General features: G+C 42.8%; 1 protein-coding gene and 1 pseudogene across 2 annotated transcripts; one reads left to right on the forward strand and one right to left on the reverse strand.

Annotated features, from left to right (window-relative positions):
- Positions 1-11,341: 11,341 nt before the first annotated feature.
- Positions 11,342-31,711, forward strand: Tra2b (transformer 2 beta homolog). Of its 2 annotated transcripts, none has more exons than XM_027413001.2 (9): positions 11,342-11,546; positions 22,407-22,540; positions 23,533-23,695; positions 25,776-25,964; positions 27,150-27,265; positions 29,228-29,311; positions 29,818-29,877; positions 30,494-30,564; positions 30,718-31,711. In XM_027413001.2, exons 1-9 carry the CDS (start codon positions 11,511-11,513, stop codon positions 30,726-30,728), a joined length of 864 nt encoding a protein of 287 aa, XP_027268802.1. In that variant the 5' UTR covers positions 11,342-11,510; the 3' UTR covers positions 30,729-31,711. The 2 variants fall into 2 exon arrangements, with proteins under 2 accessions (XP_027268802.1, XP_027268801.1); XM_027413000.2 differs by having other exon boundaries at positions 11,343-11,546; positions 30,491-30,564.
- A 6,070-nt stretch (positions 31,712-37,781) lies between these two features.
- On the reverse strand, positions 37,782-41,779 carry LOC113835379 (annotated as a pseudogene).
- Positions 41,780-71,892: the final 30,113 nt, after the last annotated feature.

Below are 71,892 nucleotides of genomic sequence, written 5' to 3' on the forward strand. Positions count from 1 at the left end.
AGGAGCATTCTGGGAAGTGTAGGAAAAGAGGAGTCATAATGGAATCTCACGTAGCAGGGCAGAATCAGAAGGTAATCCGTGATGAAAGACCCCTGGAGGCTCCAGGATCTCAGCCCAGGACCTCGGCCACCCCAATCACCATTCGGAGGTGGAAACTTGATGCAAACAGCAAGAGGCTTTATTGTAGTTTAACGAGCTAACCCCAAGTTAGCTTGGGCCTTTCAAAGATCCACCATGGCAGATGGCTAGGAAAGATGCTTTGAAGCGTCTGCATAGAGATCTTATAGGGCAGCGTAAAGGGAGTGTCTAGGGGTATGCACAGGCTCAGGATTGGTGTGCCTCCAGGCTTGGGTGGTTTTCCCTGTGTTGATTGGTCAACTGGTTGTTATGGCCCATAGGCCCTCCCAGGGTGGTTGCTATGATCTGGGAGTCATTGCTGTGTACTTATCCAAAAAGCACACCCAGATCCGTAAAGCATAGCACCACCTGCTAACTTCTAATTGGTTCCTTGCATGAGGCAGGCATCTGACCTCCTAGTGACCAAGACAAGGTCAGGCAAGTACGTGTTCGGCTGTTATGGTTGCTGAAATGGGGAGCTGGTCCCTTCAGTGACAAACAGGAAATCACTCTCGTCTCTCTTCTCTCTGGAGACAATGAACAGACTTGATGCAGACACCAATGGAGTAAGAGGCCCAGACCTTTCCTCCAGTAAGAGAAGACCATGTGGAAATACTTAGATTTATAGAAATGGGTTAATAATTAAGTCAGAGCTAGCTAATAAGAAACCACAGCCAATGGCCAACAGTTTCATAATTAATATAGCTTCTTTGAGATCATTTGGGGCTGAAGCGGTAGCAGGGCCTAGCCAGGACAAGAAACTTCTCTCCTTATGATAGAGTATATTGTAAAACAGAGTTGAATCACATATATAGTAGGTTGTAGCGAATATAACCTTAAATTTTTATCATCGTACAAAAATCTGTATAAATCCAAAATAGAGGAGACATTGCTTCCTTAGTCTAAAAAGAGATACAGCGGAATGTTGGGGCACACGTGTTATCTCAGCACTTGGGAGACAGAGGCAGGCAGATCTGTGTGCGGTCGAGGTCAGTCTGTTCGATAGAGGTATTTGCAGGACAGCTGGGGCTACACAAAGAAACCCTGTCTCGAAAAACAAAAAACAGAGAGATACAGTGATAAACTAAGGGCTCAGTAGGACCAAGAAGTTTTATAATTGTTGCTCTATGCCATTCGGTCATCTTAAGATGGTAAGTCACATGGCATGTACCCTCTAACCTTGGTAAAGATGACTGCCAGATAGGTGGCAGCTTACATTTTGAAGGTCATCAGCTAAGATGGTGGGCAGACACAAGGTTCCTATTTAAGACATTTGTTTTCCTAAATAAGAGTTGAATCTAAGTTACATATATAGTATATGCTAGATAAGAATTGAATCACATATATAGGATGTTGAAGCAAATTAAAATTCCTATGTATAGGTTTTAATTATAAGCCTTTTGTTAATAAGTTTAAAGCCAAATTTTGCTACAGATTTTACAGATTCTTTACCATACCCAATGAATTTTACAAATCAGTCCTGAGATAAAGACTATATAATACTCTTAACAGTCTTAAAAGACTTTTGAGAGCACAGAACAAGGGAAGTCATAGAGATAGAAGATTTAAGAGTGGAAAGTTGTAAAATCATAGAGATAAGAGAATCTGGGCTCATTTGCTTATGCAATGGCAGAAGTTGTTACAATCTGTGAGAATTTGAAACAAATATGCCATCTTGAGCTGTACTGGGGCCAAGGCATTTCCATCAAGACAGCAAGGCTTTAAGAAAATCTGAGATGGGCAGTGGTGGTGCACACCTTTAATCCCAGCACTTGGGAGGCAGAGGAAGGTGGATCTCTGTGAGTTCAAGGCCAACCTATTCTACAGAGTGAGTTCCAGGATAGACTCCAAAGCTACACAGAGAAACTCTGTCTCAGAAAACCAAAAAAAGAAAGATAATTTGTGTCCTCGAAAGGAATTGAATCCCAGCAGAAAAGGAAGAGCGGTCACAAAAATAACTCTGCTGTAGAGAGGGTTAGGCAGCTGAGAGACACAAAACAGTGTAGCCATAAGGGACAAGGAGAAACCAGCAGGAACTCCACCTGAAGGAGGTTCCAATATCACAGAAGCCAGGGGAACATAGAGAAGCTGTGGGGCTGAGCAGGAAGCTCCTATGGGGAGGCAAGGAAACTCAAAACGTAAAGGCCCGGGAGGGCACTAGGAGAGATAGAACAGGTAGTTCCAAGGGGGAAAGGAAAGGCTTGAAGACCCAGGGGCATGCAAATGAAAGACCCCCAGAGGCTCAGGCCCCAAGGATCTCAGTCCAGGACCACGACGATCCCAATCACCAGGCGGAGGCAGAAACTTGATGCAAACAGCAAGAGGCTTTATTGCAGTTGTTTAATGAGCTAACCCCATGTTAGCTAGGGCCTTTCATCCATCCACCGTGGCAGATGGCTAGGGAAGACGCCGGGAGGCCACGGCATAGAGATCTTATAGGGCAGCATAAGGGGAGTGTCTAGGGGTATGCATAGGCTCAGGATTGGTGTGCCTCCAGGCTTGGCCTGTGTTGATTGGCCAACTGGATGTTATGACCTATAGGCCCTCCCACGGCGATTGCTATGCACATAGCTGTGCCCATGTCTGTAAAGCACACCCAGAGCCATAAAGCATAGCACCTCCAGCTAACTTCTGATTGGTTCCTTGCCACGAGGCAGGCATCTGACCTCCTAGTGACCAAGGCAAAGACAGGCAAGCAGGTGTTAGGCTGTTATGGCTGCCGAAATGGGTAGCCGGTCCCTTCACAAGCAGCTCCTAGGAGGAGGTGAGGAAGCTCCCGAAGGAGCTAAGGAGCCATGAGGGAGCAGAGGTAAGCATCATGGTAGCAAGAATTTCCATCCAGGTGTCTCCAACTGGACAGAGAAACTTGTCAGAAAGAAATGTTCCCAACTCATAGAGGAGAGGCCTCCCTTTCTACATGATGGGGGCCCAGTAGAGTAAGAAGAAGCTTCCTGGCACCCTGCTGTGGGCTTTCATAGTAAAAGCAGACACAGCGGGGAGCTTTGTAGTGACACTCCTGCAGTAGAAGGGGAGGGACAAGTGGTTAGAACAGGTAGAGGAAATCATTTGGAGAAGTGCAAATGTCTTACTAAGTAGGATTGTCCACGTGGTGGGGTTCTGAAGAGCGTTGCAGGAAGATGCCCATGTGGCTGGAGCCTAAAAGGCTTAGCAGAGGGGTGCCCTCTCTCCCTGCTGGCCCACAAGGGTGCAGCAGGGAGAGAGGACATTCACTGAGTGGGTGAGGAGGGATGGCAGATAAAGTGGAGGGGATAAGCGACTGAAGAGGCAGACTCGAGAATCTAGACTCTAGCAGCTTGGTTCAGAGCAGCCAAGTTCTTCAAGGAGGGAACTCATTTGAGTCACTCTCAGCTTTTGGTACCAGATGAATGAAAAAGAAAAAAGAAAGGAAGGAAGGAAGAAGGAAAGGACATGACTGCTCCTAGGGTGTGGTGGAGGAGAAAGTGTATTGTAGATAGATGGGAGAGCATAGTCAGAGGCAGGAACATCTGGGAAAGTCCAGAGTGGACGTCACCAGACTGAGATGAGCCATATAGGAGAGGGGAAGGGGGAGGGGAGTGAGGGGAATCAGGTGAAACAGCCAAGAGGCCAAAGGTACAAAAGAGGAGGATAACCAAAATGTCTGGATTGTATAGGGAAGAGCCTCTGGGGCAAGGGCAGCCCAGCCTCTGGGGCTGGTGATTTCAGGGTAGAGGGTGTGGCATGCCAGCCATACCCTGTAACAGGTAGGGACTGAGGGATGCTGGGTGAACCAGGAGGCCAGGTTTGCTTTGATATGTTAAATAGATACCTCAGTTGTTTGTCCTGGCTTTGAAATTTAACAGTCCCTACTTGTGCAACTGGTTCCAAGGCCTTCTTCATATCTGTGAATTGGCTTCTCTATATACATGGCAATCATTTCCACATAGTTTTGTTCATGGTTAGAAGTACCTCACCTGATAAAATGTGTGTTCCTGAAGGATTTGAATTCTTAGCAGGACTCAGTTATTAGAATTACATCTGTGCTGGGTGGTGGTGGCACACGCCTTTGATCCCAGTACTCAGGAGGCAGAGGCAGGTGGATCTCTGTGAATTCGAGACCAGCCTGGTCTACAAGAGCAAGTTCCAGGACAGCCTCCAAAGCCACAGAGACACTGTTTCGGAAAAACAAACAAACTAAATGAACAAACAAAAATTACATCTGTCCAGCCAAATGTGATGGTGCATGCCTGTAATCCCAGCAGTTTGGAGATGGCAGCAAGGGAATCAGGAACTTAAGATCATCCTCAACCTTTTGGAGTTTTTTGCTTGTTTGTTTTCAAGATAGGGTTTCTCTGTGTAGCCCTAGCTGTCCTGGAACTAGCTCTGTAGACCAGGCTGTCCTTGAACTCATAGATTCTCCTGCCTGTACATCTCAAGCACTGGGATTAAAGGTGTGAGCCAACACTGCCCTGCCATCCTTAACCTTTTATCACATGTGGTGGTTTGAATGAGAAATGGCTCCCTGTAATTTAGGCTTTTGAACACTTGGTCCCCTGTTGTTGGTGATTGTTGTGGAACAGTCTTTTTGTACAATGTGAAGATGTGTTGCTCTCATTGGTTTAATAAAGACATAAATGACCAATAGCTGGGCAGGAAGAGGTTAGGTGTGACTTGTGAATAAGAAAAAAGCTCAGGGATGAAGAAAAGCAGGATCACCAGGAAACCCTCGGAGAAGCAAGCTGTGTTAAAGAAAGGTACCAAACCACATGGTAGAACATAGATAAGGGATAGCGATTAATTTAAAATGTAAGAGCTAATCAGTAACAAGCCTAAGCTATCTGCCGAGCATTATAATTAATAAGTCTCTGTGTGGTTATTTGGGAGCTGACTGGTGAGACAAAAAAAAAAATCTGCCTACAGGTGCTTTGGGGGGAGATTTAGGCAGTACAAACTTGCTGGAAGAAGTATAGCACAGGGCTCTAAGAATCTGTAGCCCCTTGGGGCTGGAGAAATGGCTCAATGGTTAAGAGCATTGGATGCTCTTCCAGAGGAACCAGGTTCAATTTCCTGCACCCACATGGCTGCTCACAACGTTCTGTAACTCCAATTCTAGGGGATCTGACACCTTCACAGCAATGCACATAAAATAAATTATTTAAAAAAAAAAGAATTTGTAGCCTATAGCCATGGATACCTTTAATCCCAGCACTTGATCTCTGAAGCCAACCTGGTTTCTATAGGTAGACCCTTTCCCAAGAAACAAACAAACAAAAAATAATCATAGCCCCACCCATTTCCCTTGTCTCTATGCTTCCTGACTTCTGGATTGCAACAGAAGCTGTGATTGCTCAGTTTCCTGTTCCTGCTGCCAATCCCATTAATTGATGCCATGCCTCATTGCTATAACGAACTCTTCCTCTGGAACCATAATCAAACTCTTCCATAAGTTGCTTTGTGTCATGGTATTTTATCCCAGCAACAGAAAGGCAGCTAACACACTACCAGACACAGCAGTGATGACTTTGAAAACCCACCAAGAAACTGGGCAGTGGTGGTGCATGCCTTTAATCCCAGAGCTTGGGAAGCAGAGGCAGTTGGATCTCTGAGTTTAAGGCCAGCCTGGTCAACAGAGTGAGACTGAGTTCCAGGACAGCCAGGGCTACTCAGAAACACCCATCTAGGAGAAAGAGAGAGAAGAAAGAAAGAGAGAGAAGAGAGGAAGAGAGAGAGAGAGACAGAGAGAGAGAGAGGGAGGGAAGGAGGGAGGAAGAAGAAAAAAGGAAACCCACCAAGAATTATACCTCTCTGTTAGTAATGCAACAATTAGTCCATCCCCTTATAATTTTTGTTTTGTTTAGTTTTCGAGACAAGGTTTCTCTGTGACTTTGGAGGCTGTCCTGGAACTAGCTCTTGTAGACCAGGCTGGTCTGGAACTAACAGAGATCCACCTGCCTCTGCCTCCCGAGTCCTGGGATTAAAGGCATGTGCCACCAACGCCAGACCCATCCCCTTAAAATTTAATGGAATTCTTCCTCTACTTCCTCCCACCATGCCTGTATTAACCAAGACTTGAAAGGTACCTATGTAATTATGAGTAGGACTCTACACAATAAACCCATCAGTGTAGCAGACTTGTGAGGGGTAGCCTGTGGATAAAGGTTCCCATCACACAGAACCAGAGATTTGGCCTACCCTTAATGAGAGAACAATGAAGGAATTTCTGTCCCTTCCACTCTAAAGATGTTCTAGATTTATTGGAATCAAGACTAAAAATAGCTGGGCATGGCAGCAACACATCTTTATTTTTGTTTTTGTTTTGTTTTGAGACAGGGTTGCCCTGACTGTCCTGGCCAGGCTGGCCTCCAACTCAGATATCTGCCTGCCTCTGTCTCCTGAGTGCCGGGATTAAAGGCATGCAGACATGCTTGGTTTGGCAGCACATTTCTTCAATACTAACACTTGGTCTGTATAGCAAGTTCCAGGTCAGACAAAGTTATACAGAGAGACCCTATCTCCTCATCTTCCTCTAACTCACCACCATTGGAGCCAAAGAAATGACTCAGCAGTTAAGAACACTTGTTGCTCTTTTTAAGGACAAGAACCCAGGTTCAATTTCTAGCACATACATAGTTACATACAACTATTGGCAACTCCAGTTCCTGGAATTTTGACACCCTCTTCTGGCCTCTATGGGCACCAGACATTCCAGTAGTGCACATACATACGTGCAGGCGAAACACTCAAATACATAAAATAAAAGTAAAACAAATAAATCTAAAACAAACAAAAAAAATTAAGGCCAGTGCAGTGGTGGCACACGTCTTTAGTCCCAGCACTTGAGGCAGAGGCAGGTGAATCTCTGGAGTTCTAGGCCAGCCTGGTCTACAGAGTGAGTTCAGGACAGCCAGAACTACACAGAGGAATCCTGTCTCAAAAAAATGGGGGAAAATTATATTCCTCTTAGCAGGGCATAAAATTAACTTCCCCCAACAGGAGACCCAGTCTAAATTAACAAATAAAATTAAGACTCATCTGATTGAGATGACACATCAGCATTCTCTAAGACTCATTTGTTTTTTTTTGTGCTGTAAACCTGTTGAGTCCAATGGTCTAAGGTAAGGATTGCCATCTTTGTATCTCAGAAGGCTTTGACCCTAGTACCACATGTGTTGAGGGACTCTGTCTTCTGGGTATGAGATGGCCATTGAAGTCCTGAAATTCGAGCAGTTGTGATTGCCTGAATGAGACCCTCAGAGGACTGGGACTGTTAACATTCCCCCTCTGGTACACACAGCAGATTCGAATGTGAGATTCCAGCCACATCCTCTTTGCCTGTCCCATTCCACCAGCTGCATGTAATCCTGCCCCACTGGGACATTCGATTACCAGAGCATGTACGAGGTGAAAGGATGATTAGAGCCTTCATGAGGTCACTACCCATACTGGGGTGGACTTTTTGCTAATGTAACTAGTTCTGGGTAATTCAGGCTCCTGTAAGCAATCCCTCATCCCCCCACCCCCACCCCACCCCCTCATTGGGTTCCTCAAGTAAATCCAATAAACGTTTTACTTCACCCAACTGGATTTGGGTGGAATTGTTTCTCTGATGTATTGTTGGTACACTATCTGTAGTGAACTGGTGGGTTTGGGGTATTAGTTTTGTTTGTTTTTGCCTCTCCCCCAGAGAAAGTAGCACCATACTTTCTCCACTAAATGTCACCATTTTCATAATAGGGTTCTGTTATGGTTTAGATGTGAGATGTCACCCACAGGCCCTTGTGTCTGAACACTTGGTCCCTAGTCGATGGTGCTTCTTTGGAGTGTGGAACCTTTAGTAGGTAGGGAATAGATAAAGGAAATAAGTCATGGCGAGGCGGGACTTTCGGTTTATAGCCAAGGCCTTCTCCTGGTCCTCTCTACTTCCTGTCCCTAGAGCCATGAAGAGGTAAAGAAGGCCAGCTGCATGTCCCCAATGCCATGCAGGCCTCACACCTTCTCTGCCATGATGGTAAACCAACACAAATCCTTCCTACCCTAACCTGCTCTTGTCAAGTATGTTTCATGGTGATGGGAAACATGACTTATTCAGGCTCCCTCTTGGCTCTTTCTACCATAATTGCCCTTATTCTGTAGAACAGAAAGCCAGTACCAGGGTACTTCCCCCCACCCCCTCACGCTGTAGCCCCAGCCTGCAGGACTGGAACTCACTATGTGTTCAAAATCAAAGCAGTCCTGCTGCCTCAGCCTCCCAAGTGGTGGGATTACAGGCATGAGCCACTATGCTGGCCCTAAAACCAGAATTATGTAACGTGCTAAAAATTCGATAGTAGCCCCTCCCCTTTTGGCCTCAAACATTCTAGGTAGCTAAGGATAACTACCAACAGCTCTTCCTCCACACACCCCCCCCACCTTCTTTTAATCCAGAATCTCTATGCAGCCTGGTTAGTCTAGAATTCCCTATGCAGACCAGGCTAGCTTTGAATTTACGGGGATCAACGGCTCCTGTCTCCCTAGTGCTGAGATTAAAGGCGTACAACGCTACACTCAGACTAATCTTGGACTCTTGATTCTCCAGCCTCTATTCTCCCAAGATCTGGGATTAAAGGTGTGCCAGCTCTGTGGGAAAACCCTGGGAATGAGTGGAGTTCAAAATATCTGAATCTGCTGGTCGGTGGTGGCACAAGCCTTTGATCCCAGCACTCGGGAGGCAGAGGCAGGCAGATCTCTAGGTTTGAGATCAGCCTGGTCTACAGGAGCTAGTTCCAGGACAGCCTCCAAAGCCAAGAAAAACCCTCTCAAAAAACCATAAAATAAAATAAAATAAAATAATGAAATACCTGAAGCAAAAAAAAAGCAAGAGCATGTAACTGAGGGACTGAGGATACAGTATAGTAGTGGACAATAGCCTAGTTTGGTAAATCTGTAGGTTCAGACCTTGGTACAGGAAAAAGAAAACATTTGGCGACAATAAATGATTAGGGTGAGCTAATGTTGGGTAGTGCCTCAGATCCAGATGTGTAGCTGCCCAGTGCTGTCTGGTCTTGAGGTTTGGCACCATCTGGTGGAAATGGTCTGAGGTTGGGATGATGATGGGGTGACTAAATGCTGTGTAAAGCTGGGCTGACCAGATCAACAACAGTTCTTTCACTAGTTCGCTTTCTTTTATTCATCAAAACTAAGATTGTTGGATCATCCTGTAGCTTAGGATGTTTACAGAAGCTATTGATTGAACAAGACTGTCACTGTTGCTCATTCAAAACAGTCCTCATTTAGAGAACTCTTTTATTATGGTTTTAGTCAGAGAAACATCTGTGTCCTTCCAGGCCATCTGTGGAGGGCAGAGCTCAGGTGACTTCTCCCAAAGAAATCCATCACAACAGGCTCTTCTTTTGGATTGGTTGCTGTTTGGTTTCACTTTTGAAGGGAGACTCTCATGTAACCCAGGCTGGCCTTAAACTGCTGGCTGTCCTCGGCCTCAATTCTCAAGCATCGGGGTTACAAGGATTATAAGTGTGTGTCACCCTGTCTGACTTGCCATTTCTCCCATTCTTCTTTCTTTCCTTTCTCTCTCTCTCTCCCTCCCTGTCTCTCACGTTTCACTATGTAGCCTTGGCTAGCCTAGAACTCCTGCCTCTACCTCCCAAGTCCTGAGATAAAAGGCTGAGCTACTATGCTCAGCTTGAATCCCATTTCTTTCTTTTTTTTTCTTTTTTCTTTTTTTAAGATTTTCTTTATTATGTATACAATGTTCTGCCTGCATGTATGCCTGCAGGCCGGAAGAGGGCACCAGATCTCATTATAGATGGTTATGAGCCACCATGTGGTTGCTGGGAATTGAACTCAGGACCTCTGGAAGAGCAGTCAGTGCTCTTAACCTCTGAGCCATCTCTCCAGCCCCGGATTCCCATTTCTTTAGCTTTTTTTCTTTTTTGAACAATGTCTTATACTACAACCCAGGTTGACCTTGGACTCCTATGAAGTATGAACCTCAAACTCAAGGTCTCCTTCCTCAGCCTCCTAAGTGCTAAGATTTCTCACACTCAGCTGGTTGGTGGTGGTGCAAGCCTTTAGTCCTAGCACTCGGGAGGCAGAGGCAGGCAGATCTCTATGAGTTTGAGACCAGCCTGGTCTATAAGAGCAAGTCCCAGGACAGCCTCCAAAGTCACAGAGAAGCCCTGTCTTGGGGGGGGGGAGGGGGGAGGAAGCATAAATAAATAAATAAAGTTTACTAAATGTCACAATGCCTGACTCTTTGAATTTTTAATTCTTTCTACTTCACACCACATAATCACAGGAAATATGAGGTATAGAAACCAAACCAGTAGCTCAAGCCAGGTGGTAATAGCACAAGCCACTCAGGAGGCAGAGGCAACCAGATCTCTGTGAGTTCAAGGCGAGCCTATTGACAAAGTGAGTTCCAGAACAGTCAGAGCTACACAGGGAAACCCTGTCTCTAAAAACAAAAACAAACAAAAAAGAAACCAGTAGATCAAAGCCAGGATTGGTGGTGCTTTAGGAGGCTAACACAAGAGAGCTAATACAGTCAGAGCCAGGTTAACCCAGGCAACAGAATGAGACTGTGTTTCAAACCTCAAATTTATTTGATTTTTGAGACAGGGCTTCTCTGTGTAGCCCTGGCTGTCCTAGAACTCTCTTTGCAGACCAGGCTGGCTTTGAACTCAGAGATCCCATGCTGCCTCGGCCTCCCGAGCGCTGGGATTAAAGAAAAGCGTGCGCCACCGACGCCCGATGCGGAAAACATTTTTAAACGGAGGTTTTATTTAGAAAGGAAAGACCTAGAGCTAAGTCTGAATAACTGGAAGGTAAGAACCTACGCCATGGCTGTGTTCTCTCCTAGAAAAAGAACAAAAGGAAACTAGAACGGCAGAACAAAGGCATAATGGATGGAGGGAAGCGGAGCCGTCTCTCCTCTCCATCCCCCCCAGGACGGTTCCCTGGAAGGTTCGAGAAACAACTGAGGCACGGCTAGTGACATCGTGGCGTCCCCTGGAGACCACCGCAGATGCCCACAGGCACACACACTCACTTTCCCGCCACGCCGCCGCGGCCCGGCTCCAGGGGCGGGGCGTTGCGAGCGAGGCGGGGCGGGGCGTAGACGTCACATCCGGCTCGGGGAGCGCGCCCCCCCCCCTCGGCGGGGGAAAGCAATTGGCAGCCCAGCGAAGTGGGCGTGGGCGGGAAAGCGCGCCTTCAGGGGAGTGAGCGGAGCCCGCTAAAAGAGCGCCGCGTCACGTCCGGTAGCGTTAGACCGGTGCGGAGGTGGTGCGGAGCGCGTCGGCCCGGGCAACTCTCAAAGTGTGTCGTCGCGAGAGGCTGCGGCGGGGCCTCTGTAGAGAAGGCAGGAGCTTGACAGCTTCCGTAAAGGCCAGGAGCGGTGACAGCCATCCGGAGTCATGAGCGACAGCGGCGAGCAGAACTACGGCGAACGGGTACGCGCGGGCGCCCGCGGTCCCACCTTGCTTCTCTCCCCAGGCCTGTCGGGCCTCTCCGGCCGGGCGTCGGGAGTCTTGTCGCCGAGAGGGAGCCGGGGCGCCGAAGGGCCTGGTGGACGACGCCCGAGTCACGAGGGAGGCCGCCAGCGGGCCGTGGGCCTCGTACCAGCTCGGCCGGGTTTTTTTTTTTGTTGTTGTTGTTGCTTTTTTTTTTTCCGTTACGGGGTTGGGGGGGGCGATTAAAAATGGCCGCGGCGTCCCCTCGGCGTTGGGGGATGGGAACGGTATCTAATTTCGCCGTTGCTCGCCTGCGAAGCCGCGCCGCAGCCATCTTGGGCTCGCGGGCTGGGCGCGCTGCCAGAGGCACAAAATGGCGGAGCAGCCGCGCGTCCTGGCTCCCCGGCCCTGCCGCCTCTCCCGGGGCTGCGAGGTGAAGCGGAGAAGAGCCACGTGGGCCTGGGAGTCGGGCTGGTGCGTTGATGGCGGAGAGCCCTCCTGGGCCCGGGAAAGGAGCAGCTCCGGGGCCTCCGGAGACGCAAACAGCAGAGAGGGACCTTAGGGGCCCGTTCGCTTTGTGCCGGAGCGTTTTCCTCATTGTTGGGACCTCAGCTGGTAGAGAACGCAAGGTCATTAGCACTGCCCTACGGATTGTTTCCCACCCCCCCCTCCGGGCAACTGTGGAGGAGTAATCGGTGGCCGCAGTTTGTGGCGCTGTTAACTCTGGGAAGCACATGTTTTATTTATCTATTTTTTTTTTCTTTTACGCTTCCATCCCCAGAGGGTGAAATTCGGTGGTGGAGGATTAGATCGTATGTATATAACGAGCCTGGATTAGTCCCGGTCTCAAAGCTTTAAACAAAGCGTATGTGGCGTGGCAGTAGAGTAGTATTAAGAAAAACCATCCCAGGAAGGCTGGGCTGTGGTGGCGCACGCCTTTAATCCCGGCACTCGGGAGGCAGAGGCAGGCGGATCTCAGTTCGAGACTAGCCTGGTCTACAAGAGCTCGTTCCAGGACAGGGTCCAAAGCCACAGAGAAACCCGGTCTCGAAAAACCAAAAAAAAAAAAAAAAATCCCAGGAAGATAGGGAAGTACATGGCTTAGCGAGCAGGTTATTGATTGCAGTTTGAAAACTGCTTGGAAGCACCATAAAAGTGATTGCCCCAGGACTTACTTACATTTTTATTTTCACAAAAAAAGTTTGCAGGGTTTCTTAGCACTAGATCATAGTAATCTATGATCTAAGTATGTTGGTAAACTTTTAAAAGGTCTTTTACGGCCTGTTAGAAAGCATGCGGGACTCTTCAATGATGAACTCGGAACCAAATCAGAATAATTTGAGCTGATGAGACCTTTACATACCGAGATGAGTCTCTGGTCCCCAAGGTCATTTAAGTCCAGTGTGCCTTGTTAAGGCTTTCCTAAGGAGGGGGGGGTGTTTGTTTTCTTTATAATGGAAATGGAACATAGGCTCGTCTGATGGGCAAGCCTGTACAACTGAACTATATCCCAAACTTAAATGTTTTTTAAATCCTTTCGAACTTTCTCTGTAGTCCACACATATGATCCTGCCTCCTGAAGTTGCATGTGATGTTGAAATTAGTCTGTTTAGAAGTAAAAGCAAATAGCTTTTTGTTTCTTCATGCCCGAGGAAAATTTTCAGAGTGCTAACTTTAATACACATTACTCCAGGAAGAAAGCAACTGAAGTGGGTACCATTTTGAAAGAGCTGGGAAATTATTTGCCCCTGTTAATTTGAAGTGTTTCTATTAGCAAGATGGACCCTCTGGTGTTTTGAATATTTATTTTGAAGTAGGGTCACGCTGTCCTCTGGAACTTAACTATGTAGACCTGTTTAGGTCTGGTCTTGACCTCCATCTGCCTGCCTGCCTCCCAGGTGCTAGGATTTAAGGTGTAGACAAACCACACCTGGCAGTCATTATTTAATTGGAGAGAAAAGGAGAAAAGTATTAAAGATCGACTTTCTGATCTGTTCCTAAACTTGGAACGCTTCAAAAACAATTTAAGTTGTGTGAGCACAATCACGATTTTGTGTGGCCCAAGTGTACCAGTTGTTCCTCAGCTGCCCGAAAGGGATTTTGGGCCACCTGATTTGGGTTCTGGGAATTGAACCTCGGTTCTCCTAAAGAACAGTAGGTGCTGTTAACTGGTGAGCAAATTCTCCAGCCCTATACTTATACACTTTACTTGGTGTTTTTTGCTTTCCAATTGGAATCTTGGGCTAATTGGAAAGCTGAACTACACTTAGCTGAACTCAAGAAGGCTTGCCAAAAAGGTTCAGAGACAAAATTTAAAAATACTGCGAAATAAGCAAGGGAGAATGTTACTAGTTTGTAAATATTGGCTACTTGTACTGTATAGGAGGATCCAGAGTTAGGGTAATCCTGGTCAATTATTTAGCACGACTAAACATTTTTTCCCCAAAAGGAATAAGGGGTAGTTTAAGGACTGGTTGCAATAAAAGTAGGTGAGGGAATGCTTGTCTGTCATGTAAGGCTTACACACAAACAATACAAAGTAGCTCAAGTCACCTGCATTTCATTCACTGGCATAACTGACTGCAAAGTAGCATGGCCAAATCTAATGTGTTCACCTTCCCTTTTACAAGCATGTGAAAAAATGTTCAAGGTAAATAAATAGTCTTGGATATGCCTGGTATAACCAACCACCTCTGGAAACCAGAAAATGAGTTTCATTGACTTCTAGGCCTCTAGGCACATAAACTGTTGTAGTTAATGTATGTAGTATAAATCTGTTAAGCTTCCTGGAATTTCAGTGATTATTTGTCTTCATGTGGACACTCCTACACTTCAGGATTCCCTCAAACCCCTTAGGCTTCCAAAGTTGTTTCTTTCCTAAGCAGACTACAGTTGGGTGTGTGAAATAAATTGTGCTTAGTTTGGTCACAAATTTGTTGGATGGATATAGCATTTAGCTCTTTTGCAGTGTTGTGCTCCTCATCCTTTGTTATCTATAAGATTTGGGGGAGTTGTTTTTTTTTTTTAATGCCCATTTTAAAAAAGTTGGTCTGATTAAGATCTTGTTTCTTCCAGTACTTTTAAAAATTACTCATTTTGTTCCGAACCTCTTTGAAGGAAAATCAGTCACTGTTTAGATTAGAGCTGTGAGGTAATGTTGGGGTTAGTTAATATTTAAGACCCAAGTAATGGTTTGAGTATAGGGTATGAGACTTAGCAAATTTTGATCTTCTACTTAGTTTGAAATTTAACCTCTTTGAGATGATTCATGTCTTTGTTTTGAGAGTCCAGAATTCTACAAGCTAGAAAATATTAAAATTTTTTAAATGTTAAGGCTGTTTTAAAACCAGAGTAGCAAGTGGTTAAAGAATAGCTTGGAGCTAGCAAACACTCTGGTAGAATAGTAGATATTTCCTTAGAAGCATAGTATGTTGGTAACAAAAGCAAGGAGTAGCTTCTAGATACTATCCCATCAAATTGCATCTCAAATTCTGCAGTTTTTCTCTTCTGCTTAAATAATCCCGTGTCTTTGTATATTCTTTTTGTTTATCCCCTAACTCTAAAATTCTGGTTTTTTAAAGCCAAAACTTAACATTTCTAAAGTAATTTTCGTTAACAAAGGGTTGAATTAATGCCAGGTTTAAGAAATTTTGCCTAGTTTTTTTCATCGATGATTACACACACAGGTTAGGTATATAAGTCTCCTGAAATTGTTGAATCGTGTTCTTTGGCTTAAATAAAAATGTTTATTGAATATTATGATTATTGTCAAATTAGAAATTGGTATGTTTAAGGTGAAATCACAGATGTTTTACAAGGTAAGTACTATTGGTTTCCTTGAAAGCTTGAAGGGGAATTCAGATGCTGAGATAAGTGTTAATGGAATCTGTCTTGTATAGCCTTTTTCCTTTTCTCTTCAATACGACCCCAAACCTAAATGGATGCTTTCAAACTTCAAAATTTGGCAAGTCAATGATTAGAACTATAGTCTGTGTCCAGCATTGTTTTGTTGATTAGTATTTATACATTACTGTTGTTTTCTAATAAGCTATGGTGATTATTTTAGGGATTAGTGCTTTTACACAAGTTATTGTAGGATGTGGGCTATATAGAGTTAGGTGTTGCCATCATTTAGCATTACTTTTTAAATTTCAAGTCTAAATTGACTATAGCAAATTCCCAAATCATTGTTTTGAATTGGGTTTTGGAGGCTGTTTTCAGGTTAATTTTTGGCATAGATTTTCATGTTTGGATGGGGACCTCGTCTGCATTAAAATTTTTGTGCTTTGTAGATAAGAACTTTCAAACAAATGCATATGTATGCTTTTGATGGGAAGTATTGCTAACAGTAGAAATGTAGAGGTTTGGTTATTTTTGCAGGTTTATAAAAAGCATAGACTTTACAGCTGGTGTGGGCATGTCAGGTCGGTCCCCCCCACCCTCGTCAGAAACTTCTTAAGCATTTGAGGGTTTTTCTCCTACCCTTTTATAGACAGTAAAAGTTGCAAGAAAAAAATTAGAGGACACATTCATGTAATCTTAGCATTTGGAAGATGGAGGCAGGAGGATCAGGTCATTCTTGACTATAGTGACTTTGAGGCCACTCTGGGCTACATGAGACCCTGTCTCCTAAAAAAGCCCTTTATTCATTTTGATGTTGACTTTTTTTCTGTAGCAAGGTGTAGTTTTTCTTTGCTCATCTCATTTCCAGTTATTAAACTATTCTCTGGGTAATGTGTTTTTTCTGTGTATGCTCTTTTTTTAACCAAATGTATGTTAGCCTAATGGTTGATCTTGTAGTTATATGGAATAGCTGCTTGAGTTTAGCTGAGTTAATACAAATATTGTCTAGCAGTGGTTTTGTTCTTAGTGCATAGGAGAAAGAAGATTACAAAGTGGTAATGAATGAAGCAATACCAAAGTGTCCTCAACGTTGAAAAGTCATGGTACCTAGAGCTTTGTCTTAAGCCCTGTATCTGTACATTAAAAACCTGTGGGGAGGCACTAAGGAAATCTGCTTGGGCATTCTGATTCCATGATTACATTCATGCTGCCAGTAAACTTTTCCCATTACATTTTAGTGATGGATATTAAATAAAGAAAATCAATTATCGTGACTCCCTTAAATAGCCATTAAAAATGTTTCCAGATTAAACAATAACTGACTATAAAATTAGGCTGGAAATCAGGCTTTTCCTTGGAAGAGATACTGCTAGAGCCATGGTTGCCTATGCCAACACAGTGTGAAGACTTGTCTTTTCCTGTTTAAGGGAACCCCTCAGGGCATCCCTCTTAACCAGAAGAAAATATAAGAGGGAATAGACAAAAAAAGAACATACAGAAATATTTAGCAGGGTAACAAGGAAAACTAGATTGTTTTACATGGACAGTATTTTGCTTAGTGTTCCAACAGTGTTCCAGTGTTAATACTAAACTTCATTAATCTGCTAAAGTGGTCCTTTTTAATAATTTAAGGAGGTTAACTATAATTTTCTCCTAATTTGCCACCTTTCAAGTAGGATCTCTCCTTTGGACACCCAGAAGACTAATGTTTTGCTAATAGAGGGTAAAACTTACAACAGAATTCTTTGGGCATAACCACTGTTGGAATCAAGTTTGCTCTGCTTTTCTTTATAGCTGTTGGCATGTAGTAGTTAATTTTACTTAGTATCAGGATTTTAGTTCTAAATTTCGTAATTAAACTAATACAATTTCACTAATGCAGAGTTCCCAAGGGTGGGTTGGACAGATCCAAATTGTCAGGTTTGCTGACAGTGTCTAACAATGCTCTTTTAAATACACAGTAATGTGGAATTATACATTTCTTATCTAGACAAGTCACAGTATTGTAAATCTTCAACCCCAGCCTTTGTCATTGTTCAGATGAGTTGTCCATGCTTTTCTTTCTTGCACTTTTGTATTGAAATGTGTCACTTTTTGACTAGAGATGTGCTTTTGACACTTAGCATTTTCTCTTGGATACAGTAAGAAGTGTGAAATGTGATTATAATTTGTAAAAATGTTAAATGAACAGTAAATGTTCAGTGGCGCACTTCACATTCACGTTAAGCATGATAAATTTATTTGGATTGCCATATACCAACAGGAAACTTATGTAGTTTCAGTTTTTTGAGCTGCATATTCTAGTATTTTTTTAAAATCCAAAACTACAAAAGGGATTTTTTTTTTCTAGTTTCAGTTTTGGCACTGGATTTTATCCTGGAGTTTTAAAATATTCTTCATCCTGTTCTTTTTCTATTAAGGTTAATGTTGAAGAAGGAAAATGCGGAAGTCGTCATTTGACAAGTTTTATAAATGAGTATTTGAAGCTCAGGAATAAGTGAAGCTGAAATTTGAAAAAATAAAAGAAAGAATGCATGCTAATTATCAGACCAGAAGTCCCACTTGTAGAATATTGAGCAATTTGTGTGAAGTGGGGAAGATGAAAGAAGTCAGAATTTGAAACGGAAGAATGAAGAAAAGAAATAAAAATGAAGTTAAGATAAGAAGTAATCTGGAATCAGAAAGCACTACGCTAAGTAATTACTAGTCTGTTTATGTGTCCCTGTATATTTTGCTAAACATGCATGCATTATTTGTTTAATAGAAGAAAATATATACAGGGTAAAGAAGTGACTTCCAAGGGAATCGTTTAAATTAGGTAATAATTCTAATTTTAACTGCTTAGTCAAGTGATGGAAATGCAATTCTTTAAAAATATTTGTAGTCAAATAGGCAGCAGTGTGCTAATCCACTGGGTAATAGTTGGCCTCCCGTTTTCCCTTAGGCTTTTATACTTCGTTGGTTCTGGGGCATGAGTGAGTATGAGTTGGAACTGGTGGTCTCTTACTTAACACCCTTTGGACTCTTAAAAAATGCACTGATTTTTCTGCTTTGGTACTGAACAGTGTATAGTAGAATATTTGTACGGGAAATTTTCGAGATTTGTCACTAGGGTGATAATGGGACTAAACTCCCAAAATCCAAATAAAGCATCTAACATGGTTGTTTTATTGTAATGAAAGCATTAGGTTTCCACATATTAGTGGAAAGCTACAACCACTTAAGTCCTAATGTTGAGATTTACATGTGCCAAATAAGGATGATTCTTTATATTCTGTTTCAGTTTAATGCCTGTTCCAACTAAATTTTAGGGGTTTTGTTTAAGTATAGTAGCTTCCCTTAAGAGATGGGTCATGCAAGTGTAAATGATAGCTAATCCAAAGTACAGTAGTAGCTGGAACTTAGATGCCTTTTCTCCTATCCTTAGTTCATTATAATGAACAAAGTAAACAACATTGTTTTCTTCTGGTGTGCTACTTTAACTGAAAAATAATCTCAAAATCCCTTTCTGTCTGTCTTGACTGGTTATAGTTATATGGTTAGCATAATGTTAATAACAGGTACATATAGTCAGTAGCAAACAACCAATAGTTGCCTTCTCTGTGCAGAATATTAAAGGTTATCATCTTCCTAAAATGATGCAACTTAATTTTTTCTGAGTGTTGTTGGGTCTTTAGAGCTATTTGAGACAATGACTTAAATGGCCTTTCTTGAAGGGTGCATGTTTTGTTGGTATACTTTAGCCTATTGTCAGTACTTTTTATTTGTGCTTCTTACATTATTTCTGTATCTTACTAGGATGAGCAAATTTGTTGCTTTGTAAAACTAATTGTCAGATAATAATCAAGAATAATGTTAATTTTGGTTACTGCTCAAATTTATAAAGGGGATTTGAGTTTTAATATGGTCCAAGTGGATATGCTTAAAGTAAAAATGTTGATGTTAGCAAAGTTTCCCATCTTTTTTGTTTTCCTCTTAGAGTGTACCTATGGACATTGAGGATGCTTTTAAGTCCTATTGACAGGAAAACAATTAAAATCAGAGGGCTGAAATGGGGGTTGGAATTTTACTTGAAATAGAGGGAAGATTTGCTTTGCCAAAGAATCATAGAAAGATTTAACTTCTGACATTAAGTCTGTAAAGCTTAATTAACATGTGTATTTTGCTTTTTAGGATAAGGGTGCCTAACACAAACTAAGAGCTGTTAATGAGCTACTGTAAGGAGAGACTTAGTACTTCTGAGTTGTTGCTCTTAATATGGAAGGAGCTACACACTGCTTGAGATTCTGTTTTTGTTTTTTTATAGTTAGTTTTGACAGCATTGGGGGTGTGGAGATTTCTGGTGGTTATGCTTTGGCATTAGCTGGCCATAGTATAGTTGTGTTTGTAGAATTCTATATGATTTTGTCGCTGAGTTGAATTTGAGGTATTTGTAAAAGGACGTCCCTGTCTGGCTTTATAGAATTGTGGATTAAGGTTTACGAATAGTGTAGATAGAGCTTTGTACTTAGCTGATCACTATGGGGTCTCATTTCTGCACACAATCCTTCATATATTCTCACCAATTAGAGGTAGTCAACCTAAGTGGGAGGATTTAACAAGGATTAGCTGACAAAGTTTAGATGCAGTTTTTGTGCTGTGGTCCCCCCCTCCCCCACTAGCCCAACAAGGTGGCAGTATATAGTCAAGGGAATCTTGTTCTGGTGTTTCCACTGATTTCCGATCTTAAATTGTTGGTTAAAAAGTACGTGTAGGACATGGCCTATTACATTTGAAGACTGGGTAGACTTGAACTTTCTAAATCATCTGTTTAGACGCTATCTTACTAGGCTTTTAAAAAGAAACCTTACTCAGTTAATTTCCCATTTTAGAAATTGTTACTCCTCTTAACAGATAGCTGAAGCATTCCAGTTTGGAATAAAACTTTTGGTTAAAATGAAGCAACAGTCTGAAAGAGGAAATTTTTGTTTTTTTTTTTTTAAGATTTATTTTATGTATATGGTGCTCAATCCGAATATACACCTGAATGCCAGAAAGGGGCATCAGATTCCATCAAATATAGGATGGCTGTGAGCCTACCATGTGGTTGCTGGGAATTGAACCTCTGGATGAGCTGCCAATGGTCTTAACCACTGAGGCATCTCTCCAGCTCTAGGAATTATTTCTAGGCAAGTTTCTGTTAGTAGATTTACCTTACAATGATTTTTTAATGTGCTGTGTGATATTCTGTTCTTTCTGCAAAATGCTTCATTTGGTTACCGTTAAAGCTTCTCATTGTTCAGTGAAGTTCTCTCATAGAATTGGAGTAAATGCATTTTTAATAACTTTCTAGTTCCTTGTTTCTGTTTTCCCTTGTACATTAGCTTTTCCCTGTAGTAAAGATGATAAAAAGCTACACTGTCAGTTTTTGTTTTGACCAAGAAGAAAGTGGGGTAAATTGCCTTGCTGAATGTTTTGATTATTAAATACAGAAATCCAGCGGCTGGTTAATTGGTAGTCTCCCTCCCCACTACCAGCAGCAAATCTTAAACTGTATCTTGGTATTAAAGGCAGCTGTCATCATGCATGCCTTATTTTAATCTGTAGTCAGTTACTCCTTGGAATGAATGAAGAAAATCTGATAGAGAGGTAAGGTTATCTGTCACACATTACATCACACCATGTTTCAGTGTGTCATTGAAGTGTTTTCTAGATTATTTGGGGCCTGGAAAGCTATTCGTTCTTCCAGTTGTCTTCATCTGTTTTACTTGAGGTTTCCTCCCTTCTGTGTTGTATGTAAAACATAAATTTTTATGTCCTGAGCATTGAGGAGGAATGCTCTAAATTGTCTTCCTTATTCTGTATGTAAATCATAGTCTGAATTCTAAAATATTTAGAAGTGACTGTCTAGATTCTTGCCCTTCATTTTAGCTTTGCTTTCGTTTTAGTGGTTGTTGCTGTGTCTTACATAGAACAATTGACTAGACTGTGCTTCATTTTGTCTTGAAGGTTTTTGTAGTAAAAGCTTAGTGGTCTGACTGAGGAGTGAGTGTTTTCTCTTCCCATTTAATTTTTTTGTATGCCTTCGTAGAATTTTTCTCCAGTTCTATTGCCACATTTGTATGTCTTTTCTACTAATTGACACAAGCCTTTGGCTAAGAATGATCATCCTGTTTAGCTATTTCCTTATTTATTTTGGAGATCTTTGTGTCAGTTAACTGGCCATTAGTTGGGAATTTTGATTAGGAAAACTGAGTACATGCATGGTATTTGCCTAGGCACCTATAGACATTTTCTTCCTGGGCCCCTACTCTAGAAAATGAGCTCCTGATTTTACCTTTGTTTTAATATGCCCTTTACATATTCTGCTTTTTCTCAGTTTCCTGTTTTATTTTGCCTGGGCTCTTCTCAGTTTAGCCAAGAAAGCTGTGGATCTTTGGCACCTTCTCTACACTTAAAACAGTTCTCTGCCTTGCTCTTGAGTTTTGTTAAGAGATTCCCACATACATTGAAAACAAGATCTTAGCCACATTTCATGTCCATCAGCTAGTCTTTGCATTCAGCTAGATTTCTTCTACCTTCAGAGCTTGAAATGCAAGGTTATCCTTACTGCTTTTGCCCCTCATTCAACAAACTGTAACTTGAAGTTTCATAAGTTTTTTTGTGGGGTTTGTTTTGATTGCAGCTTGACTGGAATAGACTAGGCTTCATAGTTAACTAAAGTTCTTTCCCAGAGTCTATGTAGTAATATTCCCCAAATATAGTTCTTGGGTAGTTCCTTAACAATTTGATTTTGACACCTTTTAAGGGAGTGGAGTTAGGTAATTCTTCCCTACTCCAGAAAGGTGGAAGAACTAATTGATGTCAGTTGAAGCAATGAAACTATTATACCAGGTATACTCAATTCCTGTCCTCACATATGTTTTCTTATCTTTGGAAGAGGATTGCTCTCCTTGGCCATTTATCTCACAGAAGCTTATTTGTTTTTAAAGTTTCCCAAAAAGTATACAAATTAAAACTTTTGACATCTGCGTGTAGGAATCCCGTTCTGCTTCCAGAAGTGGAAGTGCTCATGGATCGGGGAAATCTGCACGGCATACCCCTGCAAGGTCACGCTCCAAGGAAGATTCAAGGCGTTCTAGATCAAAATCAAGGTCCAGATCTGAATCTAGGTAAGAAAAAGCATTTTGAGATCTCCTTCTGTTAACTCTCCCCTGAAATTGATGTGGTTTGTTAGGCTAAGGAAGGGAAAGGATATGTCCATTTGTTTATGTAGGTATTAGAAATGGGAGCCAGAAGCAGGATGCTGGTGGCTCAAGCCTTTAGTCCCAGCACTCAGGAGGCAGAGGCAGGTGGATCTCTGTGAGTTTGAGACCAGCCTGGATTATAAGAGCTAGTTCCAGGAGAGCCTCCAAAACTACAGAGAAACCCTGTCTCAAAAACCAAAAAGGAAAGAAATGGGAGCCAGAAGCCTGAAATAACCTGGGCTTCTGGAGTGAGGTTTCAGTTCATTCCCCTATGTTGGCCTGAGCAGATTTTACTTTGAACCAGCACTTACTCTCGTTACAGATGGCTGTGAGCCACCATGTGATTGCTGGGAATTGAACTGAGGTCCTCTGGAAAGAGTAGCCAGAGCCCTTAACTGCTGAGCCATATCTTCAGCCCCAATGCCTTGGAAGGAAGGAAGGAAAAAAACAGGGTTTCTCTGTGTAGCCCCAGCTGTCCTGAAACTCACTCTGTAGACCGGCCTCTGTCTCCCAAGTGCTAAGATTGAAGGCATGTTCCACCACTGCCTTAATTATTAGAGATAAAAACTGTAGTGGTTGTGGTGGCTTTTGTTAACTGGCCTAAATGAGTAGTGGGCATAATAGGAAATAAAATGAGAGGGTAAAGGTGTGCACAACCCAAACTAAAGTGTACCGTGTCGTCCAATTTTCAAATAATTTTAAATACATTTAACTTTGAAATTTTCTTTGTTACTTTGAAGAAATGGTGAGAGAGAGGCAACATGTTTTTCTGACTTTGGTTGCTTAACAAAATTTAAATGATAAATTGGGGGCAATTTTTTGTTTATCATGGACTATGCCTCTAAAAGAGTGAAAAGAATTGAAAGCCATATCTATTTTTCAGTTATTTAGTCATAACCCCGACTTCTGTCTTGCAGGTCTAGATCCAGAAGAAGTTCTAGAAGACATTATACAAGGTCACGATCACGATCCCGCTCCCATAGACGATCCCGGAGCAGGTCTTACAGCCGAGATTATCGAAGACGGCATAGCCACAGCCACTCTCCCATGTCTACTAGAAGGCGTCATGTTGGAAACCGGGTAAGCTAAAAGTTTTCTAAAGTGCTGTGGACTGAACCCAGGTTATGATGTACACTAGGCAAGTAAATATTTATCTACCATTGAGGTGCATTCCCAGCCTGAAGATCCTTCTAAAACATTGTACTACCTGATCTCTCTATTTTGATGGTGGAGTTTTACCAAATTGAAACTTTTGGCATCTGCATTTCAGAATCCCATTCTGCTTCCAGAAGTGGAACTGTTTATATTAGGATGTAATTTGCCTACCTATGTAGGATTACTGGAACCTTTTATGTTTTTTATGGTTGGAATACTTGCTTGTAATGTGTGTGTAGAATTTTACCAATGATAGCTACTAAAGTAATTTGGTGCACTTTTTGTTGGGTTTTCATATATGATCATCTGTGATCACTTAATATGCAATATAGTTCCTCTTGACTGATTTTAGTTGCTAGACATACAAAAGGATTAAAGGAAAAGCCCACAAATAATTTATGAAGCTTAATGTTTGCTTTTGTTTTTAGTTTGAAATCTTGCTCTGTGCTATTACCCCATCTATTAATAACATTGCTATTTTTAATCTTTTTTAAGATTTATTTATTATGTATGCAGTATCTGCCTACATGTATGCCTGCAAGCCAGAAGGAGGGCACCAGATCTTATTACAGATGGTTGTGAGCTACCATGTGGTTGCTGGGAATTGAACTCAGGACCTTTGGAAGAGCAGTCAGTGCCCTTAACTGATAAGCCATCTCTCCAGCCCCCTAATTTTAATCTTAATATGCTTAATTTGCAAATTAAATTTTACAATATCTGATTAAGTAAAACAAATGATTTGTAAGCAGTTGTTACATACATGTGCTTCTCTACTTAGGAGTCTGGCTGTTCTGTGTAGGTGTGATACCCTTACTATGCCCAACAAAACATCTTCCATCTGAGATTGGTTGGATTCTCCAGTGCAGAACCCATAGACATAAGGGTCCATTGAGCTATACCCTTGTTTCTAGTTATTTATTCCCAGCTATCCTTGTACAGATATGTATGACGTGACGTCTTTGTTGAGTGTCTTTTGTGCTTTCCCTTTTTGGTGGTGGTGTGTCGTCGTCCGTCTGTCCCCCTCCATCTCCTCCCCCTTCCCCACCCCCACTCTCCCAGTTTTCACTGTGTAGCCCTGGCTGTCCTTGATCTCTGTAGACCAGGCTGGTTTGCCTCCTGAGTGCTGGAATTAAAGGTGTGCACCACCACCACCCCAGCTGTTGGGTTGTTGGGACAAGCTATTACAGTATTTGTGCCACTCTGTAAAAAGATGACTTTGATTTTGCTTTTCCAGTGCTGGAGTAAAAGTGTGCATGACTACATCCATCTCATTTTTTATTACACATAGATGTCAGGTCAACTGAAGGAGTTGGTTTGTGTCTCTGAAGAGTCTAGGAATAAGTTTCCAGTGGACAGAAAGGCAACTATGTAGGGTTGGGTGCTGGTTTCTGGTATTCAAGGGCTTGGGGAGGGTGTCACCCAAGAATGGGCAGAAGGGGTGTTTCCTGGGATTCAACTATATCTGTTCTTTTCCAATTCTGGCTGGGTAGGCAGTGGCTCACAGTCAAGATTGTTGTGAGGTTTGGGTCAGCCTGGGTTGCATGAGCTCTAGACTAAAACAAGACAGCCCACTCATTTCTTTCTAGCTGTTCTGATTTTTTTTATGTGCTTACTATTTTTTTTCTTAGAATAAAAATCCAAGCTGAACTCCATACCTCAAAAGCAGAATGCCCAGTTTTTTTGTTTTTTCGAGACAGGGTTTCTCTGTAGTTTTGGAGCCTATCCTGGCACTCGCTCTGGAGACCAGGCTGGCCTGGAACTCAGAGATCCGCCTGCCTCTGCCTGCGAGTGCTGGGATTAAAGGCGTGTGCCACCAACGCCCGGCTTACTGAGTCTCTTAATGGATACCCACCCCCAAGAGATTTCCTACCCTTCTTTGTTGTACTTGATGTCACGTGTTTTGTAAGATGCAATGGTCTGATTTATTTTTGTGTACTAGTTCCCCACCTACCCCCTTAGGTCTATGCCAGATTTTCAGATTTTAACATCTGTTTCTGTTTTCTAGGCAAATCCTGACCCCAACTGTTGTCTTGGAGTGTTTGGGTTAAGCTTGTACACCACAGAAAGAGACCTAAGAGAAGTATTCTCTAAATATGGCCCCATTGCCGATGTGTCTATTGTCTATGACCAGCAGTCTAGACGTTCAAGAGGATTTGCCTTTGTATATTTTGAAAATGTAGATGATGCCAAGGAAGTAAGTAAATTTTTACTTATACTTAATAGTTCAAAACACCAATCTTTGTTAACTGTTCTGATAACCAGGCAATTTCTGTTTTTATAGTATAAATTTAAGATTTAAGACACATGGCTATAGTTTTGAATTCAGAAAAACAAGTTCTACTTGGAACATGTTGAATTCAGTAATGATATTCTGAACTTACTTTTGAAATTCCATTTTGCAAAATAACAAGTCCATGAAGACTAAGTGTGACTCAGGGCAGTTGGTCTTAGAAGGTCCTGGCTCCAGCCTAGTATATTCATTCTACTGCTAAAATCATTTTGAAGTAAATTTCAAACACATTACTTGCTGTTTCTGTAATGCTGTATTGATGTATAAAGTAAACCATGAAGATACATTGGTAAGAATACACTGAGCTATTTTCTAAAAGTATGTGTATTTTAGATTTTAAATTTGTATGGGGGTGGTGGATGTTTTACCTACTACATGGATGCCATTGCACGACAGATGCAGTGTCTGTGGAGGCCAGTAGAGGGCATCAGAATTTGAGCTACAGGCATGGCTCTCTTTGTGGATGTTGGAAATTGAATCCAGGTCTTGAAAAGCAGACAATGCTCTGAACTTCTGAGCCATCTCCTCAGTTCATGTTCATTTTAGTCTTAAAAAAAAGGGAGGAGGGATACATAGATGATAATAATAATAGATCCAAGCTTCCTCTTAGAAGTGTTTGGCTTCCACAACAGGCATTTTGAATCATGTAATGTAACATTGTGTGGTTTTTAAATTTCTTCCCATACCAAACAGCCATAGGTGTAAATAAAGAACATGTTTTTGGCTGTGTTCATCAAGCCCTAATTTATAGACATTAAGAATTGGCTTCATACATGCTAGTGTACTGCATATGTGTGTGTAATTCCAGCGCTGAGGGTGTTAGAGACCAAGGGATTAGCTAAGTGTACCTAAATTTATTTGTAGGTAGGTAATAAGTATTTTTGTGGGTCATGTAGGCTGCTGTGATCGGGCTATTTTTAGCAAGTGAATTTGTAGTAGAGGAAACAACCCAGTTAGGCAAGTTTTCTTCTGGCCAACCTTTTAAAAAGTATTGGGAAACTTGATAGAACGTCCTCTAAGTCTTTATTAAATAGCTATTGGATAATTAGTTGTTCAGGATGTGTTTAATAATTTCTTTATCTTTTGAAGGCTAAAGAACGTGCCAATGGAATGGAACTTGACGGACGTCGAATTAGGGTTGATTTCTCCATAACAAAAAGGCCCCATACCCCAACGCCTGGGATTTACATGGGGAGACCCACCTAGTAAGTATGACTTGTTTATCTGTGTGAGTGTGGGTGCTACTTGAATAGTAATAGAGGTTCATGTACAACACTCCCAACTCTTCCACGGGCTGTCCCCTCAGCTCCCACCTCCCCCTTATGCTTCAAGAGTGTGTGGCTGTCCACTGCATTATGGTCAACCTACCATCTGCCACACCCTCCTAGAAAATTACCTCTATTTTAGTTGCAGCTTGTTCCTCGGTAGGCTTGGGGCCTGGGAAGGAACTTCTCTCCTATGCATGTTAGAGTGTTAACTGTATAGGTAACTGTTAGCTCATTAGTGCAGTGGCACTATCATGTTCATACTGTGCAGTTGTGTGTTGCTTCTCCCCAATCTATGGCTTTAGAATCTTTCTGCTCCTGTTTTACTGGTGTTTGAGCCTGGAGGGGGGGAATAGGTTGATATTGATGTCCCACTTAGGCTGCACTTTAATAACTTGTGAATGCTTATTAGCTGTTGTCCAGTGACTAAAAGAGCTTCTCTTACAAGGACTGGGTTGCCCTGGTTCCTGCATCTTAACTTATTCTAGACTGAGACAGTGTTTCAATCAATCTAGAGTTTACTGATTTTGATAGAGAGCCTTTGACCCTCCTGTCACCTCAGTAACTTTATGTAGGTGCTGAGGGTTTATTCAAGACCTCATACTTAGCTATTGAACCATCTCAGGAACCTCTAGAATTCTTTTTTTTTTTTTTTTTTTTTTTAAATTGAGGCAAGTTCAGTTGACAGATGTTACAAGACATCTTCATGTGTTCTCTCCCTTCCATCTTTTTGTGAGTTCTGGGAGTTGAACTCAGGTTGTGTTGCAAGTGTGTTTTCTTCACCCAGTTAATATTTTGTGTATATGTGAGTTTGGGTGAGAACCTAAACATGGGGCATATGTGGAGGGCAGAACAACTTATGTGCCCTCACCTTCCATCTTGTTTAAGAATGGGTTTGTGGGCCAGGTGGTGGTGGTGAATGCCTTTAATCCCAGCACTAGGGAGGCAGAAGCAAGTGGATCTCTCTGAGTTCTAGGCCAGGGCTGTTACACAGAGAAACCAAAAAGAAAACATGGGTTTGTGTTTACTGCTCCAGTCCATCTGGCCTTTGAACTGACTCCTGGGATTCTGTGTCTACCTCCTATCCAGCCTTAGAAACATTAGAATAGGCAAATTGGAGGCACCTGGTGTGGGTTCTGTGGTTAGTACTCAGGTACTTCTGTTTAAGCATTTTTTTAACTCACTGAGTCTTAGACTCAATTATTTTTTTAAATAAGGAAAAACCTTTTAAAGATAGGATCTCAGCCCAACAGTGATGGCAAATTCCTTTAATCACAGTACTTGGAAAGCAGAGGCAGGTAGATCTCTGAGTTCGAGGCTAGCCTGGTGTGCAGAGTTGAGTTCAAGGACTACACAGAGAAACCCTGTCTCAACACCCCACCATATATCCCTGGCTGCCTTCAAGCTCACAGATACCTACCTACCTTCCTTTGCCTCCTTGGTGCTGTGATTAAATTAAAGATGTGTTTACCATGCCATTTGTGTGCCCCTAAAAACAAAAGATTGCATGTGGATACACACATCCAAATAACACAGTGTAACAAGGGAAAGGAAACCATTGATAATATTGATAAAGAACTACATAGAAATAATTTTCTGTTAACATACTTAAAGAGGCCTGCTTGCAGCCATCTCCACTTTTTGTTCAGGAGAGCCTTTGAGTTTTCTGATATCAGGAACAATATTTGGTTTTTCGAGACAGGGTTTCTCTGGTTTTGCAGGCTCTGTAGACCAGGCAGGTCTCCAACTCAGAGATCTGCCTGCCTCTGCCTCCTGAGTGCTGGGGTTAAAGGTGTGCGCCACCACCGCCCAGCACAGGAACAATTTTTTTTAATAGCAGACGTTGTGACCAAAAAGGAGAGGATTAGTTTGAATTACTAAAAGGTATGTTGTGATTCACAGTGGCAGTTCACGCCGCCGCGATTATTATGACAGAGGATATGATCGGGGTTATGATGATCGGGACTATTACAGCAGATCATACAGGTAAGTTGTGGAAGAGTCTGTTTACAAAGAAACCTGAATTTTTGCAAGTAAGAAATAGTTGTGATTTAAGACTTATGCATCTAATTCTGTATGTAGTTGGATGCTTACTTCATTCTAAAATATAAATGAGGGGGTTAAATTTGGTGTGCTAATACAAAATGAAACTTGATTTCATAATGTATGTCATCTTGGACTTGGGTCTGGTCACCAACCAGTAATTATGAGCCTTTAATGTAAACTTGTGTAATTAAGTATAGACCATGTGTGTTTGGTTTTTTTTTTTTTATAAGTGAGATTTTCATGTTTAAAATTGTTTGTGATAGTATTTGACATCCAGAATTTTACCAAAATGGCATTTCCTCCCCTTTGAAGCATTACTATATTAAGTAATATTTGGGGCTGAGAAGTTCAAGGGTCTGTCTTTACTGAGAGCAACTATGCCATTTCAGAAAGAGCTCTTTTAACATGGTAACTAAAACCAATTTATTTCTTTTCTGTTTTTACAGAGGTGGTGGAGGAGGAGGAGGTGGATGGAGAGCTGCTCAAGACAGGGATCAAATTTACAGGTGTGCCAAAAGGGTTTACAGCCTGACTAACAGTAGAATACTTGTACAATGTTTGCCTGGTACTTAGGTAACTGTTCTCTAAGTGATACATCAAAGATTTGATTTGCTTGTGTTTGAGTCTTGGCTTCTGTGTTGTCGTAGATAAAACTCACAGAAATCTGCCTGCTTTTGCCTTCCTGGACTAAAGGCATGCCCTATCATGCCTTTATGTTTGTTTTGATTTTGTATTAGTTTGTATTTAGCCTGCATTTATATCTACCACGTCATGCTTTGTGTCCTTGGAGACCAGAAGATGGCTTCACTTTTTGAGCCACTGTGTGAGTGCTAGGTTCTCTGCAAGAATAGCAAATGTGCCTGTTAGCCATCTCTCTGGTCACAGATTTGATTTAAGTATATGAAAGTAGTTCTCAATATACAATGTAAAAGGATTTGTAGATATAAAAATTAATTGAACCTTATAAAATAGATAATTAATTTGGTATTTAGACCTAATAAACTGCATTTTAAAGGTTTATTGGAACTTTCCAGCTTGGAGACTGGCAAAAGTTTGGCTTCATGTTATTAGCCTGATGACATCAAGATGTAGATTTAGACAGTCTTTATTTATTTACAGAAGGCGGTCACCTTCTCCTTACTACAGTCGTGGAGGATACAGGTCACGTTCCAGATCTCGATCATACTCACCTCGTAAGTTACCTTGATTAGTTTTATTCATTCATTTAGTTTTATTTTTCCATTTTAGTTTTTCTTTTTGATTAGTTTTATTTATTATCTCTATGATTTACTTAAGGTTTAAATTTTTTAATTCCCAAACATTAACATGTTTTGTTTTCTTTCCAGGTCGCTATTAAAGCATGAAGTTGAAGACTTTCTGAAACCTGCCATAGAGCTGGGATATTGTTTGTGGACAATATTTTCTATTGTCTCCTGTTTAAAAAGTGAACAGTGCCTAGTGAAGTTAGGTGACTTTTACACCTTTTATGATGACTACTTTTGGTGGAGTTGAAATGCTGTTTTCATTCTGCATTTGTGTAGTTCGGTGCTTTGTTCAAAGTTAAGTGTTTTCAGAAAAGTATGTTTTGCATGTATTTTTTTACAGTCCAAATTTTGACTGCTGAGAAGTTTCTATTGTACAAAACTTCATTTAAAAGGTTTTTCTACTGAATCCAGGGTATTCTGAAGATCGAAGCCTGTGTGTAAAATGCTACCAAATGGCAAAAAGCAACAATAAACAAGTTTGATTTTTACTTTTCTTTCTAAATATCAATGCTTAACCAGAAACACCCTTAAGTTACCAGTAAAATACTTTAAAATAAAAATATTCATTTTCTTTCAGGAGTCCATGAATCTTGCCATATTCAATATACTTGCAATTAAGTGTTAAATATGCTGTAACTCTGTGCTGCTAGTATTAGAACAAAAATCTTTACAGCAAATGCTTAATGCTTACATTAATGTGGATTCGTCAGCCTTTATGTAATCTATTCTATATAGCAGGGAATAAGAGCTACAGATACATGTCTTTAAAAGGCTATTTGTTGAGGCTGTTACAAAGAGATAATGGTATTTCAACTAGTTATCAACAAGTGATAACAATACATTCCACCACAAATGTACTCTTGTTCTTTTAGCTTTTAGACTATATAATACTGGGTGCTTCAAAGTATGGAATGAGAGAAGGGATCACCACACCTGTGTCATGGATAAACTGAAGACTGCCTGTTCATTTTTTAAATATTATTTTCAGGTCCTTTGCTTACCAAAGGAAGCCCAATTCACTCAAATGTTTTGAGAACTGTTTAAATAAAGGCAAAGAGAAAAATTGCTAATGCAACTCGGTTTACAAAGAAGTGTTGGCTTTCTTTTAACTTTATTGTAAGTAGAGTTCTGTGGTTTATTTAGTGCCTGGTGCAATGTTGTTCTTGCTTTAAGATAACATACTATGTGCTGTTTTGGTAAAATGTATTTCTCAAATATATTGGCCAAGTAGATACTGTAATGAAGATTTCTCTTTGGGGCTGAGGTTGTATTAAATAACTAGCCCTCCCACACAACCTGGTTTAGTAAGTTTGATACTAACATGACAGTGTCCAGATCCAAACCTGTTTGAAGATCTTTTTGTTCTTGGTTTATAGTTCCCCTACACCCCTATTACTGTGGATTCAACATGCAAGGCAAGCACACTGAGCTGCACCCCAGACATAAACTTGGATTTATGATTATAGTGCAGGGAACATGTCATTTACAGTAGTCTTGCATAAAGATCGAGCATTGTTTTGGGGAAATATATTTGGAAGTCCCCTTGCAAGTCTTATAAAACTAAAGGAGGACCTCTAGGATTTGGGGGTGGTGGTGGTTAGAAATATTGGACTTTTCTAGACTTAAAGGTTGGGGAGCAGTTAGAAATAGTGGGGATAAAAGTGATTCCCAGACTCTGATGGGACTCATGATCAGAAGTACCTTTCTGGACAGCCAAGCGTATAGTAAATATTACAAGAAGCACTGAAACTGAGGTTTTAAGGACTAGGTTCCCATTTGGGCCATTGCTTGAGGTAGCTTTTCATTTCTACTGTATTTCTGTTCCTTGGAGGTTGCATTTCTAAGGAAAAACAATAACAAGGCAGTCACAGAAGCAGCATCTGCATTGAGATGATCATGGAAGTCCTATTAGTTTTATATCATGATTTTTTGTCTTTTCCAGACAGGATTTCTCTTTTGCCCAGGCTGTCCTAGAACTTGCTGTGTAGACCAGGCTGGCCTCCTATGTCTACTTCCTGAGTGCTGGGATTCTTTAATCCAGCACTGCTTGGCAATATTACATGAAGTTTTTACAAAAATTTATGAATATGGATGTTAGGCCTGTGTGTGTGTCTGTGTACTATGTGCATGACTGGTGTCCATGGAGGTCAGACTGGTAAATCATGCAGGTCCTGAGAATCAAACCGGATCCTCTGTAAGAGCAGGTAGTGCTCATAATTTAGCCCTTGGTATCTCAATGACTTGATTATGTATTTACATATGATTGTTGATGCTGCATGTTTTAGCCATTATGTGTCTTTTTCTTAAGTATTGGTGTTTCATATTTAAATAACTTCATTAATCTGGTATGGTGGAACACACTTGTAATACCAGCAGTTGGAGATAGAGGCAGGTTAATCCAGAGTTGAGGGTCATCCTGTCACAAAGTTCACTGGACAGGCATGGTCTCTAAAGAAATAGTCCAGTTCCCGCACCTGTGAATGCATGTCATTGGCAAAAGCCAGGAGAACCAATACATCTGGTGATGGAGTTTGAAGGCCCCGTGACCCAGTGGTGTAGAGCTTAATCTGAAATTCTGAGAGCCCAGAACACTGAATGCTCTGAAAGCAAAGATCCCAGCTCATTCTCTCTCTCCCTCTTTCCCTCGTGTGGGGTGTGGGTGTGTGTAGTGCTGTATACCTGTGGGTGTGCAGGCCAGAGGAGGAAGTAGACTATTTGCCTTAGTAAGACTGAGTGTCCTAGCCAGGGTTTCTTGCTGTGAAGAGACACCATGACCATGGAAACTCATAAGGAAAACATTTAATTGGAGTGGCTCTTACACTATCAGAGAGTTCTACATCTTGCAGACAACAGGAAATGGACTGTGTCAATCTGAGCAAAGCAGACCTCAAAGCCCACTCCCACAATGACACACTTCCTCCAACAAGCCACACCTAATAGTGCTACTCCTTATTGGCTTATTTTGTTCAGTTGCATTCAAACTGCCACACTGGGTCTCACTGAACTGTTAGCTTGCTGGTTTGGCTAGACTGGCTGGTTAGGGAGCTTGCAGGACCTCCCAGCACTGGGGGTTTAGGCATGTGGAACCATGCCATGGGAGTGAGTTCCCTGTAAGATGAAGACACAAAAGCAGTGTGCACACTGCACCAATTGGGATACCTTTCATCACATTTAGATTTTCTTTTTTGAGGAAAGCTTAAACTAAAACTCATGGCAATCTCCTTTTGCCCCAGCCTCACAAATGCTAGAAATTCATAGGTATGAACCATCATACCTATCACTCATAGTAAAATTTTTTTTGTGGGAACTGGGTGTAGCTCAGTGTCTGAGTGCTTTCCTAGCATGGGTAGGGCTATGGCTTGAGCCCCAGCACCTCAAGAGAGGGTCTGAGGTGCTGATTCCAAGGGGTCTGACTCTGATGTTGCTCTTGCAGCTACTGAGAACTTTAGGTGCCTTTTTGGTTCTGTTCTGTGGGATGTAGGAGATTGACCACAGAAATGATCAAAGCCTACTGGTTAGGAAATGAGGTTGTTGGAAAAGCAGTGAAACAGGAACTCAAGAGCAAGCAACAGAAGAGAAAGGTCATTGTGAGGATTCCAGCTCCATATGCAGCCTGCAAATGAGTGCTGTGGCTTTCACATGAACCCCAGATTGTAAAAAGTGTGAGATCAGAAAACTGGAGATTTAAAAGTTTGTGTTTTGTGGGGTTTTGTTCTTTAGGAGACAGGTTTTCATTCTGTTGCCTGGACTGGTGTGGAACTCCATATGAAGACTAGTTTGGCCTTGAACTCATCTGCCTGCCTGTGTCCCCAGAGTATGGAATAAAAAGCATACACTGCCATACTAGGCTATAATTTTATGCTTTATAGTTTAGGTCTGTGGTCAAAGTATTTCTATTTTTAAATTGATGCAACAAAAACTATTATCTTTTCAAATATTTGTGTATTCGATGTGCAGTTAGGGTGCCAGACATTTCAGTACGCACTGCAATAAGGCTGGGGTGAGAGGACACAAATTGAAAGCTCTAAGTGGAAAACATCTACTTAATGAGTATAGAAGAAACCATCGTAAGGGCAGAGTGGACAGTGATAAGACCACAGATAAAAATCAAAAGTCATTTTGAGTGCTATTGGGGTCCTGCTGCCCAGGCCAGCCAGAAGACACTGGAGTGCCACCTGTGCCCATGACTGAGGCAGGTGGGTGCCACTGCAATGGACAAATGTGATGTAGAACAGAAAAATGGAGAAGTGTGTGCACTATGGAGGGAGGAGCTGGACACCCGATGGTGGTGACAAGAAAGAGCTGAGGTTGGTATGCTGTCATAGCCCAGTAGGCTTAGTGGGATGGTCTACAACAGCTGGGAGCTTATGCAGATGTAGACTTAGCCACCAAACCTGCCACCTGGCCATAGCCTCCCCCTGGCTCTGGGCAATGATGGAGGCCCGAGATGAGGAAAGTTTAATTTTCTGTATTGGACCTCCTCAAAGGACCACTGAGGTTCACGATGCCACCAGAGACCCTGTTGGTGTCTGTGGTCCATGTTGCTGTCCCAGACCTCAGTGAAGCCTGAGATCCATATGACCCTATGCATCTGTGCAGCTGCCTATGCCTTGGTGATGTCCTGGGGCTTTGCTGCCTTAGGGGTATCCTGATGTGAGTGGCATGTTGTGTAGCCACTTGAGGCCATGCTGAAACCTGTGGATCATGCAGCCAATGAGTGGGTTGGTGGTCCTGATACTGGCAAACCTCTGGTCTGGGCTGCTGGTGAACTGGCCCTGCCCCTAATAGGAGGGGAGCTTGCACAGGTCCTTTGTGGGAGAACTGGTCCTATCCCTTAAGTGAGAATTGGCTCTGTTGGTTACAAACAGCCACAAGGCAGCACAGATGATGGCTTGGTACCTATGTGAGAGCCAGCCCCACACCACAGGCAGTGGAGGCAGGGAGAGCTGGCCCTGCCCCTCTCCAGCCACTGCCTCACTCTCCTCTATTGATAGCTTCTGACACAGATACAGATGGAGAAAGACACATCCTCCCTTGAGTGGGGCTGGCCAGTAGGAATTTGACCATGTTCCTGAGTATGAAAACAGCACAAAAATAGACTTTTTTTTTCCCCCTTTTCTTTTGGGGCAGATCAGGAGGAAGGGATGGTGGACATGGGAAGACTGGGAGGTGAGCTCAATAGGGGTACATAATGCAAGATTCCCAAAATATTTAAAAGTTCATAATTTTGAATTGTGGAATCAGGAAGGACATGTCATATGAGTCTACATGCCTGCAGCAGGGCACTTGGAACAAACCTCATCAAAAGGAGTCCCAGAGAAAAGGAACTGGACATGTTTCTGGCCCCTCCTAGGGAGTTGGTAAGGTGTATAGAGTTAATGGCTGGGGGGCTGGAATCACTGTTCCTGGCAGGGTCACTTCCATCCAACAGAAGGTAAGAGGGTATCCAGAAAGAAGCTGCTGACACCAGGCGCCAGCAGGCCTGCTGACTCAGGCCAATATGAGCATCCAAACCCATGTCACATACCTCCCACCCCGTCCATGAGTCTTTACTGCAGCTGTTGCAGCAGGACCAGGCTTACAAATTGCCTTCCTTGTCACTCTGCCAAGTGAGTGTTCACTAATCCTGCCCCCCTCAACCCAGTGCCAGGCTGAAGAGTAAATGACAGTGATTTTTTTGGGTATTTTCTCCTGGGGTAAGTAAAGTTAGTTCAAGATACAGACTCCAGTATATTTTCATGTCTATGCAGCCCCAAGGCTAGAAGTTCTATAAATATAATTAGGTATGAGTTTGCTTATTATCGAATCAAGAGCAGCTAGATGGGTGGGATTTGTGTAGAGCTTAGAAACAGGGAAACCAACAGTGTTCAAAACATATCAATAAGATGTTACACATGTATAAAGTGATAGGAATTAAGACATTTTCAAAGAAACGAAGCCCAGAGAATTTCATTGCCAATACATATGATCTATTGAGAATTTTTTTAAAAAATCAATGAAAGGCTACCTTAAAAGCCCTTCCCGATAATGAGATTGATGACTATCTTATATGCCATCCTAGAGCCTTCATCCAGTAGCTGATGGAAGCAGAAGCAGAGATCCACAGCTGAACACCGAGCTGAACTCTTGGAATCTAGTTGCAGAGAGAGGAGTGATGAGCAAAGAGGTCAAGACCAGGCTGGAGAAACCCACAGAAATAGCTGACCTGAGCAAGGGGGAGCTCATGAACTGATAGCTGGGAAACTAGCATAGGACCGACCTAGACCCCCTAATTGTGGGTGTCAGTTTAGGAGGCCTGGGCAATCTATGGAGCCTCTAGCAGTGGATCAGTATTTATTCCTAGTATACGAATAGACTTTGGGAGCCCATTCCACATAAAGGGATACACTCTCAGCCTAGACACATGGAGGAGGGCATAGGGCCTGCTCCAAATGATAGGACAGACTTTGATGATCCCCCATGGAAGGCTCGCCCTCCCTGGGGAGCATAAGGGATGGGATAGGAGGTTGGTGGGGGCCAGGGGAGGATGGGAGGGAGAGAGAACTGGGATTGACATGTAAAACAAGCTTGTTTCTAATTTAAAATTTTTTTAAAAAGGAAAAAAATATTTAGGCTAAAAGAAAATTATACTTTGTAGAAAAATAAATGAAGAAATCAGAATTAGAGTACTGGAGGAAGTAAATGTGAAGACCAGTGTAAAACTGCTTTTCTTGTTTCTAAACTTCTCAGAAGAAAAAAACAAACAAAACATCGCAGGGCTGGAAAGATGGCTCAGTGTTTAAGTGTATGCACTGCTCTTGCAGGAGACCTGAGTTTGGTTTCCAGAACCCATGTCACGAGATCCCAAGCAACTGTAACTCCACCTGCAGGGGCTCTGACATTCTCTTCTAGGCTCCTCAAGTACCTGCACACACGTGCACATGCCTATAAAGTGCAGTGATCTATGTGTATGGAAGTAGAATAATAAAACATTATTTTGTATGCTCACTGGAAAAATTAAAGATATATCTATTAAATAAATGACAGTTGCAGGCATAAAGATGTAAAACTGTATACCACAGAAGCACTAATTCTTTAAAAAGAGAGAGAGAAGTAATCCTTTATTTTCAAATTAAGGTGGCTGAGTCGGTTTCTTTGAAGGGATTAGTCAAACAGATTTGACTGGGGCTGTGACTGGGGCTGCAGCAGCAGCAGGAGCACCAGTGGTGGTGGCGGCCACCAGGGCAGCAGCCACAAATGCAGATGGATCAGCCAAGAAGGCCAAGCTTGAGCTTTTCAGCAAGTGGGCAGGTGGCCTCAGTCTCCACAGACAATGCCAGGACCCCCTTGTACCCACTGATGATGTTGCACCAAGGTGACTGTCCAGTAGAGACAAATGCTGGCAACATTTTGAACACTCTAGGAAGTGAGACTGCAGAGTCTGCTCCATGATGTCAATCAGGCACTTCAGGGTTGTAAACGCTGCCATTGTCAAACCTGCTGGATGATCAGCCCAAAAGAGAAGGGGAGAGATACCAGCATGCCCTGCAGTGTGGCTTCATTGGCTCCTACTTTGTTTCCAGTTTTTATTAACTACACATCTTTCAGAATTTCAATGGTTCTGGACCTGGAGATTTTAGGGGTTAATGCCTAAAGCCTGGGAGAAAGAGGTCTTCTCAGGCTCCAGACCAGTGTTCTGGGCTGGCACAGTGACCTCACATGGGGTGAAGGCATTTCGGTGAGATCCTCAAAGCCTACAATTCCCCAGATATGAGGTAACAGTTTCTTCAGAGCCGGATTGTTTTCTGGATGTCCCCAACCGCCTTGCACATCATGGTCTTCTTGCCCATCAGCACCACAGCCTTCCCTCACAGGGACATGAGGACCAGCTGCCTCTGCATGGAGTCCACATTGTCTGCTCCCACAATGCAGCATTTTGGGTAATCATCCAGAAGTTGGATGATCTTAAGGAAGTAATTGGACTTCCAGGTGGCCCTGTCTTCCCTGGGCATCAAGCAGTGTGTCAGGGATTGTCACATAGAGTTTGAAGACATGTTACTCTAATGGGATCACCAGGCAAGAAGCAGAAACACTAACCTTACAAAAACTTTCTCAAACAGCAATTCTCAAAACTATAATGTTTCATGATGTAAATGTTGTGGAACAATCTTTTTGTGAACTGTGAAGGCATGTCACTGTTTTAATGAAAAGCATGGAGGATGAGGACACTGGGAAGAAGGGCAGAGATGGGAGAAGTCAGACATGGAACGAGTGGGACACACAAAATGGGATAGAGGTAAAAGCCTCGTGGTAGAACATAAATTAATTGGAATGAGTTAATTTAAGTCATAAGAGCTAGTTAGAAACAAGCCTGAGCTTGTCGAGCTTTCATAGTAAGAAGGGAAGCCAGCCTCCCAAAAGAAAAGTTTGCCTACATCTAAATATCAAATAGCATAATAAACCTAACACCAAGCAACATATTTAGAATAATTCATTACTTTGTTATGAACAACAAACTTCAGGACAAAGATTACTATAGACAGAGAGACATTTTGTTATGATAAATGTTCGTGATGAATACACAGTAACAGTGCTCATGTAATATGACAAAGCATTAACACACAAAACAAAACTGACAAATGAAAGAAGGAATAAAACTTCACAATTACAGTTGATGTTTTATGATAGAGCTTGAGGAACCTTGCCTGGGGGACCTTGGTGGATTCCATGGCAGGCAAGGGTGCCTGAGGCGGAGGACAGAGCTTAAGGCAGAAGAGCTTAAGTGAGAAGTTTTACTAGAAAGGGAAGGGGTAGGGGGAAGGAAAGAGAAAAGAGGTAAAGACACAGAGACAGAGAAAGGACAGAAGGAAATGTCCTGTCTGTGCCAGGGGAACCGCGGGAAACAGAGTGGAAAGAGAAGAGCAGAAAGCAAAGAGTGTAAGTGGGCGGAAGTCTGTCTTTTAAAGGGGTCCTTTGCACCTTCGTGCAAACTATGCAATCATGGAACCCTGGACTGACCAGGGTACTGCCTGAGTGCATTCTGCCAGGTGACAGGGGCAGGCCAGCATAATACCCGAGTCCTTAGAGTTGAGACTACGAAACAAGGAGCTGTGGAGACAGCTCTTGGGTACAAGTGCTTGCCGTGGGAGCCTGGTGGCCTGGTTTGATTCCTGGCACCCACATTTTAAAAAGAAAACAGCTAGATGTGATGGCATGCATATGTAACCAACCACTCCTCCAGTCAGGTGGGAGACAGGGAGAATTGCCCAGAAGCGTGCAGACCTGCTGCTGTGGAGTCCACAGGCAATATCCACAGTACAACCCAAACAGCGAGAGACGCTGGCTCAAAACAAGATGGTGGCTGATAAATGACTCCCCAAAACTGTCCTCTGACCTCCACACACCATGGCATGTGCTCACCAGTACCCACATATCACACACACTTACAAGCAAATAATACTTTTAAAAAAAAAAAAACAAATCAGGAAGGCTACAATAGGCTTGACTGATATTAACTATTTCAGTTTTTTGACATATACAGAATATTACATAGAATAAATGAAGATCACACCTTCTCATATATATGTAAAGCATTAATCATTTTCTCTGGGTACATTTTAACTAAAACTGAGTTCAATAACTGAAAGACATTGAGGAAATCCCCAAATATTTGGAATTAAACTACATGCCTATTTGCCCCATGGGTAAAATAAGTTGATGACACATTCTCTCTCATCTGAGGCTCCTAGTTCCAAATCTTCAAATGTGAGTACTGAGGTAACTGAGGTAACTGCAGAAACCAGGAAAGCCAAGGGGACCATTACCAAGGTTGGGGGGTAGGGTGAAGAGAGAGAAATACAGAAGGAGGGAGGAGGGTAAATAACAATAAAGATGTCTGAAAAAGTCATGAGGAATGATATTAGCCATCTATATAAAATACCTATAACTACATAAGTCAGTTTATAAATACACATATATAGTTTAAAGGAAAGTTTCCCATCTGGCCTAACAATGTTTCCTCAAGAGCCCAAAATTACCCAACAAAACCCCAATACCAGGCATGAGAAGCCTTTTTTTGAATTGTTGGTCAGGCTTGTCCAAGAGGCTCCAAAACATTTCAGGCTATTGCTGTTGCCCTTAGCTGTCCCTGAGAGGTGTAAGGTAAATCCCTATTGCTGAAGACATGTGCTTCTGTCACACAGCCCAGAGTATCCTGAGCTTTGGAACTGGCCCCAATGCTGCCTTGCTGAGGATTACCTTTCATGGTACTAGAAGTCACCACACAAGCTTCCAAAGGAGGTAAGCAACGAATAGTCCTGCCCAGATCTGACACTTGTGAACCACAATAACATGTCACAAGGGTACATAGTGGCACACACGCCTTGGCAGTAACCAAGAGCTTTTTAAAATGTATTTAAGACCTGTGCAATATCAGGGGCTTTGAAGATCAGCTTCAATGCCCCCACAGGGTTCAGACATGATGCTTCAGCAAGTAGGGAACTTAGAAAAATCGAGGGTGAATGAACTCTCTGCTATGTATTTTTCCACATCAGTTTCTTTTAAAAATATTTTTTAATTTATTAATTTATTTTTTTACATTCCAAACCCAGTTTCCCCTCCCTCCTCTCCTCCCACTCCCCCTACTTCCCTCTCACCCCACTTCCCATCTGCTCCTTGGAGAAGGTAGGGCCTCCCCTAGGAAGTCTGCTAAGTCTGACCCATCATGTAGGTGAGGCAGGACCAAGGTACCCCTCCCCCATGTCTGGGCTGAACAAGGCATTTCTCCAGATAGAATGGGCTTCACTAAGTCAGTTTGTGTATTAGAGTTAGCTCTTGTACCCACTGCCAGCGGCCTCACATATTGCCCCAGCTGCACCATTGTCACCTATATTTAGGGAGTCTAGTTCAGTCTTATGCAGGATCCCCAGTTGTCAGACGAGTCAGTGATCTCTCACTAGCCCGGGTCAGCTGATTCTGTTGGTTTCCCCATCATGGTCTTGACTCCTTCGTTCATATTATCGCTCCTCCCTTATTTCAATTGTACAATAGGAGCTTAGCCCAATGGTTAGTTGTGGATTTCTGTATCTGCTTCCATCTGTTTCTGGAAGAGGGTTCAAGCTTCTCTGGGGTTGTGGATTGTAGGCTGGGTATCTTTTGCATTATGTCTGGTATCCATTTATGAGTCAGTACATAATATATTTGTCTTTCTGGGCCTGGGTTACCTCACAGGATGTTTTTTCTAGTTCTGTCCATTAGCCTGCAAATTTTAGGATGTCATTGTTTCTTACCACTGTGTAGTCTCCATTGTATAAATGTACTGCTTTTTCTTTTTCCATTCTTCAGTTGTGTGGCATCTAGGTTGTTTCCAAGTTCTGCCTATAATGAATAATGTTACTATGAACAAAGTTGAGCAAATGTCCTTGTGGTATGAGTGTGACTCCTTTGGGTGTATGCCTAAAAGTGGTATAGCAGGGTCTTGAGGTAGGTTGATTCCTAATTTTCTGAGAAATTGCCATACTGACTTCCATAGCAGCTGTACTAGTTTGCACTCCCACCAGCAATGAAGTGTCTTGTCTTTATTCAATCCTCAGATTCCCTTGCAGGAACCCACGAGAAGTTGTAGTGCTGGTGTTACAACAAATGGAGGTTCCACCGAGATTGGGAAAGAAGGGTAAACACTGAAGGATCACCTAGGAAGGCTGGCCAGCATTAAGGTAAGGAGTAGGTGTATTGAACATAGTTGCCTCAACTCCGGAGGGTGTTGGATTGGAAATAGAGTAGCACTGCCTCAAAAAGAAAGTGCTAAAAAAGAAAATACAAAATAGAAAAATAGAATGAGAAAAAGTGAGTAATAGGAAAGAAAAATTACATAAATGAGTTTATTAAGATTTGTTCAGAGCCGATGGTGGTGACATATCCCTTTAATCCCAGTACTAGAGAGGCAGAGGGAGGTGGATCTCTGTGAGTTCAAGGCCAGCCTAGTCTACAAGAGCTAGTTCCAGGACAGCCTCCAAAGACACAGAGAAACCCTGTCTCAAAAACAAAAGGGAAAAAAAGATTTTATAAATTTGTGTGTGGAGTCTTCTTGATATCTCCATCTAATTAAAAAAACTTTTTTGTTGTTTTTTGAGACAGGGTTTCTCTGTGTAGCTTTAGAGCCTATACTGGCATTCACTCTGGAGAACAGGCTGGCCTCAAACTCACAGAGATCCGCCTGCCTCTGCCTCCCAAATGCTGGGATTAAAGGCATGTGCCACCAACGCCTGGCAAAAAAAACTCTTTTATTCTAAAAAAAAAAAAAGATTTGTTCAGATATCAGACCAGCAGGTACTCCAGTTAAAAATATATTATTTCTACAGAGAAAGCAAGGCATAGGGAGGAAGAAATGCACAAAGCCTTTTAGAGGTTGCTTTGGACATGGTCAGGAAGGGCACTGGATCAGACAGAATCCCAACAGAAGAGGAAATAGGGAACCAGGTTTGTGCCTGAGATGCAGGAGAGGAAAGCAGCCACAGACAATCTACAGCGGGCCAGAGAACAGAAGGCAAGCTAAAGGCCAAGGTCAGAACTTAGAAAACTTGCAGCCTTGAGAACTGCCACCGTGGCTGATGCCAGTCAATGTATAGAAAATGCTATTAATATAGCCAGCCAGAAACTGTTTTAAGACCTTATGGAGAAAGAAAGGCAACATAGATAAATTTGGATCTGTTCAAATTTTGGTTGCTCATATTTCAAGGATTGGCTATATAGCTGCTGTGTCATGAGAGACTTCAATTAAGGATTTTTCTTTTCAACAAACTGGTCATAACCTAGGCTAAAGGAGTGATGTGTGATGTATGCAAGTTATGAATGTATGGTGTGGTCACACCTGTGTGTATGAAATATGATTATGAATGCATGAATGTTGATTAAAAAACCACTTAAAATGCCTTGGATATGATTAAAGAGATACTTAATTTGCCTCGGATATAGTAAAAAAGCTAGCAAAATTTCTTTAAATATACTCAAAAAGAGCATCCAATCAGTCAGTCAATGTCTTAACAGGAAAGTGATTTGAGTCCTCAAAGCCAGTTGGTGGAAAAATAACAGAAGCCTATACCACTGACCTAGGGGCAGGGGGAATCTGTGGATGATTCTGTGAAATTTGGCAGAGGAGAGGATACAAAGTTCCTCCTGAATTTTTTTTAAAAGATTTTATTTATTTACTATGTATACAACATTCTGCTTCCATGTATATCTGCACACCAGAAGAGGGCACCAGATCTCATAACGGATGATTATGATTCACCATGTGGTTGCTGGAAATTGAACTCAGGACCTCTGGAAGAGCAGTCAGTGCTCTTAACCTCTGAGCCATTTCTCCAGCCCCCCCTCCTAAATTTTTATGGTTAAAAAATAAAATCTAGAAAGTAAAAGTTGATACACAATTTGAAAAAAGTTTTTGAGAAGAAGCCTCAGGAGACAGCCACCTATTAGAACACCCAACCTGGAATGGTGCTTGTGTAGGTGCAAATTAGATTGTGTCAGCTAAGATGCAAATGAGGCCTTGTCAGCTAATGAGAGCGTCAAAGGTTAGATTGGAAAAGACTGCTCAGAAACTTTAAGTAAATCTCAAAAATTGTTTGGGACGTATGTTGTATTCTAAAGAAATTAGGCTTAAAAATAAAAATTAGAAAGGATAGCTTACAATCTTTGAGTGATTTTTTATAAGTTAAAAAATATTCAACAGTTACATCCCTTTTTGGGGGGCATCTAGTGATGATTTAAACCTTTAAATGAGATTCTATGAGGAGATAGTGATCCCGATTCACCCAGACAGCTAACTAAGAGGGTAGGCAAGTTCTTCTACTGTTAGAGAATGTAATCCAACATCAGCAGATATTATGTTAGCAATACAAAGCCATGGAAAGGTTATATGCTCCACTCAAAGCATAGTTCAACTTCTGTTCTGTGGCAGGAGGGACCATTACTGTGGTTGCACCTACCTGTCTCACCAGCCAAAGTATTAAACCTTTATTTTGAAGCAGTAGCCTGCATGGTGCAGAAATGCTGTATGGAATCTAGGAGGTACTTGGCTGAGAACCAAGTGTGATACATGTCCCTTATACCAAGCAACAGGTTGACTAGTTGTTTCAGAACAGTGATTCATGGGCAATTGCCTTTGCTCAATTTTCAAGGAGAATTGATAATCAGTTTCCAGCTCATGGGCTGTTTCAATTTATGATAATGCATCCTTTTAGATTCCCAAAAATTGTAAAAAGCAATCCTATAAAAAATGCTGTTAGTTTTTACTGCTGGCTCCTCTAATGGGAGAGTAGCTTATGTTATTGATGGAAAGAAATATGTGGAACAGATGGCTCCAACCACAGCTCAGGTCATCAAGTTACTAGCTGTTGCAATGGTCTTTCAGCTCCTAGTAAATGATTCATTTAATTTGTATACAATAATCATGATTTCCGGGCGTTGGTGGCACATGCCTTTAATCCCAGCATTTGGGAGGCAGAGGCAGGCAGATCTCTGTGTGTTCGAGGCCAGTTTGGTCTCTAGAGAGAGTGCCAGGATAGGATCCAAAGCTACACAGAGAAACCCTGTCTCAAAAAAACCACAAAAAATAAATAATAATAATCATGATGTTTTTTAAGCTCTTTAAGTAATGGAGAAAATTCAATGCATAGAAACTAATAATGATCAGGTTAAAAATATTATTTGAGCAAATTCAAAATACAATTCGCTTAAGAAAATTGCCATGTTTTGTGGGTCATATAAGAGCCCACTGGAACCTTCCTGGCCCACTGACTGAAGGGAACAAATCCACAGATAAATTAACAAAACTGATTGCTTTGTCCCAGATAGAGAGAATGTGGCAGTCTCATAACTTTCATCATCAGAATAGCAGGAATTTAAGAAAACAATTCAGCTTAACCAGAGAGACTGATTTTCAAATCATCAAACAATGTGGAGTGTACCCACAGTACCTACCAGTAGCTAATTTAGGAGTGAACCTTTGAGGTCTACTTCCTAATCATGACAAATGGATGTTAATCATATTACAAAGTTTGACAAGTTAAAATATGCACATATGGTAGTTGATAGATATTCAAGTTTCTAAAGATGTTACAAAATAATAGTTATGATTGGGCCATTTTTCTCTCTGCTACCCAGAGTGATTTTGATAATCATTACCCATCCAATAATCTGGTTTGCTTTTTAAAGATGCATCCTTTGATTTTCCCAAAGATTATAGTCTCTCAGCCTATTTCCCAGGGGTGAGTGATTTTTCACAGACAGCTCTTCAAAAGGGACAGCTGTAGTTGTATCTTATCCTATCATTAAGACAGCCAGAATTGCTGCAGTTTCTGCCCTAATGGATGAACTTTTAACCTTGGCCATGACTCTACAACTCTTCCCCAGGGAAGCACTAAACATCTATACTGATAGTCAATATGTAGCTCAAATTGTCCTACCCTTGGAGACGGCTGCCTATGTTGCCCCATCTCTAGAGTACAAGAGAGTTTGTTACAGATACAGGGTCTGTTGTGGCAATGGAGCAAACCTGTATTTGTGGTACATCTTAGGGCCCATACCCATTTGCCAGGACCTCTCAGTGAAGGAAATCACACGGCAGACAGGTATACTCAAATCATTGCAGTTTCACAAGAGCTCTCTAGAGCACAATCCTTATATAAGTGCTTTCATCTCAGTGCAGGGTCCTTATACTTTCATACTGGGATAACCAAGGAACAAGCTATTCAAATAGTTTAAAATTGCCCTCTTTGTGTAGAATTTCTTCCTGTGCCTCACTTGAGAGTTAATCCCGAGGACTGTTGCCCAGTCACATGTGGCACAAGGATATAACGTATATGCCATCCTTTGGTAAATTACAATTTGTCCATGTTTCTGTAGACACTTTTTCCAGACTAATATTTGCCTCTGCCCATTCTGGTGAAAAGGTGAAAGATGTTAAGAGCCACTGTCTACAGGCTTTTGCTTACGTGGGGGTCCCGAAACAAATTAAGACCAATGGTGACCCCGCCTATGTCAGCAGAGGTTTCAATCACTTTTGTCAAGATTTTGAAATTACTCCCCCAAACTGGTATTCCTTACAACCCCCAAGGGCAGGCTATTGTGGAATGTGCCCAGCACACTTTGAAAGCCTATTTAGCTGAAGTAAAGAAGGGGGACCTTGAGGGTCACCTTGGCTCCCCTCAGTCTACTCTATCACTTATTCTCTATACCTTAATTTTTTAAATTGTGGATGCTTATGTTGTTAGACCCCCGGAAAACTCAGGCCTCCAGGGTCTCAGCCAAGGACTGCAGTCACCCCAAACACCAGATGGATTCGAAAACTTGCTGCAAACTGCATGAGGCTTTATTGCTGTTTAATGAGTTAACCCCATGTTAGCTTGGGTGTTTCACCCACCTGCCATGGCAGATGGCTAGCAAAGACAGCTTGAACCAGCTGCATAGAGATCTTGTAGGGCAGCGTAAGGGGAGTGTCTAGGGGTACGCACAAGCTCACGATTGGTGTGCCTCCAGGCTTGGAGGGCTTGCCCTGTGTTGATTGGCCAACTGGTTGTTATGGCCCATAGGCCCTCCCAGGGTGGTTGCTATGCTCTGTGAGTCATTGCTGTGCACTTGTCCATAAAGCACACCCAGAGCCGTAAAGCATAGTGCCACCAGCTAACTTCTGATTGGTTCCTTGCCACGAGGCAGGCATCTGACTTCTAGTGACTAGGACAAGGTCATGGCAAGCACGTGTTACTGTCATGGCTGCTGAAATGGGGAGCTGGTCACTTCAATGTTAACTCTGCAGCAGACCATCATTGGTGGTCCTCTGCACAGAAAAAAACCTGCCTGTCGTGATGCCTGCGGGTCCTTAGAGTCAGGTGGGGCTGGTTATGGTCAGCTCCAACCTTAGCCTGGGAAAGGATGTAGAAGAAACATATTTCCTGTGGTTGACCTTAAGATCACCTCCTCAACCTGGCCCAAAGTGTTGGCCGGATCTGCTTAATTATGTTCTTCCACCCTTTTCTTTGTTATGTTCAGTGACACTCCCTGGGGAGAAGTGCTTAATTGTTCCCTCCAGGAATGCCGCTTGAGAAACTGTTGCAATGGTGGAATATCAGCCTTGGTGGTTCCTGTTCCTGGTATCAAGCCTACACCAGTGGAACAACGGGAGAGAACCAGCTCATCCTTACATGGTTCGAGAGAGATTTTTGACATCACGGCAGCCAGCCGTTGTGGCCACTGATGTGACAGCTATAGTTTCTGGCTTGGCTGCCTCCCAGTCAGTTGCCACAGCAGGCACACTGGTTAAGTTCCCAGGGGAGGTTGTCTTACGTTCACAAAAATAATATCTATTCTCTAGACAAATTGGGCACTTTAAATCTTAATCAGCAAACTTCTCTCTTAAATTTCCCAAATTACATGGCTCAATTGGCTACTCAATTTATTTAAACTTGTGAGACCAGGGCGCCTCCCCTTTCGGGAGACTCCCTTTTTTAGGGACTGTTGCTGACAGGTCAATTAAGGAATGGAGTGGGTCGCTAGCCCTCGGGATTAAGACCCGGGCAGCACCGTTTTTAGTCCTAGTCTAAGCTTGCTGCATGGAAGGCGGAGAGTCCAGAGCCATTTTCAGACAAAACAAATCATGCTTTCTTTGACAGAGGATAACCCTTCAGCGCAGGTCTAGCTGAGCCTGCAAGACAAATGAGTAATCAATGACAGGTAAGATTGGTTGGGGGGCACCTGTTAACATAAGACAGAGGGTCTATGAGGCCTGGGCAGGCTTTTCATTGATGGGTAAAACAGATGTTGACATCCCAGGTGACCTAAGATAGATGCTCATTTTTTGTTTATATATAAAAGGGGTGACCTATTGGGACCTTTTGGGGGTCTGCTGATCATCTCGTGACTAAGGGTGAGCCACTGTGTCCTTGGGGTCCACTAACTGTCTCGTGACTAGGCATTTGCTTCCTTGTTCCCGACTTCTGACTAGGCCTGCATGCAAGAATACAAACTATCCGCCCATCCCTATTGCTGGTGGGGAGGGGCTTGGGAGGCATGAACCCTTAACGTGAGTATTTTTCCACTGTGGCTGCTGTATTACAAAGGCTCCCTTTGTAATAAATGGTATTCTCCTTGCAAGAATGACCAGCTGTCTTTTATTCAATCCAAAGATTCCCTCACTGGAACCCATGAGAAGTTGTAGTGCTAGCATTACAACAAGTTTCTGTATTGTTCTGTTTCTATTCTAATTCTCCTGTCCTACTTTTAATTCCTTCCAGCTTCTTCTTCTATTCTAAAAACTCTTCTTCAGGAGCCTTGATGTGATAAAGAATTACAAGACTTCTCATTGGTTAGGGGCACATTCCTAGGGAGTTGAGCCATTGCCATGGCAACAAAAGGGTCCAAGGTTACGGAAATGAGACTGTGACCAGGGGCAGGGGGTGCAATGAGATAAGCTTTGAGGATAGGTCTTTTGTTAACAGACTGGCAAGCAAAGAACTGGCATACTTTCCTTAGTAACCTTGGTTGGACATCAGCAGCTCTAACCTTGAGCATAGCTGCAAAATTCCAAATTAATGATCTGAAGGGACCAGCTTCCTGTTTCAGCAGCCTTAACAACCTAACACGTGCTTGCCTGACCTTGCCTTGGTCACTAGGAGGATAGATGCCTGCCTCGTGGCAAGGAACCAATCAGCTGGTGGTGCTATGCTTTACGGCTTTGGGTGTGCTTTACGGACAAGTGCACAGCAATGACGAACAGAGCATAGCAATCACCCTGGGAGGGCCTATGGGCCATAACAACCAGTTGACCAATCAACACAGGCCAAGCCTGGAGGTACACCAATCCTGAGCCTGTACGTACCCCTAGACACTTCCCTTATGCTGCCCTATAAGATCTCTATGCCGTGGCTTCCTGGCATCTTTCCTAGCCATCTGCCATGGTGGATAGATGAAAGGCCTGAGCTAACATGGGTTAGCTCATTAAACAACTGCAATAAAACCTCTTGCTGTTTGCATCAAGTTTCCACCTCTGCCCTGTGATTGGGGACATCTCGATCCTGGGCGGAGATCCTGGAGGCCTGAGCCTCTGGAGGGTATTTCAGATCTATATACAATACTTTAGTTTGAACTTTCTTTGAGGTGAAAGTGAGCTAATTGTGTGCAGCAGTCTGAGCAAAAGAACAAGGCAGGCTGTTAAGTTTCTACAGTCCTTCGGGAACAAATAGATCCAGTTATGAAAAATGTCCCAGTATATATTCTATATATCAAAATTATACAGCCAAATGAAAAGTCATCTTCCTTACTGTCCACAGATATATGTGCCCAGTAGATGGAACATTTTCATGAGATAAACACACAAGTAGTGGAAAAACAGCCAAAGCTATTCTTAGGAAGAAATGAAGTGACTCATGAGAGAAATTGCAGACATGAGCAGTTGGTTTCCACAACCAGTGACTCCACGGCCTTGCCAGGTGAGGCTTTCCATCAGAGAATCACTCATAGGGTAGTCAGCCTGTTGAGCACAGTTAATAATCACTTGCTGTATCTCTCATGGCACCTAACTATTCAACAGGAAATAAGTTTTGACTAGTACTGAAAATGTAGCCAACTACCTAGGGCTAGTGAAGTCATAGGTCTTGGAGGAGAATTTACAACCCCCACTTTACTAAACCAGCATAATCCTTAAGATTACATTCTAAATATTTGTTCTTATAGCCACAGATAAGTGTAGCCCTCATCCATTATCAAGGAAACTTCTCATTGCAATAGAGGGAGACCATTATAGAAAAACAACCAATCACAACGCTGAATTCTGAAGCTTAGTTCCAATGGAACATCTACAGACCAACTCGGCACCTAAGGCTCAGGAATCATTTTGAAAGAGGAGGTGGGAAGATTCTAAGAGCCAGAGGAACACGGAGCTTGCTGTGAGATTGTGTCTCCTAGGAATGTCAGAATCTGTGCTCATCAAGTCTCAGTAATATGACTGCCTAAACATGAGCTTAACGAGGACAACGTTAGTCTTTCTAAAGTGGATGCAGGAAAGCCCATAAGCACTCAACCCTAAAAAAACAACTGCATGCAATTGAGGATTGCTTAGAGTGGGAGAATTAATCTTCCCCAGGAAGAGCATACCACACCAATTGGTTGTCCAATAGCCAATGGTCAGCTCTGAAAACATACATACAATCACATGACACAGAACAGGTTGCACTTACTTATGTATAGGAATATATATGCCATGAATTTGAAAGACAGCAAGGAGGGGTGTGGTGATTTGAATAAGTAAGGCTCCCATAGGCCCACATGCTTGAATACTTGATTCCCAGTTGGTGAGATAATTTGGAAAGGATGAACATATTAACCTTGAAATTGCTCCCAGCCCCTCTTGCCTGTGGTGACCGAGGCACACAGTCAGCCTGGCAGGTGCAGCAGCCATGGGTTGTCCAATGATTGTGTGAAAAGGTAGACTGTGAGATGACTGTCAAAGGCAAGTAAGGCTATGGCAGGAACACATGGAGAATGGTTCTTGTTTCAAACTGTGTTTAAGCCAGCTTAAGTGAAGGGTTTAGTAAACCAAGCCATAAAAGCCAGCATATTCAAAGGAACGAAGAGCCAAGACAGGTCAGACTGCCCTCTGATTATTTTATGTTAGTCTTTAATTAATCAATCATTAATTGATTTTTGAGATAGGGTCTCACCAGGTAGTACCTGCCTCTGTCTCCCAAGTGCTTACACTGAAGGTATGCACTGTCATGTCTGGCTATTTTTTATTATTTTTAATTATATGCAGGCGGGTATGTCTGCATGTGGATAGATTTACTTGAAGTCAGGAGCCCGTGGAGGTCAAAGACATTGGATCACCTGGAGCTGAAGCTACAAGCAGGTGTCTGAAGATGTGGGGCTGGGAACCGAATTCAGGTCTTCTTGCAGAGTAGAGTGTTCTCTTTCTTCAAATGTTCTTAATTGTCTCTCCTGTCCTATATAACTTATTTTTAGGATAGGATTCTTGAGGACATTTTGCTGCTCTGTGGTCTGTTGTTTCAGTGGTAAGGAGGGACAGAGGAACAGAACACACAGCACAGTGGTGGCTACTCCTCATCCACTGTGTACCCTGTGCCAGGACCCACAGTAAGAGATGCATCCCAGAGCCAGGAGTGGTAGGTGGCTCAGGCCTGTAATCCTAATGTTCATGGGGCTAAGACAGGAGGATTGCTATGATTTGAGGCTACATAGTAAGCCTGAGGTCAGTCTGGGCGCAGGACTTACTGCATTGTTCCAAAACAAAACAAAACAAAACAAAACAAAAAACAGAAACAAAATTTCATGTTGTGACCTAGTATCAAAAAGAAAGAAAAAAATTTTTAAGAATATATGCTCTAGCTGGGGGTTGGTGGCGCACACCTTTAATCCCAGCACTTGGGAGACAGGCAGGTGGATCTCTGTGAGTTTGAGGCCAGCCTGGTCTCTAGAGCGAGTGCCAGGATAGGCTCCAAAGCTACACAGAGAAACCCTGTCTCTCTCTCTCTCCCTCTCTCTCTCTCTCTCTTTCTCTCTCTCTCTCTCTATATATATATGTTTCTATATATAATATATACATATATACATATATAATATATGTTTCTATATATAATATATATTATATAATATATATATGACAAAGAAAAACTATAACAAAAATTGAATAAGACATTATTAATATTTAAATGGATTCAATTTCAAATTTGAATGAGTTAATCTAAAAACAAAAATCTGGAAAAAAACTGGGAACATTGGACCCAGAACAATGTATATCTTGCTTCCAGGTTCATGTAGACTATTAGCCCTTTTCCAGAAAGGCACCTTGAGACTACTTTTGGCATCTGAACAAAAGTTATTTTCTTTGTGAAACAGTCTTGTATAGTCCAGGCTGGCTTCTAATTCACTATGTAGCCAAAAATGACCTTAGCCTTCTGACTCTCCTGCTGTAGTCTTCTGCTCGGCTCACAGGTGTTTGTCACAGTGACCACTTCATATGGTGTCAGAGATTGAGTCTAGGGCTCCATACATGCTAGGAAAATTGCATCTGTAGCCTGTCAACAAGGTATCTTGTTTTGTTTTAGTCTTCAAAGATTTATTTATTTATTTTTTTGTTTGTTTGTTTTTGACACAGGGCTTCTCTGTGTAGCCCTGGAATTCTCTTTGTAGACCAGGCTGGCCTCAAACTCACAGAGATCTGCCTGCCTCTGCCTCCTGAGTGCTGGGATAAAAGGTGTGCACCACCTTTTAATTTGGCATACTTATTATTTTATTTGTATGGGTGTTTTGCGGTCATGTATGTTTGTGTATCGTGTGCATGTCTGTTGTCCATGGAGGCCAGAAGAGGTGGTGAGCTGCCACATGGGTTCTGGGAATCCCACCTGGGTTCTCTGGAAAAGCACTCAGTACTCTTAACCTCTGAGCCATCATTCTTCCCTTTGTATTTTTATAAACACCAGCATCTTTTTTACTTCCTGGTTCAGTATGATGGAAACAGCTGCTTTGCCACATGTTCCCGATACCATACCTTCCCCACCCTGAGAGATTGAAATCCTTCTGAAATGTTCTGTCATATCTATTGGCCACAGTGACCCCAACGTAACTAATACCTGTGCATGCACATGTACACACACACACACACACACACACACATTTTAAGACAGTATCTCTCTATATGTTTTACTAAGGCTGCCCTTAAACTCATGGTCTTCCTGCCTGTTCCTTCACACCTACACATGCTAGGTTTATGCTACCATGCCTGACTAAAATGATTTTTTTTTTTTTGAGACAGGGTTTCTCTTCGTAGCCCTGACAGTCCTGAAACTCACTTTGTAGACTAGTCTGGCCTTGAACTCACAAAGATCTTCCTGCCCCTGTGTGCCACCATTGCCTGGCAATAAAACGAAATTTGAAAAGAGCTTTTTCTAGCTATTTCCACTGCAATAAAAGTGCCAATCAGACGTCCATGAGTAACATACCCAGACTGTGGAGCCAAGCTCCTCTTTATTTAATCCAGAGCTCTTTAGAGAAATGATGGATTCTACGACTGGGGCAGGAAATTATCAAAAGAAGTCTGAAACCTCTGATTAAAGAAGAAAACCATTACTGAAGTGTCTGAAATTACTCCAGAGAGCTAGAAGAGTGGCTTTGCGGGTAAAGGTGTTGCCATCAAGTCCCTTGACCAATGACGTTTTATCCCCAGAGCACACCACAGGAGAGACAAAACTGAAAGTTGTCCTTGACCTCCACATGTGCCACCTGTAGAAAACATTAGAGCATACCTCATGATAGAAATGTGTAAACTATGTGGTGGGCATGCACCTAGGGCCTTTAACCCTAGCCCTAGGGAGGCAGAGGCAGGCGGATCTCTGAGTTCTAGGCCAGCCTGGTCTACAAAGCTATACAGAGAAACCGTGTCTCGAAAAACTAAACACACAAACAAAGAAGAGGAGGAGAAGGAGAAAGGGAATCACACTGGGTTCAGTTAGAGCTGTGGGTGTCTGAGGTGTGACCAGACAGAACCCAGACACTGGTTGGTCAATTTTTATAAGTCTGGTCCCCTGAACCTGCTGGCCTCGACCCGGATACTCATGCAGCAGGGAGACAGGAGCAGTGGGGCGCATGTCTGTCTGCCGGTGTCTGACCTGCCTCTATGTTAGATGACCAGCAGAAAAGACAGTGCACTCTTGTAAGACAAGCTCTGCCCGGTACAGTCCATGGCAGAGCGCCACACAGCCTGGTCCAGGATTTGGTGAGTCTGAAGCAGGGCTATCTCACACAGGCAAGGTCACCTGTGAACCAAACAAAACATGACACATAGCAGCGCCAAAAACACACTGAACTTCAGGCAGAAATGCTGTAGCATCACTTCTGCCTTCCAAAGCCCCGACCTACATACTGACACTTCTGGGTGTGCAAAGCAGTGCCTGGGAGGCTAAGATGGGAGGACTGGGCCAAGGCTGTCTCTGGATACGGTGAGTTTGAGGCCAGCCTGAGCTACATAAGACTCTGCTTAATAGGGGCAGAGGAGGAGGAGGTAGATTATACAGGAAAAGGAGATTTCTGCAATATCTGCCTAGTAATATAGAGCTAATGTGGCCCTTTACACACGCCTTTTAATCCTTCTCAATTACCCTCTGGGTAAAGATAGTAGCAAACTTACAACTCTGCTACACAATGCACATTTCCTTTATTCAAACAAAACACTGTAGCCTTGCCCCCAAAGAGTGGGCTACATCTCTTTATCTGTGGAAGCATTCATTCCTTTTCTAGCTGAGTCACACACTCCTCGATACATGTTTAAATATTAAAATGTGAAATTAGCTGCTATTAACAATTCTTATGTTTTGTCACACTTGGGGAAATATGATTAACTTTAGCAAAAAATACATTTGCTGTGTAATGATCCTTTTGTACACTGTGAAGAAGTGTTGTTCTCATTGGTTTAATAAAGATCAACAGGCCAATAGCTAGTCAAGAAGAGGTTAGGCAGGAGAGCCAGACTGAGAAGCTCTCATCTGTGGGCTTCCTGGAAAACTGTCATACTTCTAACTCCAAGAGTGACGAGTCAGGATGCAATTACAACCAGACCAAAGCAAAACTGGAAGGCAGGCATGGTTGCACACAGCATTAATTCCAGCATTTGGGAGATGGAGGCAAGCCCATCTCTGGGAGTTCAAGGCCAGCCTGGTCTACAAAGTGAGTTCCAGGACAGCCAGGGCTTCGTAGAGAAACCCCATCTTGAAAAACCATTTTAAAAAAGGAAAACAAAGCAAAACTGAAGTACAACAGTATAAAACAGTGTCCAACATCTGGCACTCACTCATGATCTTCTGGGCTTCGGCAGCTCCTCTTGTCTGGCTCTGCCATCCACAGAACACACAAGCTGTCTCATGGGCTCCAATCTGCTTCACTATGTACCTGCTGCTGTCCTTGATGGTCCATTCCTCACGCCTGACATCCCAATCATCTTGGGGTATATCTCTGTTATCCTGAGGCTGCCCCTTCTCCAATAGCCTCTTCTGAGCTCTCTTCAGGGACTCTGATCCTATAAACCAGGCCTCAGATTCTCTCCAAGACCCCTTCAAATCCCATCACTAATGGCCTCCTGGAATTCTTTACAAGAACTCCAATCCTGCCAAATGGGCCAAGCCTCAGCATCTCTCCATGTCCCTTATAATCTTTTCTGTGTATAACCCATAGAACCCTAATTAAGAGAAATCTGAGGAAGAGATATCTTTGGAGGGTGGCAGATCTGTTCTTATTATTGACTTCCGAATAAACAGCCACTTGATGGTATAACTCAACAGTCATTTTATTATGGAGTCAGTTCATAAACTCAGCAGGGTTGACATGTCTGCACTGGAGGCCTCGTGGTAGGATGATAGATCAACTGGGTCTCTTGACTCACTCTGTTTGGTAACTGGCCAACATGCCCAAAAGCTAAATTCAGCAAGGCCTTTCACACAGTGTTGTGGGTCCCTTCCCGGGTGGTGACTGGGCACTGGGAGGGAAACTGTGGCTAGTAAACCAGGGGAAGCTCCATCAGCATCCTGACCTAACCTTAGAGGTGACCTAGTGTCTCTTCTGGCAGATTCTGTGACCACAGAACTCCTAAGAACTCCCAGATTCAAGAGATTTAAGCCCAGACTCCAACCCTCCTGATGATGACTCAAAACTCCCTCTCACCGGCATCTTTCTTTGGTGTCCCTGAAATGGAGTTTTACATGTCTTCCTATTGTCTGGGCCCAGCATTCTTTCGTTCATTCAACAATTATAGCTTGAATGTCTACCTTGTGTGACTTTGGGCTGGGCACTGAAGGCAAAGGGTAAGAAAGCTGTGACTCATTCCTCACCCACATGCCTGTCTTTAAAAGGAGAGAGAAACGCAAGAATGCTACTTTTTTCTCTTCGCCACTACATTTTCTTGACTTAATTCCCTGACAATGTTTCTTCATGGCCAGCCCTCTCAATCATTCCCATTGTTCCAGCAACTTGAATCTTCCATGTGCTAGCTCTAGCTTTTCCTACCTTGTTTTTTGTGGCTTTTTTTTTTTTTTTTTGGTGTGTGGGGGGGAAGGGCGTGGTTTGTGACAGGGTTTCTCTGTGGCTTTGGAGGCTGTCCTAGAACTAGCTCTTGTAGACCAGGCTGGTCTCGAACTCACAGAGATCTGCCTGCCTCTGCCTCTAGAGTGCTGGAATGGTGTGCTGCACCACTGCCCGGCATTTTTTGTGGCTTTTTGGTTTTGTTTTGCTTCATGTCTTCCTGCAGGAATGCCCTGAAATGGATGTTTCTAATATGGTTAGGTTCTTAGTGTTTATTTGCATTTATTTTATTTATGTATTTATTATTTATTTGAGACATTGTGGCTATATAGCCCTGGCTGTCCTAGAACTCACTATGTAGATCAGACTGACCTTGAACTCAGAGAGCTGCCTGCCTCTGCCTCTTGAGTGCTGGGTTGGAGAGATGACTGAGAGGTTAAGAGCATTGACTGCTCTTCCAGAGGTTCTGAGTTCAATTTCCAGCAACAACATGGTGGCTCACAACCATCTGTAATGGTATCTGATGCCATCTTCTGGCCTGCAGGCAGACATGCAGATAGAATACTACATACATAATAAATAAATATTTTAAAAAATGTATGATACCACTCCTAGCTTTTGCATTGCTTTTGTTAGTTTGTTTCCTCATTTATCTTCCTCTTTCATGCTATGGACCTGCTATGTCCTGTTGTTCCCAATTTCTGAACTCCCAAATCACCAAGAGGGCCATTTTGATACAAAAGCAAAGAGTCTTTTATTGCAGTTGTTTAACGAGCTAACCCCATTTAGCTCCGGCCTTTCAGCCATCCACCGCAGCAGATGGCTGGAGAAAGACCCTGAGAAACCATGAGGCAGGGATCTTATAGGGCAGTGTAAGGGGAGTGTCTAGAGGTACACACAGTCTCAGGATTGGTGTGCCTCCAGGCTTGGACGACCTGCCCTGTGTTGATTGGTCAACTGGTTTTATGGCTCATAGGCCCTCCCAGGGCGGTTGCTATGCTCTGCATGTCACTGTGTGCACTTGGACATAAAGCACACCCAAACGTGTAAAGCATAGCCCCGCCAGCTAACTTCTGATTGGTTCCTTGCCACAAGCTAGTGACCAGGGCAGGCCCAGCAAGGTCAGGCGAGCACATGCTCGCCTGTCATGGCTGCCAAAATGGGGTGTGTGTGTGGGGTGACTGGTCCCTTCAGTCTCTGACTTTGTGCTGAGCATATGGACACAGCTCAGTGCTCACTTGGCTCAGGAGGACGAGCAGGCAGTGAAGGGGCAGAATTGCTCTCAGGCAGGTGGGCCCTGGGGTTACAATACCATAGCTCTCTAGTTGGAACCTTTATTAATAAATTACATAATCCCTTGTCACTTTTTCCTCCCTGGAACATGAATCCCCACCCCACACAAATGTCACAGTTCAGTGTCTGGAACATGGTGGGGCCTATCTATATGTTTGTCCCTTTGAAGATAGAAGCTAAGGCTGGACATGGTGGCACTGGGGAGGCAGAGGCAAACTCTTCGAGTTTGAGGCTAACCTGATCTACATATCAAATTCCAGGCCAGCGAGTCAGACCCTGTCTCCAAATAAAGAATATAATTGTGGGCCAGAGAGATGGCTAAGGGCTCCTGTAGAACTTAAGTTCAATAACCTGGACCCTCATAGTGGGAGGAGAGAACATCATGCTTGGTTTTGTGTGGGCTTGAAGGCAAAACCAGGCCTTTGTTTTTCTGGAAAGCATCCTACCAACTGAGTCACATCCCCAGCCCCTGCTAATTTTATTTTCCCTTGGACATGAGTCACATTTTCATGGGTCCTGGATGTTGTAAATGCAATTTGGAGTTTCATTTATTTTTTTAAAAAAAGGTAATCAATTTGATTAGACTTGAACCTAAACCTCTTTGTGACAGCTCAAAGTCAGTTCTTTTGCTCTTAGCTTGTTTATTTTGGTGAGTCACCTGATCTTTGGTCAGAGTGTATACACATAATCCTTGGCCCTCCCGTTTTGCTTTTCTCTTTTCCAGGAGCGCTTGCCTGAGGTCAGGCCACAGCAATGCATATAGTTGTCCAAATAGAGGGCACCTTTGATTCTTTTGTGACTAAAGCCCCATAAGACAAAATCTGGGAAGTCCTTTCTAAGCCAGTTCCCTCCTTAGTTACTGTTCTATTGCTGTGAAGAGACACCATGACCAAGGCAACTCTTATAAAAGAAAGCATTTAACTGGGGCTTGCTTACAGTTTCAGAGGTTTAGTCCATTTGTCCTTATGGTGGGAGCAAGGTGGCATACAGGCAGGTTCTGGAATAGTAGCTGACAGCTACATCCTGTTCTGTGTGTGTGTGTGGAGAGAGAGAGAGAGAGAGAGAGAGAGAGAGAGAGAGAGAGAGAGAGAGAGAGAGAGAGAGAAGAAGGAGGGAGGGAGGGAGGGAGGAGGGAGGGAGGGAGGGAGGGAGGGAAAAAAAGAGGAGATGGGGAGGGGAAAGACAAGGAGAGAGGAGAGAGAACCTTGGCCTGGCATAGGCTTTTGAACCTTAAAGCTCACCCCCTAGTGACACACTTCCTCCAACAAGACCACACTTCCTAATCCTTTCAAATAATGTCACTCTTTGGTGACTAAGCACTCAAATATATGGGCCTATGAGGGGCATTCTTATTGAAACCACATATCTCTTGTGTGGTCCACTTTACCCCAGAGATCTGCCAGCACTTTGCTTTCTTGGCATCTGAGGAATCTTTCCTTAAATGCCTGTTTCTTGAGCCTGGGATACAGAAGGCAGGGAAAGCACTTATTTTAGACAGTGCTCTATGACTCTTTCCTTCACTGTGCTCAGCACACAGTAGCTGCTGTCCTTCCCACCTCCCCCTCTCCAACACTGGTGATTCACTGAGTTTTGCTTTGTGATGCTGTAGAGTAGAGCGTCAAGTGTTGTGATTTGCCTGTCGCACACATGTGTTTTAGCTTGGCCATACTTCTTATTGTTTATTCTCTGGGCTAGTTGTTTTTTGTCAGCCTGATACAAACTGGAGTTATCTGGGAAGAGGGAAGCTCAATTGAGAAAATGCCTCCATCAGACTGACCTGTAGGCAAGTCTGTGGGGGAAATTCTTGATTGGTGGGTCCACTGTGGGTGACACCACCCCTGAGCAAGTGGTCCTGAGTTTATTGCTGTGGGACAATCTTATGTATACTCTATGTTGCTTTACTGCTTGTATGTCTTAATTTGTGTATGTTTTACCTTTCCTTCTCCTAGAGGATCCTTGATTTCTACTATCATTGTATATAGTTTTTGTATCAAGCCTAAACCTTTTTCTTTAGACTAAAAGGGGAACTATAGTGGCATCTTGCCTGTGAACCTATAACAGTGGATATGCCCTTTGAGCATGGTTTCAGGTGCAGACGTGACCCGTCTAAGATAGAGGAGCTGGAGACAGAAGCCTCTCTTTGGGTCTTGGAGAGCATCGAAGAGTCAGGGCCTGCATCCTTCCAGCAAGGACGCTGCGACAGTTACTTACTGTTACCTGTGTGAGTTCATCCCCAATAAAACACCTATTTATCATCCATCTTGGGTCTGGTGAACGCATTGTAACCCCTAGCCTTCACTGAAAATATGTACTACTCTCATTGGTTAATAAAGAGTTGACTGACCAAAGCCTAGGCAAGATTTTCAGGGCAGACAGAATCCTGGGAAGAAGAAGGTCAGACAGATGAAGCAGGATATGAACATGCTGTACTGAGATAAGGTAGAACATAGATAAAAAATATGGGTTAATTTAAGATGAAAAGCTAGTTAGTCACAATCCTAAGCTATCAGTTGAGCACTTATAATTAATAGTAAGTCTGTGTGGTTATTTGGGAGTGGCTGGCAGAACAAAGTTGACCAGTGGTCCCAACAGAAAAACTCCACCTACAGTTGATTGTATAAGAAAGTAGACTGAGGGGCTGGAGAGATGGCTCAGAGGTTAAGAACACTGACTGCTCTTCCAGAGGTCCTGAGTTCAATTCCCAGCAACCACATGGTGGCTCACAACCATCCCTTATGAGATCTGGTGCCCTCTTCTGGTGTGCAGATATACATGGAAGCAGAACGTTGTATACATAATAAATAAATAAATAAAATCTTAAAAAAAAAAAAAAAGAAAGTAGACTGAGAAAGCCATGGAAACAAGCGGTACTCCTCAATGGCCTCTGCCTCAGTTCCTGCCTCAGGCTCTTGTCCTGACTTTCCTCAGTGATGGACTGTGATAGGAGTTTCCTTAATAAGGTGGGAGGCCTATACTCTTAGAATATAGCTAGGGATTATGCTGCTTTAAGTGGTGGTTTAGGTCATAGGTTCTCCTTTAAGAATCACGACTTCGGGGCTGGAGAGATGGCTTAGAGGTTAAGAGCACTGACTGCCCTTTCAGAGGTTCTGAGTTCAATTCCAAGCAACCACATGGTGGCTCACAACCATCCATTATGAGATCTGGTGCCCTCTTCTGGTGTGCAGATATACACGGAAGCAGAATGTTGTATACATAATAAATAAAATCTTTAAAAAAAAAAAAAAAAAGAATCATGGCGTCACTAGCCTGGGTAGTGGGCTAAGGTCTCCAGTCCCAGGGATGAGCTCACTCTTGTTGAGCAGGCCTTAAGCCCAATTAGAGAGCTATTGGTTGCCACCAATGCATACATGCCACTAATGAACCATTAGGGTTATTGTACCAAGCTGGTGGTTGTTGGGATTCATAGACATCATTAGCTGGTTGCTTCCCTCCTTTGGAAGTTTGCATGTCACCTCCTGGTACCATGAAAGCGAATCCTCAGGGAGGAGGCTTTCAGATTAGTTCCATCTCAGGGACCCCTGGACTCTGTCTGAAGTACATGGTGTCTTCAGCAATAGAAACTTACTTTCTACCTTGGAGGGAGATGGTAACCAAGGGGCAATTGTAATAGCCTGTAATGTTTTAGAAGTCTCTTGGACAACACTGGACAATAATTCAAAAGAAGGTTTCTCATGCATGGTGTTGGGTTTTTTTTTTTGTAATTTTTATATTAGTTCAAATTAGGAACAAGCTTGCTTCACATGTCAATCTCTTCTCCCTCTCCCTCCCCTCCCCCAACTCTCCCCCCTCAACCTCTCACCTGCCCCCCACTCCATCCACCATCCTCTACTCCCCAGGCTGGGTAGGGACCTTGACGGGGGCTCCCCAAAGTCCACCACATCATTCTGGGCCGGGCCTAGGCCCTCCCCCATGTGTCCAGGCCTAGACGTGGGATGGGCTCTCAAAGTCCCTTTGTGTTGGGTTTTTATCAGATGGTCTTTGACTCTTGGAGGGAACATTGTCAGCCCAGATGAAATAATTTCAGAGTGTGTGTGTGTGTGTGTGTGTGTGTGTGTGTGTGTGTGTGTGTGAGTGTGTGTTTATACACAGGCTTATGTGTATTATAGCTTTTTAAAGTCAATAGTTAATAGTATGATTCCTTATGACTGTTTTTGGACATCCTTACTGTTGTTTTATCCTCTTCAGTCCTTCTGTATTTACCTCCCTTCCTCCTCTCTAATTAGAGGGTCCCAGTTTGTCCCATGTTCCCCATCAGATCACTTGTACCCTTCTATTCTCTTAGCTTATTGCTCCCCACACCAGCCACGACCCTTTTCACTTTCCCTGTTTCTTCAGTCACTCCAGGTTATGTCCTCACATCTGAAGTTTTGGAGCTAGGGGCATCAGATGAGGGAGAACATACAATGTTTGTATTTCTGAGTCTGGGTCACCTCACTCCGTATGATCTATTCTAGTTCCACCCATTTACCTGCAAAGCTTGTGGTTTCATTTTTCCTTATAGCTGAATAGTAGTCCATAGTGCAGAAGTACCACATTTTCATTCTCCATCCATCGGCTGAAGGGCATGTAGGTTGCTTCCATTTTCTAATTGCTGCAAATGAACAGCAATGAACATGGCTGTTCTATGTGAAAAAGGATGTTGAGTTCTTTGGGCACTTGCCAAGGAGTGCTATAGCTGGGATCTAGGGTAGGGTTTTGTTTTTTTGTTTTTTTTTTTTTTTGGCTTCTCGAGAATTCTCTGCACCGATTTCCACAGTGGCTGGACCAGTTTGCAGTCCCACCAACAGTGAGTAAGCCTCCCTTTCCCAAATCCCCTCAAGCATTCCTTGTTGGTTGTTTTGTCTTTATGACTGGGGTAAGATAAAAATCTCAAAGTTGTTTTGATTTGCATTTCCCTAATTGTTAGGGGACAGGTTTTGTTTTTTGAGATATTAGCCATTTTCTTCCTCTGAGAACTCTCTGTTTAGGTCCCATGCCCATTTGTGGGGGGGAATTGCCTTTTCTTTTTTTTTTTTTTTTTAGAAATGACAGATTTAACTTTTTGTTTGTTTTGGTTTTGGTTTTTTATTTTTTATATATTTGAATTACAAACAAGATTGAATTACATGACGATCCTAGTTCCCTTCTCCCTCCCTTCCTCCTCTACCACCCCCCCCAACTAAAATCCTACCTGTCATATGTCCTTTCTTCTAATCTACACCTGACTCAAATTTCTGCTTCCTCATGACCTCTGCATTCTTCCTTTTCTTCCCTTCTCACTCTTGTAGCTTCCTCCCCCCCTCTTCCCATGTTCTCAATTTGCTCAGGGAATGGTGACCCTTTCCCCTTTTCCAGGGGACAAAGTTTGTCTCTTTTAGGGTCCTCCTTGTTTATTAGTTTCTCTGGCAGTGTGGATTGTAGGATGATAATCCCTTACTATATGTCTAAAATCCACATATGAGTGAGTACATATCATGTTTGTCTTTTTGTGATTGGGTTATCTCGCCCAGAATGGTTTCTTCGAGTTCCATCCATTTTCCTGAAAATTTCAAGATTCCATTGTTTTTTTCTGCTGAGTAGTACTCCATTGTGTAGTTTCTTCGGTTCTTTATATATTCTAGACATTAGTCCTTTGTCAGATGTATAGATGGCAAAGAGTCTTACCATTCTATGACCTTCTTTTCTACCTGGTTGATTGTTTTAGACATTCGTTTATTCTTTCATCTGTGCAGAAACGTTTTAGTTTCATGAAGTTCTACTTGTCAGTTGTTGGCCTTAGTTCTTGGGAAAATGGAGTCTTATTCAGAAAGTCTTTTCCTACACCTGTATCATGTAGGGACTGTCTATGTTTTCTTCTAGCAGTTTCAGTTTCAAGTTAAGGTCTGATCCATTTGGAGTTAGTTTTTGTGCAAGAGGATAGACGTAGGTCTAATTCATTCTTTTGCATGGGGACATCCAGTTTTCCCAGCATCATTTGTTGAAGATGCTGTCTTTTTTTTTTCCAGGTTATGTTTTTTGGTTTCCTTGTCAGATATAAAATGGCTGAAGTTGTATGTGCTTATGTTTGGGTATTTGATGCTACCCCCACTTGTCTACATGTCTGGTCTGTTTTTATGCCAGCACCACACTGTTCTTATTACTATGGCTCTAAAATATTTCTTGAGATTTTCAATGGTAATCTCTCCAGCATTATTCTTTTTGCTTAGCTTTGTTTTTGACTATCCAGGCTTTTTGTGTGTGTGAATTTTAGCATAGTTTCTTTCTTATATCTCTATGAGGAATGAGATGGAGATTTTGGTTGGGATAGCATTGAATCTGTAAATAGCTTTGGTAAAAGGGTCATTTTTCAGAATATTAGTCACACCAATTGTTGAGTATGAGATTTATTTTCCACAGTCTTTCCCCTCTTTTTCTTCAGGGGATTAAAGTTTTCATTGTGGAGGTCCTTTACTTCCTTGGTTACATTTATTCTTAGATAATTTATTTACTTTGGGATTATTAAGAACAGGAGTGTATACATGATTTCCTCTGTGTGTGTATTGTTGGTGTAGAGAAAAGTTATTGATTTATTTCTTTCCCTTGGTCTCTTGGCTATGCTCATTCCTTTCTTTAGCCCCAAACAATGCTTTCTGTATTTTCTTTAGATTTGGTTTGTTGACTATACATCTTTTTTATGTCATTTATATTGTGGGAAGTTTTTCTTTGTCCATCAACTGTGGTGGATAGTTTTTCTGGGTATATTAGCCAAGATTGGCCATCATAGTCTTTTAGTGCAAAACACATTGCTTTAGGGTCTTTTGGCTTTCAAGTTTCTATTGAGAAATCAGTTGTTATTCTGATGGGTTTTCCTTTTGTGAGATTTGTGGGTTTTTTGACTTGCAGATGTCAAAACACTTCCTTTTCTCTGTATATTTAGTGCTTTAACTGTGATATCACATAGGAATTTTCTTTTCTGGTCTTGTTTATTTGGTGTTCTGTGTACGTCTTGTATCTGTATTGGTGTATCTTTCCTTGGTTTGGGGAAGATTTTTTTTCTATGATTTTGCTGATGATCTGGTCTATGCCATTGACTGGAATTCTTTTCCTTCATCTATACCTATAATTAGCAGGTTTGGTCTTTATGGTATCCCACAGTTTCTGAGTATTTCCTGTCTGATTTGTTTGTTTATTTTTAATTTGCTTAATTTGTTTGTTTGTTTTTGTAGTCCTTGTTTATTTTGTCTTCAAGTCCTCATAGCCTATCTTATCCTTGATCCATTCTACTTTTAAGATTTTCCTTTGAGTTTTCTAGTTGGGCTACTGGGTTTTTCAATTCCAATTTCATTTCAGCTTGAGTTTTCTTCATTGTTTCTATTTCTTTATTGAATTTTATTCTCCATTTCTGGATCGTCTTGGTCATTTCCATCAGCCTTTTTTTTTAACACTTATTTTATGAGTGTTTTTGCTAAATGTATATACATGCAACATGTGTGTGCCTGGTGCCCTCTGAAGTCAGAAGAAGGTGCTGGATCCCCTACAACAGGAATGATGGCTGTGAACCACAGGGTAGGTGCTGAGACTTGAACACAGGTCCTTTCGAAGAGCAACTGATGGGGAATGTACTGTGTATGTTTATCTTATTGATTGTTAAATAAAGTTCTGTTTGGCCAATGAAACAGCAAGTTAGACAGGACTAGGAGTCAAAGAGGATTCTAGGAAATGTAGTAGAGAAGTGGTGATTCAGGCAGGAAGTGACATAGCAAGGAGACTCATAAGCAAGGAGAAAGAGGAAGTGTCCCCTTTCCCCTTCCTCTTCCAGTGGCGCCATGTGAGCCACCGGCAAGAGAGGGTGCCAGCGAAAGGCATCCTCTATAAGTCTTATAAAATATATAGATTTATGATAATTAAGACTGAGCTAACAGATGAGGAATCCTAGTCATTGGCCAAGCTGCATTGAACCTAATACAAGTCTCTCTGTGCATTAATTTGGGCCCTAACTCGGGCGGGCGCCTAGTGTAAAGCACACATGTGACGGTGGGGCTCAGCGGCTTTTGGCAGAAAGATTTATCGTAACAAGCAACAAATGCTATTAACTCCTGAACCATCTCTCCACCCATTTATGTTTTCTTGGGCATTGCTCAGGTGTTTATTCTCCTTAAGTCTCCTCTTGAATGTCACTGAGCTGTCTTTTTGCATCTTCTTTAAACTCCTCAAATTTATTGATGAAGTTTATGATTGTTATTTTAAATTCTGTGTCCTGGGGTTCATCTAGGTAATTCTCACTGGTCAACATTTCTACAGGACTGAGAGGTTTTGGAGAGGAGACATGAAGCTGATCTTCTACGTTGTTTGTATTTTTTTTTTTTTTCTGTGAGCTCTGGGCATGTGGGCTTCTTTTGTTAGTTCTATGTCTGATATGAGCAGGTAGGTTGGGGCAAAAAGATGTGTGAGTGGTCTGGGGGAGAAGTTGGGGAATGGCCTAGGTGGACTGATGTCAGGGGACAGATGGGATTGGGCTGGTGTGCAGGATGTGGGTCCTGGCACAACCTGGAGTGTGGGGTAGATCCGGCTGAATGGTGAGGGCTTGGAAGGGCCCTGTAGGTTGGTGGGGGTAGACAGGGCAGGTCCTTGCAGAAGCCTGAAGACTGGCTGCTGTGCAGGCTAGGGTGGCCAGACTAGGCTGGAGCACTGGATATGGGGCATGGACTAGACGTGGTGGGTTGGGAAGGGTTAGGCAGACTCACCTGTGGAAGGATTGCATGACTTGGTTGAACGGGAGGGTCTCTTGTTAAATATTAATGAATACTCAGAACATCTCATGTAGGATGCTTGTTTACATCTTATTTCATCACTTTGACTAAAATATTTGTATGTTTCACTTTCCTATTTATTTTCTGGTAGTTGACTTAGCAGGTTTTCCTTGAATATAGACTTTATTAGATTATTTTTAAAAGATAGATGCAGGTGGAGAGCTAGCTCAGCAGTTAAAAGCATGTACTGCTATTGTAGGGGACCAGAGTTTCATTCCCAGTCCCCATGTCAGTTGGCTTACAGCTCCCTGTAAATCCAACTCTAGGGGACATTTGTGCCTCTGGCCTACAAGGACAAATGTATTCTTGTACACATACATATATGCAGATGTACACACACACACACACACACACAAACACACACACACACACACATACACACACTTAAATGGAGTTGGAATTTTCTTTGGGCTGCCAACCTGCTCTCAAATAAAGACATGAAGATGCATTATTAATTATGAATGCTCAGCCCTAGCTTAGGCTTATCCACTAGCTGTTTTAACTTAATTTAACCTGAGGTTTTTTTTAACCTCTCTTTCATTCTGTATGTGTCTTCCATGTCTGCCTGGCTGAACCGTGGCATCTCCCTGTTGTCTCCTTTTTTCCCACCGTTCCCCCACCCCCACCCCTGGCAGCTAAATTTTTCCTCCTACTTACTCTCCCTTCCACCTATACCTCCTGCCTTGCTATTGGCCATTTAGCTTTTTATTAGACCAATCAGGTGACTTAGGAAAGCAAGGTAAAATAGCAACCCATCTTTACATAGTTAAACAAATGTACAAATCATAGTTAAGCAAATGTAACAAATCTTTACACCGCTAAACAAATATCCCCAAAACAATTCAAAGTAAGCATTCGTTTTAAAAGGTGGGTGGAACTGGGAAGGTAGCTTAGACAGCAAAGCACTTGCTGTGCTAGCAAGAGGGACTGAGTTCAGATCCTCAGCACTCATGGGGAAAGCTAGGCATAGTGGTGTGTGCCCATGATGCTAGCGTTGGGGAGACAGAGACAGGGAAATCCCTGGACTTGCTGATCATTTGGTCTAGCCAAATTGGCGAGCTTCAAGCTCAGTGAGAGACCTTGTCTCAAAAAATTAAGGGAAAGAGTGATAGAAAAATACACATGATGTCAACCTCTGGCATCCATAAGCACCTGTAAGTACATGTGTGTACATGTGCATTTAAAGGGTAGAAGAGAGGACTTTGCTTGTTTCCAAATTCTCACCAGAATGCTGGGCTGTGCACAGGATGCTGACCCCAGTGGAGGATACTGTAGGGCCATTAAAAACTAAACCTTATGGTATTTAATAATTTGTAAACAGTTTGTGGTATGTACAACAGTATACGGTTGATTAAAAGAATTATGACCTTGCTGGGTATAGCAGCGCACACTGTTAGCCCCAACAGGCAGAGGCAGGCGATCTCTGGAGTTCCAGGCCAGTCAGAGCTACATAGAGAGACCCTATCTCAAAACAAACAAACAGAAACTATGACCACATTTCTGAGAATCAAGAGAAGAGGGAACAGGAACAGGATGCCAGTGCATAGTCTCCAAGGATACAGTTCTCAGGCTAAAACATGGTTCTCCAAAGCACACACCAGGAATACATAGTGATGGCTATCAAGGCCTTTGAACTCCAGGTTTAAAGGGTGTGTGTGTGTGTGTGTGTGTGTGTACTTCCTTGCATATCTCTTGGCCTGTGGGGAGGGACTTAACATGACTGGGGAGGTGAGGGATGAAGAAAAGACAGATACAGGTACACAGAAAAGCTGCACTCATGTGGACTGGGCTCTCTGCCCAAGAAACCACAGCATCTCAGAGCTGCAGCATGCATATAATATACAGTTGACAGAAAGGCAGGGTTATTGTTTGTAGCTTAACAAGGGGGCAAGGTTCCAGGATACAGCTGGATCAAAAAGACAGGTTTAGCCAATCACAACAGAGCCATGTCTGTAGGGGTGCAGTTTTCAGGCCCCAGATATGGAGGCAAGGAGAGAAAGCTGTGGAAGACACTTTCTGCACACGCTGTCAAGATTCACAGGTAGACTAGAGAACGCATTTGCTAGTTCCTGATGAGCCTCACCCTGGGGAAAAGCTTTGCCATTTTCCACAGGTCTGGGCCTTTGGCGCCCTTGACACATTCATTTGGGATTTGATTCACTCAGCACCTTCTCTGCTCCCGACATCACCTCTCTCTTCTGTTTTACATGTTCCAGATGGATTTCACACTTAGTCCAGGAGTGGTTCACTGCAGAGCTGGACACTAGACTGGAAGATAAGATGGTCACAGAGGCCACTGAACCCAGCAGAAACCAAAGGAAAGTTTGAGCAAGCTAAAGGGCCTGAAGCCTTGGAGTACACTACTGATCATTTTTGTAGGGCTGGCGGGAGGAACTGATCTCATTCTAAGCCTTTTGCTTTTCTAGGATGTGAAAGCATAATTGAGCCACAACCACACACTACCGTTATTTCGGGTCAAGATCCAGGAGGTGAGCTCCGTTATTTCCTGGTTATCCTGTCTAGATTGTATGGCTGTAGCCCACCCCAAATAGTTGAATGGAGCTCACTGGGACTTCAGTACCGATTACCACAGTAGCCCTCAAACAGAATGACTCATTGATATAAACAAGTGTGCGTGGGCATGACAAAGCCATTGGATGAAAACACATGGCCCAGGCCCACGATGGGTTTTACCTGCATGGATGCAATTACCACACACAAAGCAGTTAAAGCCACCAAGACTTTCCCCCTTGCCCACATGCCTCAGAGTGTGCTCAGCTCTGCAGCTTTTGACTGCTTCTCCACCCCAGGTGTGATGCAGTGGCCAACACACCATGCCCCTCAGCCATGGTGGTGACACAGAGCACTGCTGCACTTGCCTGGTTCCCAGGGATCAGGCTGAGGCCCCACCTTACAGACTGTGTCAACTGTGCACTGCTGAAGATGGAAGTTTCTGTCCCTCCAGATCCCGCTACCCTTCAGCCCCAAATAAGCACACAGAGACATATTAATTATTAATCTGTTGGCCGATGGCTAGGGCTTCTTACTGGCTACTTCTCTCTTAATTATTAACCCATAACTATTAATCTATGTATTTTCATGTGGTCTTGACTTACCTCTCCTTCCTTTTTCCAGCCTTCTCCTGGTCTGGTCACCCCCTGCCCCATGCTTCCTGCCTGGCTATTGGACAAACAGTGTTTTTTTCATCAACCATTAAGAGAAACATATAACCGAAGGACATTGGCCCTGAAACCACACTCTGTCCCTGGCCAACTCAGCATGAAAACCAGCCAGTCTCTGAGGAGGAAAACCAACCAATCCCTGAGCATGAAATCAACCAATCCCTGAGCATGAAATCCCCCTAATCTCTGAGCTCAGGGATTGAAATCTGACCAATTCCCAGCCTCATGATCTTCACACTGGAAAAACTCCTACCCTAAGAAGCCCTATATAAGCCCTGTGCCTGGGCAGTTGGGAGTTACCTTTTCCATCCTGGCAGAGGCAGCCACCCTCCTGGATTCCTCACTCTCAAAAAATCTCTTGAATGAGGTTTGGGTGAAGACCCTTTTTTTTCCCCCTAAATGGAGCAGAGAAGTAAGAACTTCTCTGGAGGGGACCCTGAGCAGAGCAGAAAGTCATCCACTACCCAACCAGAGTTGTTACATTGGGGAAACCTTTCCCTGGAGCAGGGCAGTAAGCTGCTACACTTTCTGTGACTTTGTGGTATCACTTGGCTCCCTACTGCCAGGATCCGTTTCCATCCCGGCTGCAGTGCTTACACGGCTCTCTAATGGAAAGACTGTAGTACCCTGGAATCACAGCATCATGTTTATTGTTTTTTTTGACATAGATTTTTTTTAAAGATTTATTTATTATGTATACAGTGTTCTGTGAGCATGTGTGCCTGTATGCCAGAAGAGGGCGCCAGATCTCATTACAGATGGTTGTGAGCCACCATGTGGTTGCCGGGAATTGAACTCAGGACCTCCGGAAGAGCAATCAATGCTTTTAACCTCTGAGCCATCTCTCCAGCCCCATCATGTTTATTGTATACAGTTGGCAGATAAGTAAGGAGGCAAGTTCATCTAATCTCAGTAGACACAGTCTCTGTAGGGGAGTACTCTTCAAGATGTAAATGCTGCTGGGAGTTCTCTGGTGGACATTTTCTACACTCATGTCAACATCCACACAGGAACCAGAGGAAGCCTTTGCCATTTCTCTTTAGGCTTCACCCTGGGGATGGGGGAGGAACACTGTGGCGTTTTCCCATGGGCCTGAGGCTCTGGTGTCTTTGACATGGCTGTGTCCATGTCAACAGTACACATTTACTCAAGGACTTCACATACACAGGCCCTTCTCTACTGCCTACATGTATGTACCTAAATATGTGTGTGTGTGTGTGTGTGTGTGTGTGTGTGTGTGTGTGTAGGCATGTGCACACGACACTCATGTACACATGTAGGCCCGAAGTTAATGTTGAGTGTTTTTCTCTACTGCTCCCCACTTTATATTTTGAGTCAGGATCCTTCCCTGGGCCTGAAACTGATTATTTTTGCTAGACTGGCAGATCAGCCAGCCCTGGAGACCCCTGACTCTTCATCCCCAGTTCTGGGATTATAGGTACATTGCTGTAACCTGATTTTACATGGGTTCTGAGGAACCAAACTTACGTCTTCATGCTTGCACTGCAAGCATGATACTGACGGAGCCATCTCCTCAGCCACTCCAAGTATTTTGGTTTAGAATCCTCTATTCTTTATTCTTTACATACATGCCCTTGCTGCGGCCCCTTGAGGAGCAGAAAGCTCCTCCTTGTCCCAAAGAAAGGCTTCCTCTGAGGTCTGTATACCAGGCTATTGCTTTTCTACTCATTGTTTATCCCTTTGACTACATCTAACTCACTCTTTACTCCTGAACTACATCTGTTTCTCCAAACCCTAGACTTTAGGCTTGGCGTTTGTGTTCCTTTTATTTCCTCCTCAGAACGTCATGTATTCCTTTTGTTGCTATTCCCCTTCTCAGTGGAGACTCTCTCACACACCATGAGATGGAGGGGATTGCATTGTATTCAAAGCTTTGTCATAAGGTCTCTTCCGATGTTGGAAACCTGCAGATCCCAGAA

The sequence above is a fragment of the Cricetulus griseus genome, chromosome 4 (assembly GCF_003668045.3).
Source record: "Cricetulus griseus strain 17A/GY chromosome 4, alternate assembly CriGri-PICRH-1.0, whole genome shotgun sequence".
Taxonomy (NCBI): Eukaryota; Metazoa; Chordata; class Mammalia; order Rodentia; family Cricetidae; genus Cricetulus; species Cricetulus griseus.

What these genes read in the sequence shown, in the direction of transcription:
- Tra2b (XM_027413000.2), top strand. Translation starts at nt 11,511, where the DNA reads ATGAGCGACAGCGGCGAGCAGAACTACGGCGAACGG. An exon ending in GGCGTCATGTTGGAAACCGG is followed by an intron (nt 23,696 to 25,775) that starts GTAAGCTAAAAG and finishes TCTGTTTTCTAG; the next exon opens with GCAAATCCTGACCCCAACTG. An exon ending in ATGTAGATGATGCCAAGGAA is followed by an intron (nt 25,965 to 27,149) that starts GTAAGTAAATTT and finishes TATCTTTTGAAG; the next exon opens with GCTAAAGAACGTGCCAATGG.